At 40.2% G+C, this 72089-nt stretch overlaps 2 protein-coding genes across 3 annotated transcripts in view; both read right to left on the bottom strand.

The window, feature by feature from the left end:
• Positions 1 to 15793: 15793 nt before the first annotated feature.
• On the bottom strand, positions 15794 to 67069 carry Fktn (fukutin). The gene is made up of 10 exons (XM_055605360.1): positions 67045 to 67069; positions 61155 to 61363; positions 52711 to 52770; positions 51020 to 51223; positions 46022 to 46299; positions 44016 to 44148; positions 37371 to 37500; positions 34677 to 34810; positions 33096 to 33223; positions 15794 to 20777 (listed from the first exon to the last, which is right to left on the bottom strand). The coding sequence occupies exons 2-10, from the start codon at positions 61257 to 61259 to the stop codon at positions 20564 to 20566; spliced, it is 1386 nt and encodes a 461-aa protein (XP_055461335.1). The 5' UTR covers positions 61260 to 61363; positions 67045 to 67069; the 3' UTR covers positions 15794 to 20563.
• A 3780-nt stretch (positions 67070 to 70849) lies between these two features.
• Positions 70850 to 72089, bottom strand: part of Fsd1l (fibronectin type III and SPRY domain containing 1 like) — a 73527-nt gene continuing 72287 nt past the window's right edge. For both annotated transcript variants that reach the window (XM_055605334.1, XM_055605335.1), the window contains exon 13: positions 70850 to 72089. This exon is cut by the window's right edge and continues 4482 nt beyond it. The gene's annotated coding sequence lies outside the window, so the exon portion shown is untranslated.

Here is a 72089-nt window from a genome sequence, read left to right as displayed (position 1 = left end):
CGCCCTTTGTCTGGCGACGACAGGAGCGGGGAGGGGAGGGGGGCTTCTCACGAGGACCCCCGCCAGTCCCTCCCCACTTGGCCTTGTCGGCCCTCCCAAGTACAGCAGTCAAGAAGCAGTGGAAGGAGGAGGTCCCCTCTTTGTCTAAGGCTTTAGGGGAGGGGTTGCTGACTCCAACCTCCTCTTACAGACCAGCATCCCAGTGCTTCTCTTGTTAACTCACTCACCCGGTGCCTTTTTCAAACCCCAGTGCTCAGCTCCAGATCCCCTAAATGAATTTCAGGGATGCGGGCTGTAACCTGCAATTTCACCAAATACCCCCAGGAAATGCAGACACACAACCAAGTTTAAACACACCACGCTGGACAGATTGGCGGATGCATACATGGGTCTGGTCTGGTTTTTCCTGCTGGTCAGCCCAGGGCGTGGTTATTTCAGGAATGGAGGGACTCTGCCCTTGCCACGCTTCTCCTGTCCTGTATCTCTCAGAATCATCGGAGAAAACCCAAGTCAGATCTCTGTCACTTCTCAGATCTAAACTCTTTGGCGGCTCTCCATTTCATTCAAAGCTAAACATAAATCTGTATGGTGGCACACATCTGCAACGCCGAGGGAAGAGGCCACCCTGGTCTACGTAGTGAGGGCGACCGTGTCTGAGAAGCAAGCAAGGAAGGAAGCCAGCAAGCAAGCAAACAAACAAAACAGAAGGAAAGTGAGCTTCAGGCTGTCGGTGGCCTCTCCGCTCCCCTTATCCCTTCAATTAGTCCCTTCTTTCCCTGGGCTTCACCTAACTCCAGATACTCCCTGTGTCAGCAGGAGCACAGCAGACACCCTCCGCCTGCTAGCTTTTCCGGCAGGGGGGGTTCACTCTGCCCGAACGGTGCCTCTCCCAGGTTACCCATGGGGGTTCTCCCCTCTCCTTCCTTTGCTGTGACTCAGGTCAGTATTGGAAACTTACACCGCAGTCAGGTCCTGTTCAGGTGTTGAGAGTATAATTCCAAACAAACCCAGACATAACCCCCAGCCCTCAGAGCACCGACGTTAGGTCTCTCCTCAGATGCTACCTTCTCAGGGGTGGAGAGCTTTAACTTTCTTAAGATCATATTTATGCATTGGCTGAAGGAGGCGCCCCAAGGCAAATGTGTAAAGGTCAGAGAACGACTTGAGGGAGGCAGCTCTCTCCTTCCACTATGTAAGTTCCAGGGATCAAACTTAGGCCTTCAGCCAGTGTCTTTCCCGGCTGACTCATCAGCCCATTTCCTGAGAGCTTTTGGGCATACTAAGATTGCGGGCCCCCCCCCCACCCCCAACCCTCATGCCAGAAGCTCAGGCCTACACATACATCTTCATTTGCTGAGTTCTTGGTGCTTAATCTCACCTAGTGATATTCACTCACTTATCTTGTCTTCTCTCTCTTCCATAGCCATCATTACCACACTGAACCCATGTCCATCAAATGTTGTTTGATTAGGTATGAGTAAACAATGAATCTCTACGTATTTCTCACCGAAGGTCCCAGAAATGCGCTGCATCCTGGTGAATACGAGCACTGGCTCTGAGGCTGTATTTACCCAGGCCGAAGTTTCTCGTTTATTCACTTGTGTGGTGCTAAGCAAACTACCGAACTTTTCTCTGCTTTAGTTTCCTTATTGGTAAGATGGGTACAATGCTAGAACTGTGGGAATCAAACAAGAAGAAAAAAACAGGTACGGTATTTAGGATCACAAATAGCACATGATATAGTATTAATAAAATTTTACTGTAGTTAATTACATTATTGTTCCAGCTGTATTCTAGTTCCCTTCTCTGTGAGAGTATTATATAAACCCTTCCAGAGCCATGTGCCTAGCAGCTCTGAATAGGTAAAAAGAATATACTTCCCTGTCCCAATGCCAGCCTTGGTCATGTGCCTTGCGTCAGTCAATGAAATGTGAGCATATCAGACATAGAGCATGCAGCAGAAACGCGAGCAGGATGATTAGGGGCAGAGAAATCAGCAATGAGAAAGTCATGTTTGAGGTTGCTCCTGCAGCCTGGGTACCATGGAGTAAACCCCAAAGCACTCTTAGCCCTAATGCAATGGAAGAGATCAGTGCTGCGAGGCACCGAGCCCTTGGGGTGCTTGTCATGCCCAAGACTCCTTACCCTACACTCATGAAAACCCATCATCTTGGTCCTTGTGGAGTTCCTGTCCTCTCCAGGTCATACTAATTCCCCCTTCTTTCATATGATTCCCTGTATTCTGCCAAAGGTTTGGTTATGAGTCTCAGTATCTGCTTTGATACACTGCTAGGTAGAGTCTTTCAGAGGCCCTCAGTGGTAGACTTCTGTCCTGTTACTTGTTTTCTCCTACATCCAATGTCCATCCCATTTATCTTTGTAAGTGAGGGTTGATCGTCTTACCCAGGGTCCTCTTTCTTGTTTATCTTCTTTAGGTGTACAGATTTCAGTATGTTTATCTGGGCACAGGGGTCTTTTGTGAGACTATATCTCCAAATAAGGACCATTTATGAATATAACCTAGAACCCCTGCTCAGATGTAGCCCATGGTAGCTCAGTATCCAAGTGGGTTCCCTAATAAGGGGAACAAGGACTATTTCTGACATGAACTCAATGGCTAGCTCTTTGACACCACCCACCCCTGTCACCTGAGGGAGGAGCAGCCCTGCTAGGCCACAGAGAAGGATTTTGGAGCCAGGCCTGAAGATACCTGGTAAGCTAGGGTCAGATGAAAGGGGAGGAGGTCTTCCCCTACCAGTGGACTTGGAAAGGGGTAGGGAGAAGATGAGGGAGGAAGGGTGAGATTGTGAGGGAATGAGGGAGCCGGATACAGCTGGGATACAAAGTTAATAAACTGTAACTAATGTTAAAAAAATAAAAATAAAAATAATTAAAAAAAGACATACATTTAAAAAAAAAAGAAAAGAAAAAGAAAACCCATAGTTTTGTTATAAATCAAAAGAGTAGGCCTGAATTACAAAGCTCAGGTATGTGGGCAGAGCCAGAAAGGTGGCCAAGGTCATGGCAAACAGACTAAACACAAGATTGATAGTTCTGAGCAGCAGAGAGCATAGATTTTAGTGGACAGAAAGAGATCCTGGCTGGACTATCAGACATTGCTTGTGAGGGAATGGCACTGAAACAAAGTTTTGAAGCAAGCGAGGTTCTGGCAAGTGAGGAATCCGAGGATAATGGAACAAATGGGGACTCCTAACGTCTTCCTCTGTTTTCTTCCTACCCCCAGCTCAATTTCCGTGAAGGACCTTGTGTATTAATTATGTGGACTCTGTGTCCATACTGGCTTGAAAAGACCGTGGAACCAACACTGAAAATGGGCTTGGGGCCTTCTGCAAATCAATTCAGGGCCCCCAGACACCCAGGCTGTTTTCAAGAAGGTGGGTACAGGGTAGGCAGTAGAGGAGGCAGGAAGGAGGGCTTTCAAAGGGCAACAGCCAGGCAGGGCCCTGGGGGCCTAGGATCTTGGTGGAGAGTGTGGAGGGAAGGAGGACAACAGCATGCTGCAAAGATGGGAACCGTGAGTACAGCTGGACTCCAAGACTGGGGCGTGAAGATGGTGTGGAGGCAAGAACAGAGGAAGTGGCCCACTTGTGCAAAGAAACGTAAACCTAATATTTGCAAAACACGCCTGTGGCCCGCTCCTCGTTCTGGCCCCTGCTCTTTCTGTGTGCTGTGGGAGAAAAGTTGTTCTTATGACGTCTATGGTTTTTCCACCCTGTCTGTTTTATATCACAGTTATGACAGGCCACACAAAAGCTTATTATTTTTCACCTTGGCCAAAAGCTGTGAGGTGACAGATTTTCTCAGTGTCACGGTCTCATCTGTGAGGAAGAATTGGGCGATGCTAAGTGAAACAAGCTAGAAAATAAAATCTGTGCAAGTGGACAGGAACTCAGACAAAGGGCTACGACTCAGAGAAAGAAGCCTAAGTGTGTTCGCACCCTGGAAGGGGGTTGGCTTTTGTTCTCCGACCTTAAATGTTACTGTTGGCTTTCTGCTTTTAGAAGCCTTTTGGGTACATCATCTCCCTAGCGGTGGCTCTTCAGAATGATGGGTCTGCTTCCATCCCTTCCTCCCAGAGTAGAGCATTTAGAGGCTAGGTCCTGCAGTGGAAGAGGTTGGAGTACGAATTTACATAATCCGATTACTGGGGGATTAAGTTTAGGCAGCTAAACGCCTCTATGTGCTTGAGCTAAAACGCTTACTATTCATGGCTCTCACTGTCCCCTGGAGAGACTGCACCTGCAGAGCTCCTAGGGAGGGCCCAGGGGAATGGGCAGGTACTGGTGCTGTCAGGCTCACTGGTTCTGCTGCTGTAATTGATCTGTCTGGATTAGCCAGTGAATCCTGGCAGGCTTGTCAGTTTCAGGAAAAACGAGGTGTCCCCGGAGCCTCTGCCAGCCCAGGTGAGTATGGGTGGCCAAAGCCGTTTTGACCAGAGGTTAAGCATCAGTCTTAACCAGTCTTAACCTGTCCTACCCTGCTGCCATGCCAACCCCCTCCTCCATCCTCAGGTCTCGGTTTCAAGGCCTCAGTGTGTCACACATCTCTTCATCCAGTCAGATATGCTTCTTGGCGCCAAGCACACATTGTACCTATATCCCCAATTTATTCGTCACGTGAATGGTCTGGTTCCTGACAGCTAACAGAGCCTACAAGCATATCCTGGAAGCCATACATTTTTCTTTTATGTAGTCTAGCTCTTAAATAAGTTTTGGCAGTTGGCTGTATAAACTTTGACCTTTCCAGATTCATCAATAGGATAGGTTTTTATTTTAGTTCAGTTTTTTGAGACAGGGTCTTGCTATGATGCCCAGGCTGGCCTGGAATATATGATTCACCCTGTCTCTGTCACAGATGTGTGCATTGACATCTGGTTGCTGTGGGTTTAGATAGTCTTGTTTTCTTCTCTTCTAGTTATTTTTGTAAGCGCCCTCGTATTATTATTGACATTGTTATTGACAATGACTTGTTATTGATTTCTAATGTTATTGTGATGTACTCAAAGATGCACATAGTACTTTTTTGTCTGATATATATTTTTTTGAGATTTTTTTTCTTTTTGTTTTTGGAACAACACATGACCTGTTTTAAAAAAAAAAAAAAACGTTTCATAGCCACTGTAAGAGATGACACAGTCCTTGTTTGAAAGTTAACACATTCATACACACAAACACACACACACACACACACACACATCCATTACATCAGTACTCTATATTCCTGGAAGGTTTGGTCTAGTCTGTGTAAACTTTTCGTGTCTTGTATTTGTTCTTCCTCCTTTGTGTTTGTGGAAGTGATGCTTTTGTTTTTCTGAAAGAATCTCAGTAGGTAGCCCTGGCTTGGAACTCACTGTAGACCTGACTGGCCTCTCCACCTAACTTTTTCTTCCCAAGCATTGCGATTAAAGGCATGCATCACCAAACCCAGCTTCCTTTAGGGTTTTAAGTCTTTAGGTGAACTATTTTTGTGGGTTAAAGACACAGCTGTTAACCTGATTTAGAGAAATGTACCCAAACCAATAAAAGATGACCCTCTCTGTTGAGCTTTTCATCACAAATTCTATTAAGGTTATGTCTTTTCTTTAATTTTCATTTCCAAACTAAACCATGCATTTTACATTTTTAAGAAATTCATGTGTGTGTGTGCGGTATGCATGAGTGTGTATGCAAGTCTGTGGGCATGTGTGGGTGGGTGTATGCGCCGTGCGTGTGTTCGCATGTGGAGGCGAGGGTGATGTTAGAGGTCATCCTCAATCCCTCTCCATGCTGCATCATGAGTCAGGGCTTCTCACTGAGTCCAGAGAATGCTCATTGACTGATGGACCTGTTAGCATGTAGACACCTGCTCCTCGGTTTCCTAGTAACCTGTGATGTCATCATGTGTCACCCACAGTTCAGTTTTATAGCCTGCACAAGCTATAAAAGAACCAGCCTGCCACCTTGTCTCTCTCTTGCTCTTCTTCTCTCTTGCTTTCTCTCTTCTCTGTTGGGGTGCCTCCTTCCCTTCCCCCCACCACGTCTCTCTTTTCTCTTCCTCTCTATCTCTCCACTTCCACCCAATAAATCTCTTTCATATACTATCTGTTGTGTGTGTGGCACCTTTTTAAATAATTCATTTAATTTTATTTTATATGCATGGGTGTGAGGGTGTCAAATCACCTGGAACTGGAGTTACAGACAGTTGTGAGCTGCCATGTGGGTGCTAGGATTTGAACCTGGGTCTTTTGGAAGAGCAAACAGTGCTCTTAACCACCGAGCCATCTCTCCATCTTTTTTAATAAACACTAACATTACCTACACAGCTTGCTCTGGGGACCCCATCATTACCTTCAAATTTTGGGGAGTGCAGTCAGGCAGACAGATCTGCCTGGCATTTACACAGGGCTCTGAGGTCTGTTTAATGCTTTCTTTTCCCGGTGAGTCATCTGGCAGGCCCTGTACTCACTCTTTTACCATTAAGGTCTGGTATGACTCTTGGCCATAGGAAACTTTCTTGGTAAATTTAAATTTCTTGTATCCCTTTTATGAAAGAGCTCCCCATCTCTATGCTGAGTTCTTGACAATAAATCTCATCTTCTGTAATGGTGAACTTGAGGAGAACTAGAGGAAACTATGCTTACACATACTGGAGCTGCTGGAGAAAAATGAGTGCCAAGAACCAATTTCTATAATTGTTCTGGTTTTCTTTTCTTTTCTTTTTTAAAATTTATTTATTTTTTATTTTATGTACATTGGTGTTTTGAGTGCATGCCTGTCTATGTGAGGGCGTCAGATCCCCTGGAACAGGAGTTACAGACAGTTGTGGGCTGCCATGTGGGTGCTGGGAATTGAACCTGAGTCCTCTGAAAGAGCAGCCAGTGCTCTTAACCGCTGAGCCATCTCTCCAGCCCCTTCTTTTCTTTTTTTAAGATTTACTTATTTTTAACTTTTGTGTATGAGTGCTCTGTCTGCATATACACCTGCAGGCCAGAAGAGGGCGTCAGATCTCATTACAGAAGGCTGTGAGCCACCACATCATTGCTGGGAATTGAACTCAGGACATCTGGAAAAGCAGTCAGTGTTTTTAACCGCTGAGCCATCTCTCCAGGCTGGTTTTGGTTTTCTTTTACTTTTGTTTTTCTTTCTCCTTCTCTAGCCTCCCAACTTTCTGCCAGCAGACACACAGCTTGTTTCTTTTGACGGTCTGCAAGGCCCTGGAAAGGGCTGAGGCCGTAAGAGGAGGAGCAATAACCACATGGATGTGAAAAGGACTACTTAGGAGCCCGCCATAGGAATGCCGGTTAGTGGGGATGACAGCCCAGACCCTGGGCAGGAGTCTCACTCTCCTCCCCTAAGCATCAGAGTCACTCAGGCACTTCACTCAGGTTCTTTCACTAGCACGTTTTCTCTCTCTCACACACACACAAACACATATGCGTGCACACACACATGTATAGATATATAAGTTAAATACTAAAACATACACTCAAAGAAACATAACTTGGGCACTGTGCCAACTCATCTGGGCCGCAGAGGCTGCAGAGGCTGCAGGCCCTCTTTGGTGTGAGCTGCCCGTTTACAGGGTAGGCCATGCAGCTCTGGTTGATTAGCTGCCATCTCCTGAGTCTCTTTCGGCTTCCTCACAACACCCCCCCCCCTAAGTAAGTAGGGTAGCTGTGGATACGAGCCAGCAAAGCAAAGCAAGCCACACCGAGGGAAAATGCTCTGACCTGACCCCGCCCCCCATCTCTGCCTGAGTGTGGGAGCAGAGGCAGAGTGGCCTAGAGCTTTGGCCTGCCTCTCTCAATAGAAGGGAGTTAGTTGTTTCACTGTCACTTTTAGACTTCTCTGAGTGAGACCGGAGAAGATATGCCAGAATCTTCAAACCAGAGTCTCTCACAGATAAAGTATCTAACAAATGGGTCTGCATATGCGTTGGAAAGGTAGCAGTGCCTCTGAGGATGTTTCCTATAAAATGGGAATATTAAACATTCATTGTTTAGGATACTAAGCAATGGGAAATGTGAGGCCGCTTACTGTGGTAGCTAAGAGGAGCTTTGGCTCTCGAGGTGGATCAACTGACTTATGCTCATCACCCTATGCGGAATACTGGCCTCAGTTTCCTTAATTACAAATTGTAAATATCATCTTCATGAGTCTCTATGAAGTGGCTGAAGTAAGTGATATGAGGGCCAAGGGTGCAGCTTAGTTGGTGGGATGCCTGCCTACTAGCCCTGTCTTTCACCCCATACTGACAACCTGGTGCTGTAGGCCTGTAATCCCAACACTAACAGGGTAGAGACAGGACAATCCAAAGTTCACATTTATCCTTGGTTGCACTGGGCGTTTAAAACCAAACTAGACTGTCTAAAAAACAAAGAAAGAAAGAAAGAAAGAAAGAAAGAAAGAAAGAAAGAAAGAAAGAAAGAAAGAAAGAAAGAAAGAAAGGACCGAAGGAAGGAAGAAAGAAAAAAGGAAAGAAAATTTACATTCAAATTCTTGTTCATTTGTTTTAGGGATGCAGAAAACTAAGCATCCGGCTCTAAATTTCCGCAATTGGCATTCTAAATTGTCTTATTTCACCGGTTCAGCTCCATATTCTGGCCCCTCCTCCCCCTCTGAGTGACCTGGATCAGTGCTGCTATGAAGAAGTGTGTGGAAGAACCAGAGCCCAGGACTCCAGAACTGGAGGATGCCGGTGACGAAAGCAAAGCTTCTCAAGAGCATCAGGCCTCTGGTCAGTTATTTTCACTCTCCAGGACCCAGGCTGACATCTGCTTGGTAACACCTGCTCTTACACATCCACATCCATATCCAAACCCACACATACATGTCCTCTAAGACATCTGGTGTGGAGGCCAGGTGAGTATTTCTGTCCAGAGGAAATGTTGACCATTGAAGCATAAAGTGGGGCACTTAACTGCCTCATGTGAGTGGCCTTTCCCCCCATCATAGTTACCAACTACAGGGGCACTCAGCCCTGGGTGTGCCCAGCTGCCTGACAACCATTCAAAACAAGGCTGGCTTGGCCTTAACTCTGAAGGCCTGGAGCAATAAACCCAAGAGCAGTAGTGAAAATAAAGGGAGATGAGGTGGGGAGGGCAGGATCAGGTACTAGTGGAAAAAGGGGTGAGTGAGACTGTTTTTTCCCCCTCTTTATTCACTAGTCTTTATAAGAACATGACTCATCCACTGGTTCCCTGGATAGGATTTAGATGCTCTGTGGGCAGCAGATAAGAATGCAGCTTACTTGTACGAAGTAAATGCATTGAATATTTCCCCCATAAAGTCAATAGTGCCAGGCTTATCAGCTGTCCTCATTCCCCACTCAGTCCCCAGGGGACCAGACTTGAAATAAAGGCCACAGTTCCAGAGGGAAAGAGTGGAGGTGCTGGGTTGGGCTGAGAGGGGCGTCTGCTCCCCCCGCCACCCCCGCCCAGGGCTGTATTTGAGGCAGGTCGGGGAAGTCTGCCAGGCTCAAGCTGCTCACAGCTCTGGGCTTTCCAGACTGACAAATCCTAAACCAAACACACACACCAGGGCATGAAAGCAGCTCCTCCTTATCCCTCAACCCCAGCAAAGGTTTCCAGGAAGCTTCTTAGACAAATTAGAAGATGTCACTTTAAATCTGATCAAGGAGAACCTGCAAAGAAAACGGATCAACAAAGAAAACTTTGATTTCCCACCAGGGTTCTCACCTCTGTCTTTAAGAACAGATGTCTATGCCTACTTCTGCGCTCCTCAAGGGTCTATCTGTCTTTTTAACTAATCATCTCTGCAAACGATCTGAAACAAATGTTACCAGCTGCTGTTTCAGACCCATTTTGAAGACTCACACTGTAATGGAAGCAGCCTGCCTTGAGCCTGGCTCTGTGTCCACTCTGTCCTTATTATGCCTTTTCAGGGATCTGCAGCTGGCTCAGCACCATTTGCTTCTTGTAAGTATTTGAGCTCTTTCTGGCTGAGGAAGCAGACTCTCAGATTGGGTGAAAACGGTCATGAATTAAAACAAGATGGACTTACTCTGCCTGTTTTATTAGGACCCAAACTTTTCATAGAGGGACAAATAGAGCAGAAGTGAGGTCAATGGTTAGTCCCAACTACCCTCATCCACAGTACAACTAAAGGAATTTGTTACCCTTAGGAGTTGGAGGTTTCGGGAGGTGAGAATGAGGACTGAGACCCAGAATTTAAAATCTGTACTGGGACATCTCTGCATGTAAAGCCCATCTCTGCCTGGTCTGCAGTTGAAAGCAGCAGGTGCAGACATGGCTCCGCCTCTGCTTCACTTTGCCTGCACTGTGATGCTCAGGCCCAGCATGGAGCCCAGGGCTCTCTTGTTACTCTATTCTTCTGTTTCAAAAATTGCCTTCTTGTCCTTCCCACAGTCCAGAATCCCACTAGCAGACTTCTTGCCTCTATTCAGCTAACTTCTACAGAAGTTTTCAAAAGCCTGTGCTAATTCCCAGAAACCCTCTGGACAAGACGGTTGCCTTATCCTACCATATTTCCCCTGTGCTTTTGAGCAAGACCACCATGCAAGCCTCCCTGCTCACCCTGGCCATGAGTAATTTTGTTGTTGAACTGGGACTGGTGGCATAGTCCCAGGAGTGACCTTACCTGAGCCATCTTGGCTTCAATGCTTACCACTTGGGATTTCAGTCTAGGATCTGAGCAACAGATGGTTGTGGTGCTGGGAATAGAACCCGGGTCCTCTACAAGAACAAGTGCTTTTAACCGCTGAGCATCTCTCCAGCCCCTTACGGTTCTCTTTTTTGAATGTATACTGTCTATGTTGTTTTTCCTGAGACACGTTTTACAAACTCATAGTACATAACAGTCTTCAGGATAAATCTAAAGAAATAATCTTGTAGCAGGGCATGGTGGTGCACGCCTGAAATCCCAGCACTCAGGGAGGCAGAGGCAGGTGGATCTCTGTGAGTTTGAGGCCAGCCTGGTCTACAAAGCAAGTCCAGGACAGCCAAGGCTACACAGAGAAAAACAAAAAACAAACACAAAAATGAAAGAAAAGAAAAGAATCGTTTCCATTTTTAGAAGGCAGGTTTTTAGGTCACTTTTTTCTTTAATTAAAAAAAAAATGTGTGTATACTGGGGAGGGGCGACACTAGCACGAACAGCAGGCAGAGGCCAGAAACTGACACTGGCTGTCTTCTTCTATTACTCCCCACCTTATTTTTAAAGGCAAGATCTGTCACTGAGCCCAGGGCTGGCTGGTCCAGCAGGTCCCTAGGACCCACCTATCTCTGCTCCCAACTCTCAGTGCTAGCCTTTGCCCTGTTTTATGCTGGTGCTTGGATCGAAGCTCAAGTTCTCATCCTTGCAAGCACAAGCGCTTTGCCCACCAAGCCATCGCTTCAGGCCTTTTTTTTCCTTCATCACCGATTTAGACTGTATATTTAGTTGCCTTTTTGTTGTTGTTCTTTTTATTTTCCCTCATTGCTGGGATTGAGCCCAGGACCTCATAAATGCTCCCTAGCTCTGTGTGTGTGTGTGTGTGTGTGTGTGTGTGTGTGTGTGTGTGTGTGTTGAATTATATTTATCAGAATAAGCCTTTAGCAGCTAGTTTTATTGTTGCTGGGTTTCAGCCAGCCAAAGAAGCTATCCTTCCTCCACAGGACAGCTTCATCATATTCATGTGGGTTGTTCCGCTTCGCTTCAGTTATCAGTGTCCATCCTTTGCCAACACTAATGTCTGGATGGCAGCATTAAGTTGTGAGGTCCTCGATAAAGTACCACACTGATAGTACTTAGACATTTTCTTAGTTCTGGAGCTACGGCAAGTTAGTTTTTCCGATGGGTTTTTCTTCCAGGCTTGTAGATGGACACCCTGTTCCTATCCATACATGCTACTCTCTTTCTGAGTCATTCTTGTCCCATATTCTCTTACAGTGACACAGTCACAACTGGATTAGGATGTATTTACACATATAACCTCCATTGTACCTTAATTAGCTATTTAAAAGTTCTGTTTCCACATCTCATATTATTGTGCATACCGAAAGTTTAGTTGGAACTTAAATATCTAAATTTTAAGGGATGGTTCTAATAATTTAAATGTACTATATACATCGACGGTTTTCTGTTGATTTTTTTCTTCCTCTTACTACATTTATAACTTTCTATCTACAAGTTAATGTTAGGCAGAATAACTGCATCATCACCGTAAGGAGTTGGGTGAGAATTGTGGTTGAGGATGGAATGTATGGGATCTCTCTCTCAGAGTAGAGGTGAGAGGAACCCAGGGCTTATTGGCTGCATTGTTTTTCCTTTCTTTGCCTCTGTTCCCAGGGGCTCCCCACCCCTCAGCAAGGGGTTATCCATCCCAGAAGCCTGGAAGCTCAGATTTTCTGACTAGCATGCTGGATGGTCTGGATGTAGGTAGCAGTCATGTTTTCCTGCATTGAGACTTTTGGGCTTATATCACCCAACCCCCCACCTCCCGCGCCACCCCTGCTTCTCATGCAAGATCTGTGATGTCCAGTGGAGGCGTTGTCTCACCCCTCTGGCTGGCCTATACCTGGGCCAGCAGCCCAGCTGGCCCTGTTTTCTCTGCACAAGTCAAGGTGGCTCAAACTCTGAGAGCCTGGAGACTGGCCAGGCAGGATCTTTTCCCGAGCCCTGATGTCTAGGGGCTGGCTTTGGAAGCCACCATGAGCTACCACTGTAAGGAAAGAAGGAAGCTTCTGGTTGGGGCTAGCACTGTAGGAGAAAAAAGGGCAGTCAGGCCATAGGCCCCAGGTCCCCTAAGCCAACTTTTGGAAGTGGAGCTGGAGATAATGACCAAGAAATTAGTGCATGACATAAGCCACCTGCACAGGGCAGTAAGGCTGGGGGTATTCACCAGAAAAGACTGCTCGGACATGGGTTTAAGCCAAAAGAAAGTCTTTTAGCATCCCAGTAGGGCGCTGAGCCTTTCTCAGGGTGAGCTTTTAAGCACAAAACCATGTTCTGGGCTGTCATGCTTCAGTTAATAAGAAGTTAGCCAGAAGCAGAACTACAGAAAAAAGCAAGGTTAGTACGTTTAGAGACTTTCCCAGAACTATGGAGTTTGATGGATTAGATCTTTGTTTTTGTTTTGGCAGGTGGCATTGTCTATATGCTGAGTTTTATGTCCCGAATGGTACTTCTACCATGGAGACAGCTGTGCTAAGTTCTAGGGGACTTAGGAGCCTGTTGCATAAGCATTTCCCATGGTCCTCAGGATCTAGTTTAGGATGGTTTCAGAGCACACGGGATTCTTCAGGGTGGCCACATGGCAGTTCCCCCCATGTGGTGGCCTGCCGAAGCATAGGAATGATGGCTGGAGAACACACAAAACAACCAATACAGAAGTCATGGTCTAGGGCCACAAGCCCAACTCTATCGCTAGCCACATCTTCTCTGCAGCCACCAGGCACACCAACGTGTAGGTGAAGTGTCACCATGGCCCCCCTAGGATCCCCTTCATAATGGATGCCACCATTCAGATTCATTGCGCTGAGGACAATTGGAAATTTGTTTCTCAATGCTCAGTGTGTGGTTGGCCATCATCATGGACCCAGGAGAGGATGGTGAGAATTGCTGCTCTGGATAGGTTTTCACATTGGCCGTTATAAGTGTGAGGAGTGTGGGTTACTGCCATCCTCTGAGGGTTAGTGTCAATCAAGGCTGCTACCCCCTGGCAGGGTACATCTTATGTAAGGCTTGCAGTGGGGCACATCCACGGGCTCTAAGCTACCATCACCAGTGTTGACTCTTCCTATCAGTGCCTGCTGTGACCTCAGTCCCATCCATCACTGTCCTTATCTACCTTTACAAGTGTCACCAAACACCTCTTCCCCTCTTCAAGAAATAGTCTCTACAGTTTTTTAGTTGTTTTTTTTTTTTTTTTTTTTTTTTTTTTTCAGATAGGATTCATTACTTGTTCAAGAAAATATCAATTAGATGATGTAAATGCAGCAGGAGGTACAAGGACACAGGCCCATGCTTGGGGAGACTCCAAAGTTTTCATGGAGGCCATGGTGGTCAAGACTAGGGTCAAAGCTGTGGGCCCCTGGTGGCAGACCAAAGACAAGAAGTCACTAGCTTATGGCCCCTGGTCAGAGACATGAAGATCAAGTCCCTGAAGACCTTCCCGTTCTGCCCATACAGGAACATGAGATTACTTGGGCTGGGGACTACAATGGTTATGTTGGCTTGAGTGTCATAAGCCCTGAGGAGGCAGCTGCTGGCACCTATGGTGCCAAGATTTCCATTGTCCCAATGCAGAGGCTATGGTTCCTGGTGGAATAAGAGTGAAAAAGTCACCATACCACGGAGGTGAGAGGCTTCTGTGGCTCTGTGCAGGTGTGCCTCATCCGTGCTCTAAGAAGCACAGACATCATGCCCTTCTTGTGTTCAAGCCGCTGGGTTAGCTAGCACTGATGACTGCTACACATCAGCTGGGACTGCACTGCTACACTGGGCAATTTCACCAAGGCCACCTTTGATGCCATTTCTAAGATTTAGAGTTGGCAAGTAAATTTTAAGATTTACTTGACCCTTGACTTTTAGAGTCTGTGTTCACCATCTTGTGAAAACCCGCAGCAGTCTTCTTTTAGAGGAGTTGGGCACCAGATGTTGCTACCCATAAAGTTTTAATACCAAGTACGTGTGTGTTGAAAAAAAAGTTGAAGTCAAGTTATAATTTTTAAAAATTATTTTCCAGGCCAGTAGTAATATGCATTGACAGAAATTGTAGCCAGTGGATTTCAAATGAGAAGACAAGAGTTCAAGATCTGTCATCTCTAGAGGGCAACTTTACTGTAAACCCAGGGCCACCTTCCATCTCCCTTCTAAGATCACAGATCTAGTAAACTGTGAGGAGGCTTATATCTAGAGCCACACCCTTCTGTCTTCTCTCCCTCTCCCCACCCCCTCTGCCTGTCTCTTTCCCTTTCTTGGAAGATCATTTTATTGTCTTGTTTTTTAATGTGTGTGCTTGTTTTGCCTGCATGTATGTATGTACACCATATATGTGCCTGGTACCCACAGAAACAGAAAGGAGTGTTAGATTCCTTGAAACTGGAGTTAAGGACATTTGTGAGCTGCCATGTGGGTGCTGGGAACTAACCTAAGAACTCTGCAAGAGCAGCCAGTGCTCTTAACAATGAAACCATCTCTGATGTACTGTTTTCTTTCTTTCCTTTCTTTTGTTCTTTTTCCAAACTTTTTTTTTTTTTTTTTTGTCAAGATTGAGCTACTCTAGATAAATTCATCATATGAATTCTAGAATAAGGAGTTTAGAAAAACATGGCTGATTGTCTTAAGAGTTGCACACTAATTTTGGCAGATTTTACAAGTTGAGTTTCTAATGCTTGACAATGTCTCCATTTATGTACTCTTCTTTGGTTTCTTCACCACATTTTTAGATACACATAATTTCTTTACAGACTGTTGGGTTTGCATAAACTAGGACTTTCACTCCTTGCCCGAGGGCACTTCTTTACACTTTTGGCTTTAACAAAAAGAAGACCTTTCTAGAACTGTGATCCTAATGTACATCCTGGTTCCCCACAGTGGGTGTTTCCCTGGCTACCCTTAGCTGATAAGCCAAACTCCTCCTGATTAGGACTGTCACGCGGCAGACTTTCCACTGAAAGTTTTGGATCCCAGTGTATCTGTGTACCTCTAGGCTGTTCAGACTTGAACTTTAGAAATACTGTATTTGTGGCAAGATTACCATTTTACCAGTTTTGAATGCTAGTGGCTTTATTTTTAGTTCAAGTTTCAAAAGCAAACACAAAAGCACACAAGAAATTTAAAAAGTTTATTAATCACTCCAAAGTAGAATGTATATTACAAATTCAGATCAGAGTAATAACCTTAAAAGTATTTTCAGTACTACCATAAACTACTACCTGAAGAGAAAACCAAATAGTAAACTGGTAAGCATATACTGAAATCTCATGTTTAAAACATAACTTTGTCTAGAAAATTCACATCCATGTGTTACAGTCAAATGTCACAAGTTGACAGAGCTACGCATGATTTGTATTTAACACTCATGAAATAGCTTTCATGCTTTGAATAAATTGTCATAAGGCTGTAAGAGCTTATAATTTTTAAAGTGCATGACATAATATATGACAAAGCTTTCCCATACATTCTCCTTCTGTGAAAGCTATTCATAAGTAGACAGAAGTTTAGATGACTAAATGGAAATTATATTAGGTTAGGTCGAGGAATTAGAGGGGCAAATTGTAGCTTAGGTGTTCTGAGGGTAAAGAAACAATTTTCTCAGAAAATTTGTACTTGCGTGCTGATTCTATTCAAAAAGGCATCATCACTGAATTGGTCTGTTTGCCTACAATTAACTACAATTAGTATTTCGCTCTAATGTGAAGGAACTTAAAACAGCATTGCACACACTGCTGATTTTAGCCTAGCTTAAATAAAAACATAAATTTGTGGGTAAATGATTAACAGGAGTATATTCTCATTCTCTCTGCTTCTCTCCCTCTCTCCCCTCTTTTTCCCTCCCTCAATACAGGGCCTTCCACTATAGCCCAGGATGGGCTGGAACTCATTACATAGCTGAAGCTGGCCTTGATCATGTGGTAATCCTTCTGCCTCAGACTTGTGGTGCTTTGTACTGAATCCAGACCTCACAAATGCTGGGCAATTGGGCAATTAGACTACCACTAACCCATGACCCACATTTCTATACAGAGTAGGCAGTTAACTAAAACTAAGCATTTCAAAATCTTTGGTTCTGCAAATCATTATCTATGGTGATGTTTGCTGCCCAAAGCTAGAATACTGAGCAACAAGTTCATATCAGACCACGCACAAAACTTAAGAGTAAACTGACTCGGCTTAAGAGGAGACATTAGTACATGGGATAATATTAGAAGACAGCAACTTGGTCCACTAAATAAAAACACAGCTTTGTTTATAGGTGGAGGCAATATGGCAAGGACTCTGAATTCATAAACCATATAATTTGACCTGTAATGCTTAGATAAAAAAAAAAAAAAACCTTTTCACACACTTTGTGTGCATTTATGTGTGTGTGTGTCTGCACACGTGCTAGAGAGGCTGCATAGCAGAGCCTGGGTGTAGTGTCACAGGCAATTTGTAGAAGTCGGTTTTCTCCTTACAATGTACGGGGCCTGGGGGTCAAACTTTAGTTATCAGATTTAATGACAAATGCTTTTACCCACTAAGCCATCTCGCCAGTGCCCACCCCCAACTTTATTTCCTTTCTTTTTCTTTCTTTTTTATTTATTTATTTTTTGAGACTGGGTTTTTCTGTATAGCCTTGGCCATCCTGGGCTTGAATTGTAGAGCAGGCTGGCCTCAAACTCAGAGATCCACCTGCCTCTTGCCTCCCTGAGTGCTGGGATTACAGGTGTGTACCACCATGCCTGGCTCCAATTTTATTCCTAAGCAACTCTGTCACGTGACCTTTGGAGTACTGTGTCCTCACCTACAATTTCTGTGTCCTATTTAAACAATTACAGAGAAACCATACACCAGAAAACAGTGCATTTCATGTGTACTTGCTAAATATCCTAGGAATAACAGACTCATGTCTTCAGACATATACTGTTCTACTTTTTGTAGGCAAGGTTCCCCCGCCCTCCAGATATAAGTAAAAAGGCAGCCTGAGACTCCTGTCAACATCTTCTGTCACCTCAGGCCTTCTGTGGGGCATGACAGGCACACTGGCCGCCCGTGCCACTGGAGAGCCCGCTCCAGCACTGAAGTGTCATGGAGGCTGTAGAAAGAACTAATCTCAGGACTGCAGTCAGAAGTCACAGAGTGCTTGGGCCTCAGCCTTAGCTGTTTTGCTCAGCCCACTTCTGCCTGGGTTAATCAGTAGGGGAGAAATGAGGGTTAGAAGGAATGTTTTACTAAGCTGGAGAACCTGGGAGCCTGCTCTCCGCTTAGGGATGCCCAGTTTTAGTACTATTTTTTATCTCAGTGGCCAATGTCAATACCCGCAACAGAGCAGGGCATGTACTCTAGGCTTAGAGATGTAGCTGGCTGTTGTAAACCAAGAAAGTGCTGGCTTCTTGGGGTCTCTCTGAAAATATCCTCAGCAACATGAACTATCAACAAGTTAATATAAATGGTATCTTCAAGCAAACCAGAAAGTAGTCATATTAGGAGAATGACAGTGGATATATTCAAGGAGGAAAGAAAAGTGAGCTGTACATTTGTACAGGTGGTAGGCACCTGTCCAGGGTCTCTGGACACTCAGCAGAGTTCAAAGGTTAAGGCTTCAGTATGACTGAATCATGGGATCATCTTCAGAGGTGACCCTTACCTACACATTCTGGGGAAAGGCTTTCCTTTTCTCCAAGGTCAGGTAGAACCTAAAAGCTAAAGCCAATCCTGAGGGAAGACAAGAAGTTTATCCATCCTCTACTTAGAGAAGAGTATAGAACCTTTGTCCACAGCTTGTCCAAAGATGGATAAAAGAGAAATAACTTGAACAGTGGAGGTAAGACCTCCTGGCAGAAGGTGGGAACTCTCAAGAATGTGATGGAAATGTGCTTGCTTTTGATACTGGGTACAAGCAAATGGTCCTCTCCAGGTATGGTGGGTCTGTCCTCAGGAACACTATTATCTGCTATATTTTTGGCGTATAAAAATGAAATTAGGGTTGGCTACAAAACTTGAGCACATTTTCTATGGACTGAGTTTCTAGGAAAAACTGATATGATCTGTCATCTCAGTAAAAGTTTCTTAACAATTATAAAGGTTCCTGAAAATCTGATTATGATTGAGACTTGATTTATTATGAGAGACTTGATATTCCTTAATCCAGAGCCTTAAAGCACTCGGGCATGCTACCTTCCTCAAGACTTGATATTCCTACATTGAGGATTTATCCTAACAGGCTGTTGAGAGCCCCCCAACAAAGAGTTGTGTTGATTTTAAAATTTAGAAGTGGGTGGCTTCAGGTTACCTCCTCTAAGGTTTTATTTATTTATTTGTTTTTAGATTTATTTATTTATTATTTCTATAGCACACCAGAAGAGGACACCGGATCTCACTATAGATGGTTGTGAGCCTCCATGTGGTTGCTGGGAATTGAACTCAGGACCTTTGGAAGAACAGCCGGTGTTCTTAACTTCTAAGCCATCTCCCTAACCTCCAAGGTTTTATTTTTTATTTCTGCCAGCCCATTCCCTCAGATATTCTGGTCTCCATTTTAGTATTTACAGGTTCAAAGGAAAATCTGACAGGCTGCCACGAGGTGCATCTCTAAGCAGCAGGGAGTAGAGAACCTCCTTTCCCAGGCAAGGAAAAGACAGCATCTCTCACCTAGAGTGCACTGCTTAAGTGCAGGTAAAGAGATGGGCCACAGCTGCCCCAGCCAACTCACATGAGTGATTTTGAGAAGAAAAAGGAAGTCAAGCAGTCTAACATGTGTAGTAATTGGCAGGAGGAAGTCAGAGTCCTTGCCCTATTACACTCAGCAAAATGAAAATCTAGAGGTGGACGCAGGTTTTAAAAACAGTGATCTGGAATGAGGAATAGTGCCAGGTTCACATTAGCCCTCCATTTTGGAAACCTGAAGTAATATTGAAATAGAAGAACAATCACATCTTCATGCTAAATAAATTAGTATGTAGGCCATAAATTAAAGAATTGAAGCTAGAGTTTATAAATAAAAGGCATATTAAAAAAAAACTCAGCCAACATTAAAGTTAAGGTTACAAGAGTTATACACTCAGAAAATATGAAAACACCCATGAATAACTCCCATTTTAGAAGCTAACAGTGATTGAGAATTAAATAAGAAAAGTTAAGTTTGGGAAATCATAACTTTTGGATAGCATGACTGAATACTACTGCAGGTCAGTGAAGATATTCCTATGACATCAGACATTTAAGCATCACAGAAGCATCAATTTTTCAGTTTAAATAAGAAAATAATAAATGTCTTAACAAGACCTGAAATGGGCTCTCATCTTCCTTTATATAACACCCTGTGCTTGAAGCCAACTGTGTATTGTATTGCTTGTAAAATGAGTCTGTCACTATCTTTTTTTCTATGACACATAAAGTCTAATCACTCACTGAAATATTAACTCATATTCCACTATCTTAAAAGTGGTCCTAATATAGCACCTTAAATCTCAAGGACAGGCAGGAATAGATTATTTGTAACTAATGTATCTTTTCTTAGCTTTGTCTGATGAGCTCACTTTTCAGTATAAACATTTTAAAAATCATTACAGAATACATCATCATATTGTACCTCAGCTCTTCAGAGGGTGAGTAAGTTTCCCTCAAAAGAAAATAGTAGTGTTTACCAACAGGACAACAGAGAGGCAGGCACCTGTTCATTCATCTCTGCCTGTTCACCAGAACCTAGTATTTACTTGCTGTATAAACTCCACAGTAATGCTAAATGACAGAACTAATTCGATGGCTCATGAGTTAGAACATTTTCTGTCTTCACACTTGCCATTTCTCTTCTTTGGCTCACACAAGGCAAAAAGACAGTAGCACTTTGAACGGTTCCCCACTTCTTTTCGGGAATATCCAACCTTAACTTAGTATTCTCAGTACAACTGGATAACCTCGTCCCACTCAGAAATAGGCCAGATCCCATTGGGCTGCACGTTAGGGGGCGAGCTCTTCCAGTCCCATGTCTTGACAGGAATCTTCCAGGTCTTACCATAGTTGGCTTCAATGTACTCAACTGTTTCACAGGGCACATGGACTTTCATGTCTACAAACTCGGTCCAGCACAGTGTAAACTTGGGAAACAGGTACCTGCAGCAAAAACAAGTAAGTGGAGGCATTAGGCCAAGTAACCCAGCTGCTATTCTTTCTTGGAGAAGGGACAACCCTTAGTTATTAAGCAGAATTAGTAGCAAGAGTTGGCATTTGTCTGTCTGTTTATTTCTACCCAACACCCCTTTCTTCTTTCAGGATTAACACCACCTAGTTTTCCTCTTGTGTTCTCTGTGCATCTGAAGGGGAGATAATCCCACCCATATACTCCAAAGATGGAAAAATACAAACCAAACTAAACCAAAGCAAACCCAGGGAAAGAGGTCACAGCCAAAGTTCCACAGATGAAAGAAATAATCATTTTTTTCTTTTGTATAATCTGGAGTTCCAACAGAGACAAACTGATTCCAATAGCGTCCTCTAGGCTTTTCTCTGCTCTATACACAATAACTGTACTTTCTACCTCCCTTTCCTCCTAAGTTCTCAAGAACATCTCTAAACCTATTATACTGGTTATAATGAATTTGCCTATATCTACTGAAAAACTATAAGGGTTTGTGAGTTTACAAGTTAACCCAAAACATGCATTTTAAAGGTACTTTGGAGAATGACAGGTGTGGTGCTACAGCACTTGAAAGAGGAAGAGTGAGGATCAGGAGTTCAAGGACAGCTTTAGTTATATAGTGAGTTCTAGGGCAGACCCTGTCTCAAAAAACAAAATATTGAAATAGGTACTTCAGATTAAGTAAATTACATATGCTTTATTACAAAAGAGAATTACAAGTAGCAGGTCTGTTTAAAGTTACATAGCTCTATATTCTGTGTAGGATTCTCAATGAGATTTTTTTCCTTCATAACTCAGAAAGAACTTTCAGTAATTAATACTGAAATGGTAATAAAAGGGACCAAACGAATTTAATATACCAGAAAATTAAAGACAAAATAAAGAAATGGAGAAAAAGGATCTGATTGATTTGATTACCATGTTTTAACACCAAGTGACCTTCAAGAATGGATTCCACTTTTGAATACCCCATTTCACTACTAATGGAACATAAAGCCATACATCAAAGTGTGTCTGGATAATTTCTAAAGAAAGCAACAACTGCCTCTATAAAAGCCAGTGTATACAGGCAGTTAGTGGACAGTCCCAGCCTGCATGTATGAAAAGACAGTCACAGAAAATCTCACAGCCGAGAAAGAAATAAGACACTGCTTAGACCCACCATCTGCTGGTCCCAATTTTATCCTGCACACTCACAGCCATGGAATTACTTATTTTGCAATGAGACACACCCATCTGTCATCAGCCTCCATTCTCTGCAATCACTTGCTGGTCAGCAGAATGTCCACCTGTCTCATACCATCAAGTTGACACAATGAGCCTGAGCTGAGGCAGACACGATCTACCTAGTAACAGCCACGAAGTGTTTCTCTTAAATATCCACCTCTAGTCTCATCAAAGAGCCGAGAGAGAAAAACAGCTTTAGGGTACACATGGTAGAACACTACAGACTACAAAAGCAATGCTGGGAACAAGGAAGAATCCAAGAGCAAACCCCAAACACTTAAAATACGTAAACAATGTGAAAATCATAGGTAATTCAACAATAATACTAACCTCCCCTCACAAAAAAAAAAAAAAAACAAACCTGAAAAATCCCTAACCTCTCTGTAATTTTCATTTCTCTACTCTTTCTAGTCAACCAAAGAGCATCTTAGATCCAAGAGAATAGGAGAGCTAAACAATTCATAAAACATTTGAACTAATTATAAAGTCAGGCCATGGACAGGAAGGGGACAGTGAGTCACACAAAACAGCACATGCCATGTCCTTTGCCTGGGTTACCAGTAAATACTGGCTGATAGTAAATCTCTCGGTGTTACCTTGGATTTCAAAGCTATGATCAAGTCTGGCAGAGCCGTCTGTACTTAAAGGGATCCACAATGTGAACGGATTTAAATTTAGACTAAGGCACCCTAAATTAGGGTACAAATTTAGAAGATTTTACTGTCACAAAAATGTTTCCCATCTGTTTTCTAACTTGTACCACTTCCCTTCATTCTACTTCTGCCTAAAACAGCAGTTAGAAGAACAGTTGCTAGATTGAAGAGTAGGCTAGAGTAGGATATTTTTATTTTCCTCCAAAATTCTTAAAACCAATAAAGCCACTTTGGAATGGTTAGAATAATTTTGTCAGCTGAATTGTACAATCTATGAACATAATTGCCAAATGAGAAGGAAGCTTTTCCAGCACCCAACAACAGTGTGTTTACTGGTGCTAATTAAGGAGGCTCAATGAGACAGATACGTCAACTACAACTGAACTTGACCTTTCTAAATGTAAGTCTGCATTAAATGCAGCAGTTGCAAGAGCACAGCCAAACTCTCCCAGAATTTCCGTCAAAACAACACAAATGGTTCATTCCCACTAGTATAGCGTATCTTTACCTCCCAATACATGTGTTATTCCAGTGCCTAAACACTAACGTACTGTTTAAGAGGCACCAACACACACTGCTTCTTCTGAATGTAATGGAAAAGATGCATACTCTAGATTTTCCTTGTCTTCCCTTCTAGTCAAAGAAATGCCCTTTAATTCGAAGTCTCTTAAAAGATTTTTGCTTAATTATGGAGTTAATATTTTTTTTTATGTCATTAATACAAACACCAGAACCCCTACCCCCACCCCCTTGTGTTGGGGCTTAGGCTGGACTGTGAGGCCTTGCACAGAGGGAAGTGTTTTCTTCAGTCCTTCAAGGTAAAGAATCATGCTGATGCATATGCACCACAGAACGATTCTTTTAGCATGCTCTCCCCTGTGTTCACTGGGCCACTTCCCTGTTTAAAGATATTCTGGATCAGTCCACGTCCAGGCTTGCTGAGGCCCAGGTAGTGAGAGTCAGCTGCTCTCCCCTAAGCTAACTTTCTGTGTGAAGGCACGATGGGCAGTTAACTCGTAAACCATGTAGGTCTTGGTAACCTTTGGAAGGAAAAAGAAAAAGGCTTTCTGTTATTAATTCTGTTTGTTTTTTTAAAAACCATTTTCACATCTTACTCTTTTGCTCTACTGGTTGATCTAAGGCCACCCACAGTATTTTCTTCAAACTCGGTACAACAGAAGGGGAAGGATAAAAGGCCAGATAGCTTGTGTGTGGGGAGCACATGTTATCTTTGTCTCACCCCCATCATGATAAATGTCTGTTTGTTATACAAATTTTAAAATTAATTTTTAAACAAACCACTGTGTGAAACCGATCTTTTACACTGTCTATTGTTTTCTTAATTTCTTCTGGCTTGCTTCCTTCATTTTACTCAGGCACACTTAATTGGGTATCTATACTCATGTTCATATGAATCCTTAAGTTGAATGAGTACTTAACAAGTATTTATGTATCTGTCTGCATGGCTGCATGTACGCGCTTGCCCGCAGAATCTAGGAGTCAGGTCCCCTGACGTTGAAACTGTAGGTGGCTGGGAACTGAATTCATGCCTTCCTCTGGGAGAGCAGCAAGTATTCTTAATACTAGGCATCTCTCCAGACCCAAGTTTTACAAGTATTTTTTCAAGGGCTATCAATTTATATTTATTCTTTTATATCCTGTAAGTTTCAGTATGTTGTGCATTCATTATCTTAGTGCAAAATATCTTGTATTTCCTACTATAATTTCCATTTTCACTCATTTTAACAGAGAATATTAAAACTTTCCACAGATTTAAAAAATATTTATTTACTAATTTCTAATCAATTTCATTACAGTCATAAATAAATGAAATGTTTATGACCATACTGTTCCTCTGTAATTCATTCATGTGGAAAATTATACTCACACTGATAAAGATTTTTATGAATATTTGTAACATTTATACTTCATGATTAGCTTCCCTCTGGATTCTCATTTTTCTTTTTTTCCTGTGTGTGTGTCAAATGTGCTTGCTGTGGTTGTTATCGGGAATCTTCCTCCATGTCTCTCCTTTTGTATTCTTTTGAGGCAGGCTTCTTAAGGAAACCCAGAGCTTGTAATAAAGCTAGTTTTTTCTAGCTATCTTGTTCTGGGAGTCTTTCCTATTCTGTTGTTCTTTCTAAGGCTGGAATTATAGGTGAACTAACACACCCCACGGGACATTTATATGGGTTCTGGGGATTTGAATTCTTATCTTTTGGCTTGTGTGGTAAATGCCTTAACCACTATATCACCTCATCAGTACCCCTTTTGGCTTTGTTAATCTGAGGCCTAAACTTTCTTATTCTTTCTGTATTTGTAAATGTCATTATTTTTGTCTCACTCCTGAATATGACTTTTAATTGTATATAAATAACATTAAAAGATGATCATTATTACTCTGGCTTTTGGAAGATTCTGGTGCATCATCTTCTGCCCTGTGTTATTGATAAGGCATGCCTGGTGCTCTTTCATTGTGCCTCAAACTTTCAATCCTCCCTCCTTAGCCTTCTAAGTGTTGGGATCATAGACAGGATCTACCACAATTAGTTACTAATCCTTTGTTTGTTTCATATTTCACTTTCATATTATTATATATGTATTAACTATATATAATAGGCCCCATTATATAACATTTTTATACTTTTCACTGTCAAATTTGTATATATTTAACAATCCCACTTACACAGTCATCTAAGAATTAGACTCAACTCCTGAAAGACCGAAGTTATAGTATGATGATGAGCTGCTTGGTGATGGTGCACTCCTTTAATTCAGCACTGAAAGTCAGAGGCAGGTGGGTCTGAGTTTGAAGCCGGCCTGGTCTACAGAATGAGTTCCAGGACAGCCAGTGTTACATGGTAAGACCTATTTCAAACAACAGCAACTAGTCTCTTCCACTAAACATTTCATAATCCCATCACAGATGAGACTATACAGCAGGAGTTACAGAGGAATTAATATACTTTCCAGGACATAGGTTGAAACAGGGTCTGAGATTTTATGGTCTCATTCTCCATTCCTAAATGAACATGTACACATATATACACACACATATGAAAAAGAGACGTCAGCAGAGGAGCAAGAAATTTATATTATCAATGAGTAGACAAATTAAAGCCTGTAAGGATAGCTATCATTTAATAGGTGAATGAGCATACTTTATGATTATACAAAAAACTAATAACTAATAACTTAAAACACATGCACAAATCTTCAGTGCCAAAGGATAAATTTTTGAAGTACTTCTCTTTTCACTACATGACTTACAATAACTAGATCTGCACCTTATCAACAAAAATGAAGATTCTAGCTATAGTTATTTTTTTTTTTTTTTTAGATTTTTAAAAATTTATTATGTATACACCAAATCTCATTATACACCAGAACTCATTATAGATGGCTGTGAGCCACCATGTGGTTGCTGGGAATTGAACTCAGGACCTTCGGAAGAGCAGTGAGTGCTCTTAATCTCTGAGCCATCTCGCCAGCCCCCAAGCTATAGTTATTTTCTGTCAGATAATTTTTAAAGAATTTCTCTTTAGATGTAATAATTGGATAGGAAGGTTATGAGCTCAAATTTCATGCCATATACAAAAGAATTTTTAAAATTCATAACATATTACCTAATTTGTCTAGTCAGATGCAAAAGTCTCCATGCAATTAAGTCTTCCTTGGTCAACTTCACTGCCGCTGGTCCCACACAGTACTGTTTCTCAATGTGTAATCTTGGACTATTTTGTCTTAGTATCAGTTTTCAAAATCATATTTTTGTATTTTTTAACCTAACTCCATATTTTAGGAAATAATCTTAAAGAAGGAAATGCATTTATTTTAAGTGATGCTTCAAAAAACAAATAATAATGTATGTGTTGGCTGGTGGTAAATCACTTGCTACCAAGCCTGGCAACCTGAATTCAGTCCCAGAACCTACTTGTCAAGAGGGTCTCTGACTTCCATCTGCGTGCTGTGGTACACGTGTACACATGCACGCACACACAAAAACAAGTGTAAATATGTATAGTCACCACATTAAAGACCTTCCTGTGTCCCTTGCTAGTCATGCAGTAACCCGCTCTACCCTAATCTACCTGATGCTGCCCATAATACAAATTCAACCAGGAAGGGTTTTGGTTTTGGATGTAGCCTGGGTAGCTTGTTGCTATCCCTCTAACTGAGCCTCCTGGGGGCTGGGATTACACAAGCATACCACTGGGCTCAGCAGACCACTCAGATAAATGAAAAAACATAGTAAGTCCTTCCCTATCTGACCTCTTTCACTTTGCATGTTTTGAAGATTCACCCACCTTAGTTATCTGGTAACTCACTCCTCTTTAGCACTCAGTAGTATTTCATTGCGTGAATATATAATGAAAGCATCAGGTCACCAGAAAATGAACACTTGGGACATCTGGGTAGCATGGGTAAAACCAAACCATTTAGTTTATCTGAATAAGACTGTTAACACCTGTGCATAAATCCTGTAGTGGAAATGTCTCTATTCTCTTCAGATACTACCAAATTAGCATTCTACAGAATTATGTTTAACAAAACATGTTTGAAAAATCACAATTTTTATTTCTCATGAATAAAAGTTTTGTGGTACAATCTTTTCTTTCAAAAACAAAGCTCAAGGGCTGGAGAGATGGCTCTGAGGTTAAGAACACTGGCTGCTCTTCCAAAGGTCCTGAGTTCAATTCCCAGCAACCATATGGTGGCTCATAACCATCTATAGTGAAATCTGGTGCCCTCTTCTGAGTTGCAGGTATAAATGCAGACAGAAAACTGTAGACATAATTTAAAAAAATCTTTAAAAAACAAAACAAAACAAAGCTCACTTTAGAAGAAAACTGCCTTTTCAGGTTTTTCCCTCAGTTCCTCATCTTACATCTGCTCTTCATTTGTTGTCTGGAGATTCAATTAAGAAGACCTATGCTATAATCGGTATGTTGCAAAATATGAAGATAGAAATAGAGCAGGAAATGAGATCACTTTAGAAAAGTCAGTGCTTTAAATATACCCATTTAAAAAAATTAGTCAAATCTGCCTTTCAGCTTTGCAGCTGTAAGTACTGCAGAGAAAAGTGTGTTGCTTGAGAGCTGTAAGTACAGGAGCACAGCATCAGCCCTGAAGCTGTGAGTCCATGAGCAACTACCTAACTAGAACTTTGTGGGAAGCAGCATGACTTAGCTTTGTTTTCTTAATTTTCGAAAGCTCCTACGTTGGATCAACTCATCTGAATGTCACCTGTCTTGCTTACTAAATGGTAGGAGTGACAATTTAGAGTCAAGCAGCATTCTGGTCTCCCTCAGTTGGACAGTTATCAAGACTGACTTTATCTGTCACTTAGGGAAGGTAAATTAGCAAAAGTACTCTAAAGTATATGAAAGAAAGAACTGGGGGGATTTACAGAAACTTGGAGGGAGGTGAGATCATTTCTAAAGAGGTAATAAGCTTTACAGAGTAAGCAACTCAATGCCATTGCCTGGGCAGAGCTGGGAGACGCAATGATGGTGACATTCTTAAACTCTTGGACTAAAATCAAGGGTCAAAAGTCAGGGAGTCTAAATGTGGTACACTGGACTGGCTCTTGGAACAGAAAGAGAACACTAACAAAAAACTAGTACATACAAATGACATTTGAGTTTAAACTTGATCTTTCCTTTCTGTTACATATGAAACAAAGTATCTCAAAGACAATCTAGAAAATAACTTCATTACCTCAAAATAGGAAAATATTTTGTAAAACGGGCAGCAAAGATATTGAACATAGGACTGATACTCAAAACTGCATTAAAACTAAGAACTTACAGTGAGGAAGCTATCATTAGGAGAGAACAACAAAGGACAAATTAGAAGAAGATAGTTTCAACACATAAAGATACAGTTAATGAGAAAAGGACTGACATCTCAAACAGAGAAAAACCAGTAAGGTATTTAGTAGTTCTTCATAAAATAGAGAATCTGTCAATAAATATAAAAAAGTGGAAATTAAAGCTACAGTATGGTAACAATACATTCCTAACCAAAATGCTTAAAAATTGAAGAGAATATCATGTAATGCCAAGAATGCGCAGCAAATGTGAGTCTTAAATACAATGATGGGCTCTGAAATGACACAGGCTAGATTTAGCTCTCAGCTCTGTTCTAATCTCTCCATTAAATAAAGGCAGCAGTATTCAAACTGCCACTACAAAGTTTCTGAGACGGCTAAAGAAGGTACACATAAAAAATGTAGCATGTTTGATACATATAGTAACTATACCATAAACACGATTTCTTCTGTTTTGTTTTAAACAGTATTATAAAACTAAAAAAACAAAAACAAAACAAAAAAACAAAACCCTTACACTAATTTTGGGTTCTCCCCCTTAGAAATGGCCATGTGATAAATCCTGTATTTCCTTAAAGTAAATAGTGCTGACAATCGCATATGGCTGGGGAGTCTTCCAAAGAAACTGCTCCACACAGCCTTTCCCCGTTCTTTTCTCTGCCTTTTAGGGTCACAGTTACATGACAGAAAATCTGGGACGCACACCATCTGTCCAGACACTTCCCGCACTGCTCATTTCTCCTGTTAGTTGGAGCACTTCACACTTGCCAAGCACTGCTACGATACTGAGCAGTGGAGTGAACCAAAGTTCCAAAAGTGTGGTAGCTGAAATGACTGCTTCCCGATCATACCACTGAGAAGAAAAAGTCATCCTTAACAGCAAGTTTAAGACAAAAGAGTGATAGTTTTGCACGACTTTTGAAAAAACCACATGCAGCCACTTCATGAGCTAATTAGATGGCATCTAAGCTGTACATTTCTCATAAGGAAGGGATCATCTTTTCACTGTGACTGCAGTGGTATCAGTACCAGTTAGTAGCATTCAGCACATCTTGACACTCTTAAAATCCCTTTTTCTACATTAACACTTTTAATCCTTAAAACAAGGCTGCATGGCAATGCCTAATATTATTTTTAAAGTAATATTATTACTTTAAAGTGGGAAAACTTTATATAGAGAGGTTAAAAAAATGTCGAGGGCAACAAAACTGTAACATGTACAGCTGGGATTTAAAAGCTGGCTCTGGGATTTTAGTTTCTTTGGTATGATATCCTAAACGGATAAAACACATTATACACTAATTTTGGCATTTCTATCATATTTTAATATGAAACTCATAAAATTTCCAAAACAGCCCTATTCACCTAAGTGTTATGTAGTGTCTACATAGCTTTATGCCAATTTGGCACAAGCTAGAATCATTTGAGAAGGAGGAATCCCAGTTAAAAAAAATTCCTCAGCCCTAGTCACTAAGCTGCAGGTGAGGACTCAGTTGCCTCCCCCTCTTTTGCTGGTGCAAGCAAGGGTAATGACCTGCTTCCTGCTGGCACTGAGGATTCTATCCTTATAAGAATTCAACAGAGAAACGGTAGGAATATCCTTACTACTGTCCCAGGGATCGCTGATGATTATGATAAAAAGAAACTAGTGCAGGCGTTTAAGAAGAAATTTGCCTGCAATGGTACTGTAATTGAGCAACCAGAATATGGAGAAGTAATTCAGCTATAGGGTGACCAGAGCAGAAACATATGACAGTTCCTGATAGACTGGACAGGCTAAAGGACAATTCGTTGAAGGTTCATGGGTTTTAAGTGCTCATTACTCTGAAGCTTAAGTGAGGATTTCCTTGCAATGGGTAGAATTTCCCTTCTGTCCCTTGTCACAAGTTTAAAAACCTCACAACTTGTATAATGTAACCATTTGGGGTCTTGGACTAGTGTAACTCCTTCAAAAAAAGAAAAGAAAAGAAAAGAAAAGAAAAGAAAAGAAAAGAAAGAAAGAAAGAAAGAAAGAAAGAAAGAAAGAAAGAAAGAAAGAGAAAAGAAGAAAAGAAAAAATTGTCCACAAGATCAGGTTTAGGCAAGCCTGTAAGGCATTTTCTGAAATTAGTGATTCATGGGGGAGGGCCCAGCCCATTGTGGTGGTCCTGGGCTGGCGATCCTCGGTTCTATAAGAAAGCTACTATCATACTTGAACAACCACTTTGGAAATCAATCTGGCACTTTCTCAGAAAATTAGGAATAGCGCTTCCTCAAGATCCAGCTATACCACTCCTAGGCATATATACAAAAGATTCTCAAGTACACAACAAGGACATTTGCTCAGCCATGTTCATAGCAGCTTATTCATAACAGTCAGAATCTGGAAACAGCCCATATGTCCCTCAATTGAGAAATGGATACAAAAATTGTGGTACATTTACACAATGAAATACTACTCAGCAATTAAAAACAAGGAAATTATGAAATTTGTAGGCAAATGGTGGGAACTAGAAAAGATCATCCTGAGTGAGGTATCGCAGAAGCAGAAAGACACACATGGTATATACTCACTTATAAGTGGATATTAGACGTATAATATAGGATAATCATACTAAAATTTGTACACTTAAGGAAGCTAAGCAAGGAGGAGGACCCTGGGTAAGATGCTCAATCCTCATTTTGAAAGGCAAATGGGATAGATATAAAAAGGTACAAACAAGGAACAAGACAGGAGCCCACCCACAGAGGCCCTCTGAAAGACTCTACCCAGCAGAGTATTAAAGCAGATGCTGATACCCATAGCCCAACTTTGGGAAGAGTGCAGGGAATCTTATGAAAGAAGGGGGAGATAGAAAGACCTGGAGGGGGAAGGAGCGCCACAAGGAGAACAACAGAACCAAAAAATCTGGGCACAGGAGTCTTTTTCTGAGACTGATACTCCAACCAAGGACAATGCATGGAGATAACCTAGAAACCCTGCATAGATGTAGCTCATTGTCCAAGTGGGTACCCTAGTAATGGGAACAGGGACTGACTCTGACATGAACTTAGGGGCTGGCTCTTTGATCACCTCCCACTGAGGAGTGTGGGCAGCCTTACCAGGCCACAGATGAAGACAATGCAGACAGTCTTGATGAGACCTGATAGGCTAGGGTCAGATAGAAGAGGAGGAGGATCTCTCCTATCAGTAGACTGGGGAAGGGGCATGGAAGGAGAAGAGGGAGGGAGGGGGGATTGGGAAGGGGGACTACAGCTGGGATACAAAGTGAATAAATTATAATAAATAAAAAAATTAAAAAGAAAAACAAAACAAAACAAAAAGAAAGCTACTACCAGCAAGCCAGTAAACAGTATCCCCCCATGGCCTCTGCATTAGCTCCTGCCTCTAGGTTCCTGCTCTGTTTGAATTCCCGTCCTGGCTTCCTTCAGTGATGGACTACAATGTGGAAGTATAATCCAAATAAACCCTTTCCTCCCTAACCTGCTTTTTAGTCATGGTGTTTCATCACAGCAAGAGTAACGCAAACTAAAATAGTCATTAATGTACTAATTTCTAAGGATATTTGGAAGTTTTAATGAATTTTTTTATTTGTGTGTGTATGTACATGTGTAGGTGGGCACAGCGTGTTGCATGAGTGACTATCAGAAGACACCTTGTGAAAGCTGGTCTCTCCTCCCACCATGTTCGTCCCCAATACAACTCAGGTTGTTAAGCTTGGCAACAAGTGCTTTACCTGCTAAGCCACCTCATTGGCCCATTTCTCCTTTTTTGAATTTTTATTCCTATGTATGTTATAATCAGTTTTTAGTCAGCAGAGTTTATTACCATAAAGCAAAGTAGTTTTTATAATTAAAAAGTTTAAAGAGTACACTCTAGGATCAGAGTCAATTTGGGGATAATTTTCAACCTTACAAAAATGTTTGAATTACTCTCAAACCTCCAGAACAACTTTACAGTCTTCAGATGAAGACTCAGGGACCCTAGTAGGAGGTGATGAACCTAAGGAAAAAAATATTTTAAGTCTAGAATTTCTGTTTATGCATACAGAATAGTCTCCTTTCTGCTTAATGGCTCAAGCTTATCCCAATGGTAACATGACTAGCAATGATAGAAACTGTATTAATAATCACAGTATTAGATAACAATATGAGTGATAGCCTACATGCTGTTGGCTTGCTAAGTGCTAAACACTATGCTAAACGCTTTATACTATGAAGTATATCATGGAGGCCATGTGGAATAGTGGCTAAAAATATGAAATCTATAGTGTGCTGTGTGTCAGAGTTGTGTTTCCACTCCCATAGATTATCAAGCTCCATGCCTCTGACAGACATACTTCTGCCTTAGGTGGTGGGCTTGAGTTTTATGCTACTTGTTCTATGGTAACTCTGATCATAACTCCTTTGGCTGACTAGTCTTTCCAATAGTTGGTCCTCACAGCTTCCTCACAGCGAGCTGTTGTAAGAACATCACAGGAGAGCTGAACTCTGAGTAAGATGTCAGCACACTAGCTGATGATGAAGCCTTGGCAGACTTTCTGTTTTCAGAAGTGATGACTATAGCCCTTTTATTTAATAAGTACTTATCTGATCCATACTTAAACTTCTTTCCTGTTCTGGCCTGAGTGCCTCCATTCCACATATGGTCAGTCTCTTCATAGAAGAAAAAAATATCAAGTTTTACATCATCTTTTCCCTGGAAGGATAATTCCAAGCTGTCTTCCACCTAAAAAGAAAATGAAAACCTTTAGACTGAAACAACAGAAACACATTTTCATTTCATTCATTCATCCATTTGTTTATTTAAAATTTATCAAATGGTGTTTTGTCTGCATGTATATCTGTGTAGTATGTGCATACAGTGTCTACAGAGTCCAGATCGCCTAGAACTGGAGTTCCAGGAGGTTGTTTAGGTGTCATGTGGGTGCTGGGTCCTCTTGAAAAACAATCAGTGCTGTTAGCCACTGAGCCATCTCTCCAGCCCCACATTTTCACTTTTTAAATAAATAAAAATGGTTTAATGTTTTATATAGTAAGCATTAATTCTAAGGTTCATGCTTTTTAAACTTAAGTCCCCATGGAAGCAGAGGCTTCAGAAGTGGGACATTATACTAACTCTTCTTTCTTTGTTTCTTCCTTCCTTTTTTTTTTTTTTTTTTTTAACTAGCTTCTCTTAAATGCATATAAAACAATGTTTCTTAAACTGATGAAAATTCATGAGTAAATGTCTCATGGTAGTTAAAACTGTCTCTCTGCAGGGAAAACTGAACACTACATTCCAGAGCCCTTTCTAACTAAAGGAGGAAAGGAAAGCTATCCCGTAAGTAACGGTCACATCGAACTTGGTGCATGTGTCTTCAACAGCATCACACAATAGTGTATGTGATCCTCAAGGGGACGAACTCTCATGTATTCATCTCTATGTTCCACTGCAAAGCACAGAGCCAGACACCAGAGTTTGGCAAGCCCCAGCGACTGACTAACGCTATTGCTTTGGTTGGCCACAGAAAACATTCAACTATTTTTTGGGGGGTGGAGGATGAATTAGAATGATGATCTCTAATGGGGGATATCTTTCTTTTTTTTTAACTTGCTTTGCAGGATAATACTTCCCTGGAGACTAATTAAGAGCAGGATTATCACAAAGGATCATGGGCTTCTGTCCAGAGTAAAAGATCATCTAGGCCACCGTTCTAGGGCTAGTCCCCTAGCCCTCATTAGCCTCTGCTCACCTTAGGACATGTGAGCCAAACAAGAAGTTCAAGCACCTGTTTAACATGGCTCCATCTCTCTATGCCTTAGCAAGCAATGGAAATCTGTGCTATAATTATTATGACATCTAAGTGAGCGTAGAATTAGATGACTCAGAAAAAAAGTAACTTCAAATACAGTAGGTGGAATACTAGCTTTATTGTTAATTTTATAACAGCCTATTGCTGAACAGAATGACAATACAGTCACTTACAAGAACCCAGGACTCTTCTTTCTTCATTATTAATAAAAGGCCAGATTTTCTAGCTTCTCCTTAAGCAGAACAGAAAACTTAAGGGATAGTAGGATCCTGATGAGTGCTGGGTGATAAAAGAATGTTTGCCACTAATCTAACTATGTACACATTAGTTAACGTAAACCTTACAGTTGAGACTCGTTATTTATGAAAAAAGTTGATTGCTACCAACCTTCCCGAACTTATGTTTGAGTGGAAGTCCTGCATCCTGAAATGCCAAAATAATATCAGGTTTGTAATCTTGTATAAAAATTCCTAGGTCGACATCTTTACTATAAGGAATAATACTGCACTGCCGATACCATCCTAAAATGGAGGGAGGAAAAAAAAAAAACAATTTTTAGATTATACCTGGAAAATTAGTTATTATAATGAAAAAACTTTATAGCAATGGCTATAATTTCATAGGGTTAAAGTTGTAGTGCTTTAGCAAAATTATTTTTTAAAAGTTAAATCCCAGGTTAAGAGCACTGGCTGTTCTTCCAAAGGTCCTGAGTTTGATTCCCAGCAACCGCATAGTAGCTCATAGCCACCTATAAGGAGACCTGGTGCATAATGAGATTTTGTGTATACATAATAAATAAATCTTTAAAAACACTTGGTTATAGTAGTTTTCTTAAAGAATCAATCTCCCTTTTTTTCTTCCCTTCTTTTTCTTTTCCCTCTCCTTTTTCTTTCTTTCTCTGGTCTCGGTGCTCAGTTTCCTCAAAAGCTTTAATGAAGCCAGGCATGGTGGCTGACACCTTTAGGCTAGCTGCTATGTTCTATACAGTGAGTTTCAGAATAGTCAGAGCAATACAGTGAGATCCTATGTTAAAAAAAAAAAAAAGTTTTCACAGTACATAATTTCTGAATAGACCATCAGCTTTAGTAACATTAAATGGATGATCCATTTAAACAATTGCTGTTCAGAGTGTTTAGTCATTAACATTTAATGATTGAGACTGCCTTAATATGTGCCAAAAATATTTATTTCTCCTAATATACTTTCCTGAGTCCATAATTTATAGCACTTACCAGCTCCAAATAGCTCATACCTGAGGGTCACTTTTAAAAGATCTGATTAAGGTGTGACATTTGGTGTATACCTAACACTATTTCTTGGTGTTTCCTGTGTATCTACTCCCTTAGGTAGATACACAGGTACCTCAGCACTGTTCTAGAAAAGCTTACTCCCTAACACTACTAATGCCTTGGTCTTCCTGACTAGCTCCAAATCTTTCTATTCAAATAGGCTTTAAAGTATGTAAATCTCTATAGTCATCCCAATAGGCATTGCTATTGGATAATATTATTTGAATTCTAAAAGAATTCTAATAAATTATTTAAAATGAAGAATTTGCTGGATATTGTGGTACTCATCTTTAATCTCAATACTTAGGAGGCAGAGACAGGAGGGTCTCTCTAAGCTCAGGGTCAACCTGATCTAAATAGAGAGTGCCAGGCTAGCCAAGGGTTACATAGTAAGACCCTACTTAAAAAACAAAAGTTAAAAACCCCCAAAAACTAAAAATGAAGGGCTCTTTAAATATCATTTGATATACAGTATCATCAAATACAATTATCCTATTTTATAAATGAAATAAACTATGAGGCTAAAAACTCAAATCATGACAAATGACTAAGAATTTTTAGTTAGTAACTATAAACAACCTTGTTTCCATAAAAAGTTAAACATTGAAGCAAATATTGCATACACAAGAGAGCGCCATGTACTTTTTTACACTTTTATTATTTTGGTGGTTGAGACAAGGTGTAGTGTATCCCAGGATGGCTCTGACCTTGCTAAGCAGCTATGGCCTTGAACTTCTGAGCCTCCTGCCCCTGCCTCCTATGTTAGGTTACAGGTGTGTGCAATACTTAGGGTAAGCATGTAATCTTTCATGTAGTCCAGTAAAGGAGAGCCACAATCCCAGGCTACAACCTGTTGCACCTGCACAATTATTTACATCACTTCCTTGCAGTCTCAAAGTGTCCTGAACTGGACAATAAATTCTATGGCGACTCTTTAAAAGCTGAATTAACTGGAGTTAACTTTGTACAAATACAATCACAATCAAAAGACAGATACAGTTATAATCAACTACAGCAATAATTGAGAAGGAACAGATAAAAACAACAATCTTAAGGATCTACATAATTCTAAATTCCAAGAAACTGATGTAATGAACAATATATCCAGAAAACCTTTTCCAGATTGTAATAGCTGCCTGCTTCAGATGGCAAAAAGCACCTTTCCCCATCTCAAGTGAGTAGTGATGCCTATTCAGTGATGCTCTTAATGACCTGGAAAACCTTATGGATGTCCTTAGAGCCTTTCAGTCCTCCTCTTCCTAGAAATGTTTCCTGCAATGTAACTTTAACTTTTTTGTTGTTATTTTAATTTAAAGCAATAATAATCTTTGAGATCGAAATAACAAATTGCTAATTTAAGGATTACCTGAAACCAACTGTAACATACAGGTCTGATGTAAATTTGCACACATAATTATAACTTTTAGTAAATACAAGTAGCCTTAAGATTCTATTTATAGGGCTGGAGAGATGGCTCAGTACTGACTGAGTACTGACTGCTCTTCCAGAGGTCCTGCATGGTGGCTCACAATCACCTATAATGGGAGCTGGTGCCCTGTTTGGGCAGATAGGTGTACATGCAGATGGAACACTTATATATATATAATACATAAGTAAGTAAATCTTTTAAAAAATTTTATTCTGTATTCATCAATTTCTTTAAATTCAACACATCTTTGCTTGGTACATTAATGTCACTGTACTTTTGGCATTACCTGCCCCATATTACTGATGCCTCATGCACTCTTAAAGCCAAAAGGGTGAGATAGAGATAAATGTAAAGCACTTTTACCTAGACAAGTCCCACTGCTCAACCAGAAGGGCACTCCCAATTCCTTTAACGTTTTGGCTGCTAGTTGCAGTAATTCCTTTGCCCTCTTCCGAAAGGCCATAGCATCCACAGTGTTATCATCAAGGTACTGCTGCAAGTTTAAGAAACAATTATCTATTGTAACAAATCCCTAAACTGCTAGAAACATTCCTATGATATCTGAATTAAACTTGGAAATTAATACCGTATCTTTTTTCTGTTATAAAAAGATCCAAATTTAGGGAGCTTGGGGTGGCCCAGTGTAAAGTTTTTGCTATGTGAGCCTGAAGGCCTAGTTTGGATTCAGCACCCATGCAGAAGCTGGGAGGGTTGGTATGCGTCTGCATCACCTGTGCTGTGGGGTGGGGTGGAGCCGCCAGAGCCCTGGAACTCCCCGGCCAGCCAGCCCCCACCAACTCCAGGTTCTCAGCAAACAAGGTGGAGGAGTGTGGCTGCAGGCTTGCCCATGTTCTGCTGGGTGCCCACAGCCATGTGCACATAGGAAGCATAACTGCGTTCTGTGGCTTACAACACATGAGAGGACATGAAAATGGAAGACGGGTGTTTTCGGCAGGAGTACACAAGACCTGGGAGTGGATGCACTCAATTATGTACCGGAGGAAGACACCCAGAGCCAACCTCTGGCCTCACAGACACAAGCATGCAACTGCGCCCACAAACACACGGGCACACAGGCACACACCCCACAAGCTATCAACAATCAGAGTTGATAGTTACTTCTTAGTCACACATTACAATAATTAGATTCTGGAAGAAGCCAATTAAAAAGGAAAGAATACAAAAAACTAGGATTCCCCAATGATGCGAATTTAACTGTTACCAGTTTCCTCTGCACAACAAAATTTACTAGGCTGGGCAGCTGGGAGAAAAGAAGAACAAGTGATAGAGCCAGAAGCATTATTTAAGCAAAATAGATTAAATGATGTTTTTGTTGTACAGTCATTTACTTGTCTTTAGAGACTGAGTAATCAAGCAGAGTAAGACACTTTTTTGTTGCTGTTTTGGTTTTTTGTTTTTCAAGACAGGGTTTCCCTGTGTACACTTGGTTGTAGACCAAGCTGGCCTTTTCACAGAGATCCACCTGCCTCTATTTTCCTGAGTGCTGGGATTACAGGTGTATGCCACCGCGCCCGGCTGAGAAAGACACATTTTGAATCACATCATCTGTTTTTGACTCTAGGTCCATCTCCTTTTAGACAGGCAGATCATCTCACAAAGAGCGTAAGCTCTGGGAGGAGAGGACATTTATTTTATTAATACACCATGTCTAGAACAGCATCACCACATCGGTAAATGAAATAATGGTTTCACTGGAAACAGGTTTCACTGGAGCTAATGTCATCAGTTATAATTTAAGGACAGTAACTATGCTTTACAGAGCTACTCTATGTATCTGAATGAAACCCTTTTGTAAAGTGTAAGGATTTGTACTACTGTCATCTTTTACTTAGCCATCTTGTTTTTCTGATTTCCTAAATTTTATTCTGAAACTGAAGAAAACTGAAGCCTGAATGCTTCAGTGATAGTTCACTATGGAGCAAAATATAAACTACTTGGCCTAGCAGACCCAGGACACGGGTCCCTGACTACTGGTCTGGCCTCATCACTAGCCTCTTTTTCCATGTACTATTTTAGCAATGAAATGCAACTTCTCAACCTGGCAGTGGTGGCACATGCCTTTAATCCCAACACTTGCAAGGCAGATGCAGGTGTACATTCCAGCCAGACTTTCCATGTTGCTGGATTTAAATTCCTCTGCACTTCTCTGTTAAAAAACACTTGCCTTATGGAAAACTTCCCTTCGAGCTGTTGACCAGAGGAGTTCAAGAAACTCCCCAAACAATATAAGTTATTGTCTTCGGTTGCTTTCCAGAACATGAAGGTAAGACTCTATTGCTGAAGACATTACACACTTCAGACACAGGACTTGGAGGAATCAAGCTATAAATGACCTGGAAGCATTATTGCTGAGGGCTATCTCTCATAGTATCTGAAAGTGCTATGCAAACTGTTAAGGGAGAAAAGCAATTAATAGTCTTAACTATAAAGCTTACAAAAACCAGGACAATTACCAGCATGGCAAGGTATCACCAAGGATTTAATAGTGGCAATTATATCTTGGGAGTAACCAACATCTGTCTAACTGGACTTAAGGCTTGCTCAATGGAAGGTAATTCATGCCTGGTTTTGTAAGCCTGTCCAGTGGCTGGAAAGGTCATGGATCCTAGAGGAGAACCTTTCCCAAACCAGTATAATTCCTAAGTGAATTTTAAATACTCGTGTTTATCCTTGTACCCACAGGTACAAGCTCTCACCCCTCATCAAAGAAGCTTTTTTTTGCATCAGATGGAAACTACCATAGAAAGCCACAATTGGTCAAAATACAGAGAACAGTTGATCATGGGGTACCTATTTCTGGTTGCTATATGTACAATACAATCCCTATAGCTAAGACTCAATAAACACACAGAAGAGAAGACAGAAAGACTAGAAGAGTGAAAGGATCAGAATGTCTACTATGAGATAGTGCCCTCTATAGATAACAGAATGTATACCCGCAAATGGTAACAATATGATCACCTAAACACGACCTGTACAATGATAGTACCAGCTGCTATTACAAAGCAGATGGGGGACTCTCACAAGACTCCAACCCCTAGATGAAGAAAGAGCTGCAGGCAGTTAATGGTTGCTAATAGAGGGATAAAGAGTTTTCTCCAGTAATGAGCCCCTTGATAAGTAATCCAATGTTGGCTAATTAGATCTTATAACTTAATCAGGCTAGAGATAATGATTTGAATTCACAGATTTCAGAAACATATAGAAATAAATATATAGAGACATATGCAGTAGTGCCCCTGTTAAATGAGAGAGTCTGCATACAGCAAAACCCAAACAGCAATGGGCGTACTACCTATTCCCCAGATCTTAGATTCTACAAGGGCCATGGCTCAGAGAAATGGCTGATCCCAGGGCTGCGACAGGAAAATCACAAGATGGAATCGAGAGAATCTATATTTTGCTAAAAATGAAAAAAGATGGAGACAAGCCAGAAGATACAGAGGCTATTGTGAAGAGTTATCTACCAGCCAAATATGGAGCATTCTGAAGATTAAAATAAATGATAAAAGGGCCTGAAACTCATTAAGCAGAAAACCACGAGTTTCTTATCTAAACAATAAATTTGAAGAGAAATGTAATATTTAAATAGTTACAAAATCACTTGCAAACAAATGCTTCTCTTACAGAGGAAAAAAACGCAAAGTCACAAAATTGAAGCAAGCAGGTATGATCTGAATTGAGTGAATGAAGCAACATCAATAGTGTTCTTTTCCCTTCCTCTGAACTCTGACATTTACACCAGAGGGAAAAAGGGGGCATAGGACTCAGGAAATAAATCAACTCTAAAAGTCTCAAGAAATTCCCCAAAGCTGCAAGATTCATAAGGCCTCAACCCTAGGCTAGAAAGGCAGTCAACGTTTCTTGGGTGATAAGACTGGAGATGCTCCCTAGAAGCTGCAGGAGCTGTAGGGTACGCAGCTTCCTAAGGGTCACTCACACAGGGCTGAACTTCTCAGTGACACAGCTGACTCCGAGACATCCACACTCTTGTAACTTCCCACTCATGCTCTTGTAATATCCTTAACAAACTTACCATTTCCCCAAGCTAGACTTCGTTTTCTGTGCCCTATCTGACCTGAATACTATTTGTTCATGCTTCCTCAGGAAAAGTCATGCAAGAAGCCATTTAGGGCAATCAGGTAGCACTTTATGGGAGATAATGAAAGAGCAAGCATAGCATCACTGTTTCAGCTAAGGATATTTAGTCTGAATCTAGCATGAGAAACAAACAAACAAACAAACAAACAACAACAACAAAAACCCCATAGAGACAGTTTACAAAACATCTGATGTAATCTTTGAAATTATCTAAGTCATGAAAGTAGGGGGAAAACTGGGATACTAGCCCAGACTACAGGAAATTAAAGAAACAGGAAATCAGTATGGCATATGACTTTAAACTGAATCGTTTCAATTTAATGTTATTATTAGGACAACCAGAAAAATGTGAATGTAGACTTTCACTGTTGTCTTAAATTATTCTTCCTACATTCTTTAGCAGGCTGTGAACTTTTTAATCCTCCTGCTCTGGCCTTCCAAATGTGAAGATTACAAGTGTGTACCCACCATGCTTGTTTAGATTGATATTTAGAGCAATGTGTATTAATTCTTGATTTTCATTTTCAGATATAGAGAATATTCTAATTAAAAAACAAACAAACAAACAAACAAACAAACAAACAAAAACCACTAAGTTATTTGAGGCTTCAGGATCCTGAATTATAGTTTATTCTCAAATGTACCAGAAAAAAAAGTGTTATTTGTATTGTACTTACAACTGCTATGTAAGTCTGATACTGCTTTAAAAAAATCATTATTACAATAAACAAGAAAGCTTTACTTTACTAGGCTTATTGGATTAGTTCATCGCTACAACAGTGCATTTCATTTAATACTGTTGGCGCCACCAAGTGTTCAAATGGGTATAAGTTAATTTTAATTTGAAAGCGTACACTGCTGGTATTTTATTTATGGTTCTAACATAAGAAACAAAGAACGACACATATAAGAGGATAAAGATAAAAATAATTACCAAGCCTTTTAGTCATTCCACATCAGTAGTATTAACACAATGGCAGGAGTGAAAAACAAATTAGGCATCACAAATGACATGGCTGCAACTGACTCCTGTGAATAAAAAAGATTCCTGCTGCCAAGAAGTTCACAAAATAGGGAGGATAGAGACATTCACAATTCATTGTGGTAACTCCTTGGGCAGAGGTGGGCAATGCTCTTAAAGCAGGAAGCACCAAACTCCATCCCTTCTACCTCTTTTTACTATGTGGTGGAGGCAGAACTTGCCTACAGAACAGGCTTGTCCACACATGCTGCTTCTAATCCACGAAGCTCAGGAATTTGATAGCACTATGGTAATAAATTCAATGGAATAGGAATAGGTAGGAAAAACCACTTGGGATGTCAGGCCTAGGTCTTGGGTATTATACAGTATCTGAGAAACCATGAATTTGAGTGTTGGACACTGGGCACAATAAAAAAGTCGATACTTAGTTTCTAGTTATCTCTGTCCTAGTTTGCTTTCTACTGCTGTGATAAAAACTATGATCAAAAGCCAGCTTGGAGGAGAAAAGGGTTTAATTCATCTTACAACTCCCAGTCATACTCCATCCCTGAGGGAAATCAGGGCAGGAACTCAAGGTAAGAATTGAAGCAGAGAGCGTTCATGCGTTCATGGAACACACCTTAATCTCAGCCCTTGGGAGGCAGAGGCAGCCAGATCTCTGTGAGTGAGAGGACAGCTGGTCTACAAAGTAAGTTCCAGGACAGCAAAGACTATTATCAGAGAAGCCTTGTTTTGAAAAATAAAAAAACAAAACAAAACAAAAAAGAATAAACTGAAGCAGAGACCATGGAGGAAAGCTACTTACTGGCTGCCGTATCTTACACAACCCAGCACAAGTGAAGCGCTGCACCCAGTGAGCTGGGCCCTCCCTTAAACATGAATGAGGAAAATGCCCACAGACTTGTCTACAAGAATTAAGGTACCAAACCCCATGTCAAACTGCCTGTTTTCACTGTACCTCTGGTCTCATATGATGTTACAGTTGAACATTCACACCCATCAAAATCATTTTTATATCACTACAGTCAGAAGCCTATAAAGCTAGAACAGCAGAAGAAAAACCAAAAACTCAGCTGGTCTTTGTATAGCACTTATTTAACACTTGACCAAACACACGCACACACACACTGATACTCATATTTAGCGCCAAACCTTTGACCAAAAAAAAAAAAAAAATTCCCTACTTTCTTTAAGTCTTTCTAAGTCCACATGGTCTCACTTCAGTGGCTATATTCTAAATCAACTTGAACTTCTTTTTAAAACTGTACCTTTAAAATAAAGTTTATGAGCTATCATAACTGTGGTATGAAGCCAGTGCTAACCCTATCAGGATCAAATGAAATAAAACAATAAGTATATCCTCATTTCCCATTCTGGGAAGAAAAAAGTTTGTGTGTATGCCTGCGTGCGAGCGCCCCTGGGCGAGTCTGTCTGTGAAGCCCAGGGTTGCTTTTGACCTAGCTGGCTGAGTGCTGGGGCTACAAACTTGCCATACTAGCCAGCAGAATTTAAGTTTTCCTTTCTGAGACAGGGTCTGTTGGCCCAGGCTGCCTCTGCACTCACTACATAGTGAAGAATCACCTTTGACCCTCTGCTACTATCTTCCCAGTGTTAGGATTATAGGTACCTGCTCCCACGCCTGATTCATGTGGTGATGGAGATCAAAACTCAGGCCCTGTGCATGCTAGACATGCTCTCAACCATCTGTGCTGCATCCCCAGACCTCAGAAAAAAAAGTTCAGTTTTTAACTTTAACGTAAAAGAAAATTAAAGGGATAAAAACAGATCAACCTAACAAGCCATTTTAACCTATTTTGCTTCAGCCTCATTTCCTCTTGAAAACTAAAATAAGCATAATATTCTCTTTAATTAATTTAGAAATGCATTACTTGGTTGTCTCTAACCTGAAGGAATGCCCGAGCTTCTTTATACCTGCACTCGATAAATCTGGAGTGCGGCACTTCTTCTAGAAAGCGCCCTGGGTCTTTTGGAATAAGCATCTCTAGTCCATCAACAGTAACTTGCTGTAACTCTGGCCTGAAAATGAAGGTTAAGATTTACTATCAAGATTTAATCCAGAAAGCTGGCAGCCTTTTAAAATAGCAAACATTAGCAAAGGAACTAAATAAACAACAGGTGAATTTTCTTCAAATCCTTCAGGCTTCAATCAGCAACTTTAGTAGGATCTTGAAAATCTGACATCAAACAGCAACACAATTTCAGTTTATTTATTTCCACCAATGTAGCTAAATTTGGGGATGAGGTGGATTTCTCTCTATGAATTCAACCCAGGGCCTGTACCACTTTGGTACACTGCTGTCCTTCTTTTAATTTAATTAAAAATAATTTTTTTAAAGACAAGGTCTCCCTAAGTTGCTGAAGCTGGCCTTGAACTTGCAATCCTCTTGCTTCAGCCTCCTATGTAGCTGGGATTACAGGCCTGTGCCACTTGGCCTGGCTTAGTGCATCTAAATAATTTTATAGATATTTTGGCATGTTAAGCAGAAATGAAAGTTGAATGACATCATTTCTGTTATCAACTTAGTTTTTAAAAAAGTATATAGTTCTTACAGTTAAGAAATGCTGAGCAAATTATACTGATTTGGGAGCATCATTGACTGGAAAAGACATTGGAACCCACCTTCTATGAATATTTCTTGAGAACTTTCTATGCCTCTATGTAAAACTATAAAATATAAAGAAGGCTTTATGTACTGGCACACATTATCCCCACAAGTTATTTTTTTGGTTGGTGATTTTGAACTTCACTGAATTATTAACTAGATGTTGAAGTAAACTTTTATTACCTTAAAGAACTAAATGATTTCCTTAAAAAAACTTTTGAAACACAAATAAGAAAAAAAATGAATAAACATGAATAGTGGCAAAATGTCAATAAAAATAACAGGATGCAACACTGAAATAAACTATTTCTTAGAACCCACTAATCATTTTTTGCCATTTATATTCCTAACTTCTTTAGTTTTGAACATTTTTTTCAGCTGTTTTTCACATGGGTGGTTTTAAACACTAATAAGAATACAAAAATAAATGTGCCCTCATGGTCCTAAAGCATAACAATAAGCAGTGTTTTTCTCCAAGTGTCCCCAAAAAGTTTTTGGCATGAAATTCTTATAAGAATGATAAACTTTAAGGTAAAAGATAAAGAAAGGAAAATATTGCTCTGGGTTATAAAGTTGATATTCACGGTCCAATTTTACGAGTCTCTTCAAAAACTTGATTCTTGGCAGCAGTATTTTTATTATTGTGATAGTTAAGGATATACTTCTATAGAGAGTACTATTTTTACTTCCATGATTAGTCTTAGTTTTCTGAGGCAACGTCTTCTGATTATATCGAGGCTGGCCTGGAAGTTGTCATTTAGCCAAGCCTCCCCTGCAGCTTGCAACTCTGCTGCTTCAGCTTCCTGAGTGCTAGGACTTACAGGTGTAAGTTATTTCCTCAGGCCGTAGTGAAAATGGAATAATAAAACACCAAAAACATACAACTCAAGTGCATGTATGATATAAAGCATAAAACAATGAGTTATAAGCACTTGTGTTTTATCTTTATCATAGACAACTAAAGTTGTCAGCACCTCTGGAGTTCTCTGTGTACCCCACTTAGTCAGTCCCTCTCTACCCTCCTCCATCTAGGGATACATTCTATCTAGTTTTGGGGGTAACTTTCCTTACTAAATGGTACTAAAATAAGTACCATTATTCTATTTTAAATATATCCATGAAAACAGTATAGCTCTATAGTATTATTCTTTTCTGCCTTGTTTGAGATACTCAGTGTTGTAGGACCCATCCACACTGTTGGAGAATTGCAGCAGATTTCCTCGAGGTATAATACTTCAATATATATAATATTATTAATTTGTTATTATTTATTGTTATATATTTACCTGTCAAAAGCTCCGGGGTAGCGACCAAACTGTAATTTTCGAAAAGGAACAAACTTCCTGTCCATGTGTCCTTTGAGTCGTAGGTGACCATGCCAGAGGTAGTTGCCGCTCCTCTCATGAAAGACCACCAAGTGGATAGCATGAGCGGCCAGCTTGCAGACATAGTGCAGAGGGATTTCAGTTCCGGAGAGCGAGTCTATTCCATCTAGCCGAGGATCTTTGCTTTCAATCTTTAGGCACTGAAATCCTATATTCTCAGCTATCCGAAACCAGCCGTCCTAGAATAAGACAAGATTAAGTCTATATATTTAAAACCAAATACTAGTAGCAAAACTAAAGCAGTTGTCATACCATTAATCAAGGCATATTTTTGTCTTAATTTGCTGTTTTGCCAGAACAGTCTTTAAAATGAGAGTAGTGAACAGAAGGTAGTCCTGAAAGAATAAAGTAGCAAAAGAAAGCTACAGAGAATAGAGAATATATCTAAGGACTCTGAAAATTAATACAAATTTCTCCCATGGGATAAGAATGTTCATTTAGTGTTCGCTCATTAGTTTCTATGAAGAAGATGTTGACGGCAGGAACGAAAAAGCAAACCTGCAATCCTCATCTCCTAACACTTTAAAAACACTGTGACAGAACCCACATTACAATGCAAACATCGGGAAACAGATTGTAATGTACTGTAAGACAACATATTTTTTCAAATCATTAGATTTAAATCTCACCTATCAAGATTATCCTGTATGCATACTTTAGTTAACTATTACTAAGAGTGTCTGCTGACCCAATGGATATATCTCCACAAGTTAAGCATCTATGGCTCAGGGAACATTGCGGAAGAGTGGTTGGAAAAATTTTAAAAACCAGAATATCAGGAAGCGTGCTGGGAAACAGTCCTCCTAGAAATGGCTGGTGAAATTCTGTTTCAATTAAAAACAGAGAGAGTATCTGCTAGGTATGGTGGCCTATGCACTGGAATCCTTGCAGAAAGATTATAAATTTGAGGCCAGTCTGAGCTACAGTAAACTCCTGATTCTTAAAAACAAAACAAAACAACAACAACAAAAACCACTTTTATTTCACTAGGAATTTATAAGCTCCAAAGAACTTTTACTTATATTCTTATGTTTGCATTTGGATATGATATCCACTCTATAAAAGAAGCATCATAAGTATTAGAAGTAAAGAAACATTTAAGGTCATCTTTCAAAACATAATACACAAATAATGCACAAAGCTACTTAATGTGTATAAAGTGCATGCAAGGTCGGCATATGCGGTCAGCAAGGAAGGTATGCTCATGTCTACCCTACAGTGATGGAACATAAAGCTTTAAGGAAGTATGTCTTGCTGGCCACACAATTCAGAAATAAACATTGAGGATCACACCTAGACTATGAGGCTTGTTGACAAGGAAGCTCACCTGCTGAGCCTAACTGACCTTTCACTTCTTCCAGGGACTCTGCTCATGTTAATCTTGTCAACTGTGTGTATTTCTTTCTTCTAAAGTAGCAAGTGTATTGCACTCAAGAGACACTTTGGAAATGTGGAGGAACACATTTGGAAATATGAAGTCAGAACACTGATGTTGTGAGAGACCATCCTCTGAGCCAAGCAATTACTATCTTGGGGAGTTCAGCTGAGCCCTCCTGACTGTTTTACACACCCTCATGAAGGGATAGGGAGGCTCTCAAGACCTTCACCTGAGTATGACAGCTCCCTAACACCTGCTGTATGCAGTTCTGCCTTAATTGCACCAGGTGAAACTTCTGGGGAAGGGCTGGAATATATACAGGCATGTGCAGGGTGAGGGGAGTGTGTGGCTAGGAGAGGGAAGCTCCATCCATGTTATAACAGGGAAGGTCATTGTTAGGTAAAGGCTTTCCAGGTGAGGCCTCTTGTGTAGGGAGCACCCACACCCAGGGAGGGAAGGTAGGAGGGAAGGAGAGAGGGAGAGAAGAAGAAAGGAAGGAAGGAAGGAAAGAAGGAAGGAAGGAAGGAAGGAAGGAAGGAAGGAAGGAAGGAAGGAAGGAAGGAAGGAAGGAAGGAAGGAAGGATCTATGCTCTGTAAGCTAGGAAACTCACTGGTTTCCCAGGGTGAGCTTTGGTGGAATCCCATGTTTGTCACTGAAACCTGATGGAAAGGTATACACACCGTTTATCTTCCCCTCTGGGAAGGAATTTTAAAAACAACTGTTTTTTTTTTTTATAATCTAAAATATGAAACTCTATCTTACATAACCTAAAATATCCTACCAGATAAGAACCCTTTCCAAGATAAAAGTATTAATGAAGACATATTATTATTATTATTATTATTATTTATTATTGAGAAAAGGGTTTTGTTATGTAGCCCAGGCTGACTTGCAATTTTCCTATTGCAGCCTCCTGAATGCTGAATTGTTTTTCTGTTGCTTGCTACTTTGAAAAATTGTATTATTTACAACAATGTCATGTACAGCAAGGGTCTATATTTGCCATGATCACACTCTGCAAACTCACTATATGACATAGACATATGACTCCCTTATTAAGCTTACAATGTAGTCCTCCCTGAACTTTTACACACTGGAAGATCATTACTCCATTTGATCTGTAGGTTATAACATTGTATTGACTTGGGAGAATACATATGTAACAGTTATAATTTCTACAGACTTTATTTGAGGAAATGATGCTATAAAATGCTCTTTGTAAAAAAATTGTTTATAAGCACCATAGGCTTTTTCTATAAGAAACTCGGTCCAACAGAAACAAGCTGCCAACACAGACATTTACACATCTCCCCAGTGAAGATACTTGTACACTTATCCACCAGCAGCCAGTGGGGCCTAATCACCCTGTTGGGTTTTTTTCAGTCTCTTGTTCTTTTGTTTTGTTTGAGCAGGGTCTGTGTGAGACAGGGTTTCACTATGCAGCCTTGGCTGGCCTGAAATCCACTATGTAGATTAAGCTGGCCAACCGCTCATAAAGATCTGCTCATGCCTATGAAGTAAAGGCATGCAGCACCTCACCCTGCTCAGTCTCTTGTTCTTAAACATGAATCAAGATCAGCACAAACTGCTGAAAATCTGTACCAGTCAAACAAAATAAACATGCCATAAAAAAGATCTAGCAAAACAAAAAGGTATTAGAGTACAATTTATTAGAAAAATAACCCCAAAACTTAACGATCTTTAGTGACAAAGGCAAAAGTATTCCATGAACAAAAGAATGCAAGAAATTTAAGAAAACAAAATTTTAGACAAAAATATTAAACCAATGGCATTAGGCTTTTGTTAAAAAAAAAAATAGAACAGTTGAAAAAAAAAAGAGAAAAAAAATCACAAAGCAAAATGAAGAAAATAAAATTATTTGTTTATATTAGAACACTGGGACCAGGAAAAAGACAAAACCAAGAATGAAAGACCCACAAATCAAAGGAACAGAAAGCAGGAAAATGGTGTATTATATCCTACTGAGCTTTTATGTTTCTATTTCAGAGTTCACAGATGCATTCATTATTCACAAGTATATGAAAACAGCAAGTAAAAAAAATAAAGGATAATCATTATGAGAAAAGAAGTATGATCAGAGTAAATTAATTTCATGTGAATATTTACTCATAATAATGTGGAATGACTATGTGTATCCATATGAGAATGTGAACTAAATTCCTCATCTATGTGAGATACTAGTAACAAAATGTAAGCATTTATGAATGAGAAGATAAACAAGGTGAAAGGACTTCAAGCCACTGGCTCTAGGCCTGAGAGTAAGCTGTGAGAGGCGAGGCAGATATTGCCCTAGTTTACTGAGCTTTGCATTACTATCTGGCCTTTTGAACTTAAAACTAGTATTGCTTTGCTTAAAAATAAAAATTAAATTTTAAATACCATATTCTCAATTTTCCATAGCTTGAAACAATGTTAGAATGTAAAACAAGAAAAAAAGCAAGCCAACAAAGACCATTACATTTGCACTTCACCTGTTTCTCACCTGCATCCCTGCCTAGACAGAACACAGACAAGATGCCAAGTTCATTCCCCGACACCGAGTTTGAGGCAACTGAGAAGCCTGCTCAATTCCTAGCAGTTCATAGCCTGCTGACCCAGTGCACACCATCACTCTGGAAGGAGTTCCACCTGCCACTGTCAACATGATGAATCAAATCTGTAGAACTTTTGCATCTCTCTTGAGTCCTGATTAGTGATGCTCATTTAATCTGATGCACACTATCTGCTATCTTAATCTCTTCCTCACCAGACTCTAGCACATAAATGTTCCATATCCCTACATCACTGCATTGAGGATCAAGTTTATGACACACAAGCCTTGGGGGAACATATCTAAATTGTATGAAAATCAAAATCATGACAGATATTTGAAATAAAGCATGCACCCCTGTCTGCCTTTCATCTTGAAATTACAAAGCAATTTAGAAATATAAGTTTAGGTTTTTGGACACATCTGAAAAGCACTCCATATGAGTAACGCACTAATACTGTGTACATACAAAATAGAGGAACGGTGCTATAGGCAAAATCCTAGGCTGAGGTGTACCTTCTGCAACACACAATGGAAACACAGCCCCTCCTTGCCTGTCTAACTAATGGAGATGCTGAACACCCATGCTGACCTCCTCAAGGTCATGATTATAGTCAAGACTGATATCTGAATAGCAATTTACTAGAAGCTTCTGAGAAAAAAATTCCTTAAAAAGATGGATATTCCCATTTCTTCCTTTCATTCCCCTGTGTTATGCTGGAATGATTGTGGAAATGGAGAAAAAACTTCAGCCCTGGTATCAGTAGGAAGACAAATGAACATCAATAGTCACCATTATTTTACCCTCTGACTAGAAGAGAATAAATGTCTTCTTTGTGGTAGACATTGTATCCAGCTACTTTATAGCTGAAAATATTCAATCCAATTTACACAAAGAACTTTGGATGTCTTACTTTTTAAGCTGTCATAATCTCACACTACCTCCATTGGCTAAAGCAGTGGACTTACCTCATTCTTCCATAGGTGATATTGCAGTGCAAATACAGTGAAGTCTCTTGGAACACAAAAAAATTTGCATTCTGAAGCAGACCCTTGAGAAGTATTTTTCACTTGTTCGATGTTTTTATTAATTGATTCCAGAATCCAAGGGTCAATAAGGAACACTGGCACATTTTGGCTGGATGTCAGCATAATAAATTTCTTAACTGCACGCTGTTTGAGAGGAAGAGAATCTCTTTGAAACCACTAAGTCAATAGAACTTTTCCTGTACTAGGAACTGAACCCCAGACCTCACACATGCTCAGTAAGTGCTCTGTCACTGGGCTCTTTTCCCAGATCCCTTTTGTATTTTCATTTTGAGAAAGGGTCTCGTCGAGTCACCTAGGTTAGCCTTAGACTCATTAGGAAGCCCAAGCAGGCCTTCTTCTTGCACACATGCTCTCCGATTCCCTGTAGGGTGATTTAAAGGCGTGGGCCACTAGGCCTAGCTCACCACAAATAATTTTGTTAAAATTTTGTTCAATTAATTTTCTAAGACCACAGTATCTACCCAATAGACAGCATGCTTATCACTGCACTAGGAATAAGCAAATAAATAACACACTTGTTTCCTGTCCTCAAGAAGTGCACAGTCTACTGAGGAAGATAACAAGTCACTACAGTTCAAGGTAAAATGCACTACAACAAAATGTAAACAACCTAACAAAAGTAGAGACAAAAGTAGAGACATAGGAAGCCAAAAATGGCCACGTATGATGATGACTGCCTGTAACTTCAGCACTCCAGAGGTAGAAGACTACCACAATGTCTGAGGCAAGCCTGGTCTACACAGAAAGTCCCAGGCCAACCAAGGATATACTAGTGAGACCCTATCTCAAAATAACAGCATGAAAGAAGAGAAAACAAACAAGCAAAAACAGAATAAAAACAAACAAACAAAGGGTTTTTTTTTTATTAGTAACCCAGCATTATCTTTTAGTTTTTACAACTGTTGTTGACACAGGGTCCCAGGTAAGCCAGGCTTCCCTTGAACAGTGTCTGTAGCTGAGGATGGCGTTGAGCTCCTGGTCCCCTGCTACCATATCTGGTTTATATAGTGCTTGAGGCAGAACCCAGGGCCTCCTGCATGCTAGACAAACGCTTTAACAACTGAGCTACATCTCAGCTCTGCCCTCACAGCATTGTTTCTAATTCTTAATTACATAGAAAAAAGTATATTTTACAATGTGGATGTTTTGAAATTTTGCAAAACAAAAAATATACTGTATATATTACATTATCTGTTCCTTTCATTTTACAAAGAAATCACTGAGATTTTTATTCCTGATTATTAATTTCCTTTATATTCATAGCTCAATTCTGGTCATATGTTCACTTGTTTGGGAAAGCAGGATAGTTCAGTGGACAAGAATTATAGAGATGTAAAGTTAAAATCTGGATTCAGATATTTACTAACCAGCTAACCATAATCTCCGCAACTAGCTAAACTGAGAAAAACAACACATACTGACTTCTTAACAGTCCACAAGGATAAGATGAGACATTCCACGTAAAACACTTGCGGTAGAGGGTCGACTCCTCATGTCCAAGGTAGTTACTGTCACTGCCATCATGCAACACATACACGAGGAGTAAACCAATAAATGAACTAAAGACAATACAAACACGCTAACTGAGATTTCTTATCTATCATACATACCCATTGTGTGCTATCAAATCCAATTCGGTTTCCTTTGGATTTTGATGAACCTGTTCCATTCTAGTATAGAGAATAAAAGAATATTTTAATAAATTCATAGCATAGCATGTGATATCCAAATGCTTATTTTCATACTCAGCAGCAAACAATTATATAATATAATAAACCAAGAGGCAAAACACTGACAGAGTACAGTAAATTACTGAAGAAGTTCAATGGTATGGCCAGCTTTTCTGAACCAATTAATGCCCATCAAGAAGAGCATTCTCACCCATATTCCTATTTCTATCTGTCTGTTTCCTGTTCTCCTACCCGATGCTTCTCTCTGTCCTGCCTTAGTCTCTCAAGTCCTGAGATTATAGCACAAACCAGCTGGCTCTCTGCTATTTCTCTGAAATTAGAGTTTGTCCACATATTGAATTAGTAATGAGATGACAAAGTGAGTTTTTAAAAAGTATACTAATGAGCAGTTCCCAAATGTCCAGTTCTGTTCTATACTTCCAAACCAAAAGAAAAAAAATTGTTTCCTCCCTCATCTATTCTCTCTCAACAATCCTGCAAAACAAGTGCCATTATTTCTAGTTGAGATGGCACTAATACCCACAATTCTCATAATGTATACTATTATTTCACATGTTCCAGGTGACTTACAAGTTAATAAACTTTTTAAATGTCCAGATTCAGAGAGTCAGAAGGAGGAAAGCAATATCAGTATTTGTGACTAGCTCCCAAATACTGTGAAAATAAATAGGAGAAAAAAATGTCTGATGGTCTAGAGATAAGAATGTTTTACACTCAGACAAGTTTGCCAGCTCCTTATGCTTTCAGTGTTTTCTACCTATGAAGTATAAAAGAGAGGTTGCTGACAATCAATTAAAATTGTCTCATCCTGCAAATACAATGTGCTCAACATTCCTAAAAAGAAGGTCCTTTTCTCATCAAATTGCATACTCAAGGGCAGGTAACAAGACCAAGCTGTCTCTGTATCACCATGTCTGGCATAGTGCTTGGCTAAATAAATGTTAGTAAGAATTTGTTAACTGGAAGCAAAAAGAAGGGAAGAAGAATAATCAAGGTAGAGCTGCATTCAGTTTCTCACAAAATCTGCAAATTAGTAACAGTTGAATACAAATGGACATTTGAGAAAAACACAACAAAAAATAAGATCAAAAAATAACTTTGTAATCTTCAATCTTAATAAGTAATGGAGATTGAAGAAAGTTTTTTTTTGTTTTTTGTTTTTTGTTTTTTTTTTTCCCCACTGCAACCCTACCTTAATATAGCAAACTGATTTTGTTAAGTTTGGAACAAGTGCACTTCTAGTGAGCTAGTAGATTATTTTATAGCTTTTTTGGAATTAAGATCATAGATCATAAACTCTACCATAAACTCTGCACTACCACAAACAGCTAAAAGTCTTACGTAATAGCCAGCTTTATTCAGAGCATCAGACAATTTATATTCTAAGGGTTAAGAAGAGTCACCTGGTCTTCTCATTTTAAGCCTGCTCTCCCAGGTCCATGCTGCTAACTAGAGTGGTAAACATACAGTTACAGTTGATACTATCACCTCTATCTAGAACATTTCACATTGTCCAAACTATATCCTTATTAGCAGTCATTCCCCAGTCTTCTTCCTCTGTGCCACCACACTAACATACTTCTTATCCCAGTATTTGGGAGGCTGAAGGCCAATATGGACTACATAGTGAAACTTAGGATCAAAGAACAAAGCAAAATAAGCAACAGAAATCCAACTCTCACTTGTCTGCACTTGTAAGCGCACAGCTAACTATGCCTGTTCACTGCTGTCACTGCCAATTCCTGATGACTGCTGCATAGGGTCTTCATTCTGCAGAGCAATCCTACTTTCCCTTCTCCATTAATGCTCTTTAACGTATTTTCCTTATTCCATCTGTCTGTGATATTGCTTTTGTTTTCCTGAGAAAAGGAATTGGAGAACTTTCAAGTACTCCCAATACTTTGCTAACTAGTGAAATTACATCCATACAATCTGACTTTCCTCTTTTCATAAGAGATGAACTGTCTGTATTCCTATTTGTAGCCACTTCTTTCTCTTTTAATAAACTGATGCCCTTTTGCTTGGCCAAAGATATTGCTCCAGCAACTTTCTTTTCTCTGCCGGACACAATATTATTTTTTCCATTAAAAATAATTAAAACAAGAAGCAAACAAAAACTTCTTGACAGCTCTTTTCCCTGACAATTATTGTTCTCCTTTATGCAAAACTCCCAGTGAGCCAGATTGTGGTAGCATATGCCTTTAATCCCAGCACTCAAGAGGCAAAAGTAGGAGGATTTCTGTGAGTTCAAGGCCAGCCACATCTATAGACCTAGTTCCAGGACAGCCAAAGCTATATAGAGAAACCCTGTCCTGAAAAACCAACCAAACAACCAACCAAACAACCAACCAACCAAACTTTGAATAGTTGCTCTCATTGCCTTTAATTCTTTCCTGTGAATACACTTGCACTCAAATTTACTCTGCCAAACACTCACAACTACTACTGACTTCCACAATGCTAATTCCACTGGTTGTTAGCTCTTACCTCATTTTATCTACCAAGGCTCGGTAACCCTGCCTCACTGGAATACTTGGTTTACTGGACTCTTATGATTCCCATACTTCAGTCTCTGCTGTGTCTCCCTGGTGTTTGTACTTAGTCTCACTAGCTAGCTCTCAATTCTTTGAAATGAGCTTAAGGGGCAAAGCTCAGATCTCAAGACATTCTTTTACATCTATGCTCACTTATTTCGTATCTCATTGAGTCTTGTCGCTTTTTATTTTTATTAAAGATTTACTTGTGATACATATGTATAAGCAAGACACTCATACACACGGATTGCATGTGTGCAGTGCCTGCAGAGGTCAGAAGAGGGCATTAAATCTCCTGGAACTGGAGTTACAGGAGGTTGTGAGTCACCGCATAGGTGCTTGGAAACCAAATCTGGGTCCTCCTGAAGAACAGAAAATGTTCCTAACTGCTAAGCTATGTCTCTAGCCCATTGCTTTTTCACTTTTTAAAAACATTTATTTACTTATTTTAGAGATGGCACATGTACTGTGCTGTGCATTTGGAGGTCTGAGGACAACTTGTGGGAGTTTGTTCTTCCCTTCTGCTATATGGCTTCAGAGCATCACAGAGGAAAATGCCTTTACCCAGGGAGTAGTCATCTTACTTCCCCAAGTCTTAGAGCTTTACCACCCACCTGCTTAAAACTCCAAGCCGTTGAACTGCAGACTCACATATCCACTCGTCTATTCTTTACCAGGGTGTCAAATAGGCACTAAAACTACACATGAGAAACCTTCCATTCACCATATTTTGGACTTGCTCTTTTAGTTTTTCTCATTTCAATAAACTACAACTTCTCACTTCTGTTGCCTAGGTAAAAAACACAAGTAACCTTTGACTTTCTTCTGTCTTTCATACCCTGCATCTTGCAATCAATAAATCCTTTTAGCTCTGCTTTCTATTTCTTACTAACTCCCTTGTCAAAGGCATTGCCACCTCCTGTGTAAATTATAGTCACCTTTGAAGTAGTTTCTTGTAGCCTGTGCTCCTATAATCTATTCTTAATAGAGCAGATGGGCTAGCACAATCATGTCATATCAACAGCTCAAAACCTTCCTATGGTTCAATCTTACCAATAAGGCCCAAAGTTCTTATACTGGTCAATAAGGCTCTCAACAACAGGGAAGTCTTTGGTCTTACCTACTCTCCTTTCATCTCTCACTCTTCTATAACCATATTAATTTCCAAATTGTTCCAGGCGCTTTCCACCTCAAGATTTTTGTGCTGTTTCCTTTGGTTTCTACACAGTATAGACATTTATATAATTCACTCTTTTAGAATAAACTTTTTCTTTTATTTGTAATGACCTTCAACATTCTTCATGATCATCTGGAAAACTTCTGACTCATCCCATAAGACCAACTTAAAATATTGTGCACCTATGAAATATCCATTAATCTAGCCCTTAAAGTATGTTATTCTTCAGTTCTTTTTTTTCCTGAAAACTTAACTTGAAGGGTCAAGGATAAGAATACTGAGGGGATCTAGCTTTATAAGGCTTAATGATCATACAATTTTAATGACCTCATTTAAGAAAAGGAATGCAAAGCTACATTTTACAAATGTTACAAAAACATGCAGTTTTATAAATATGCCCATGAACCTATAAAATAAAGTGCCCTAGAATTTAAATTTTATTTTTATTGTCTTAATAGTTGTTGTATCTGTGGGGAAGAGTAGCTACTGGTAGCTAGTGGCTACAACTGTAAATGAATAAGAAGAATGTAGTCACTGCCAACCAACGACCATACAAACAGAGAACCAAGAGAATACATAACCTGACCTCTCTTTCTTCCTAGTCTCCAATCTCCAGCTGATGCTTCCCATTGGTTGAACCCAAACGGAAACCCAAAGGCAAGGGAGTTAATGCAGTCCATAGAGATCAGCCTCCCAAGGCATAGAGTATGGCGAAGAAATATCTGGAGAGGCAAACAGAGAATATCCTGCATACTATGCATACTATGCTATGTAGTTTGGTTTATTCTATAGGTATGCTATGCAGAGAATTTGACCAAAATTTTTACAATTTGAACTTTAGAAATATGTCTCATAGTACATAAGGATTACAGAGCCTAAACACTGGGGGACAGAAGAATTCTTAACTAGTTAAGTATTCAGAAGGGAGTTTGAATAAGTAAATATTAAATTATTCATCTATTTCCTTATATATTTCTTAATCTTTAGTTCCAAAGCTCCTCAAATTGTGAGTTTAGGAAGTTATGGCTGATTCACCTGTCATTCTGTTCTAGATTCTATTATTGTACTCAACTTAAATATTTTCTTTTTTTAATATTTTCAACAAAATAGGCTAAGAAGATAAAAAAGAAGCCTAACGACATTTCAAAATATTTCCTACGCATAGTTGTACTGAAAACTTAAGGGGCATAAATATGTGGATGGGCAGAATCAGATCCTAAAAGAACTGGTAGAAAAATAATTGGTGGCTATTAAACTTCACTGCTCCAATGATATGTCATTAACAAAAGGCTTTCCATGGCACAAGCCTGTAATTCCAGCACTCTGGGAGGCAGAAGCAGGCAGATCTCTGTGAGTTTGAGGCCAGCCTGTTCCGCAAAGTGAGTCCAGGACAGCCAAGGCTACACAGAGAAACCCTGACTCAAACAACAAAACACAACAAAACAAAAAAAACTACACATACAAAAAAAGTAAGAAAGGTACTCTAGAAATAGACTGCTAAGACAAATATCTTGTCATTTATGATGTAGAGTATCCAATAATCAAATTCTTATAGGAACCCCAAATCCAAATTCTTAATTTGTATGACTGTTTAAACATACTCAAATAAAGTCAAATGGCTAAGTCTTTATTAAAAAACTTTAAAGTCTTCAATACCTGCTTTTTTCCTAGTTGTTTATAAACCTGTACACCTAGAGCTGAGACCTTAACTGTGCTGAATGCCAAACTATCTGTGTAGCTGCCCTCTTCTGCATCTCGGTGCTACTCCTTCAAGTAGAAATACCACTCTCAAATTCTTCATGGACTGGAATCCTAAATGTTATCAGCAAGGGGAAGAAAGCTGTGGGTGTTAGTAAACCATTTGAAAACCTATAGTCTACAGCCTGAGAATATACGGAAGAATTTTTTTAAAGTGCTTTAATTGTAATAAAAAAAAATTCACCTTTTTTTTTTCTGGATAATGGACAAATGGAAGGGTGATGATATTTAACAAAATATGCCATATTACACTAGACTGTAAAATATATACTTTCCCTCCAGGATTAACCTACATATTTTCCTTCAGCACACTATAAAGCACGCCAAAAGTCAAAGAACAAGTAAAAATCTTTGCATAATTTTACTAAGCAAACCAACTTAAAAATATTTCAAAAGCCTTTGAAATTCTACATGGCTGTAGGATTATTTCCCATTCTTAACATGAAATTGTTCACGGTAAATAACCGCTGCCATTCTTCTTTCAAATGCCTCCCTCCACCTGAAACTACTGAACATAACAGGAAGCTATCCCAGAATCCCACCCTGTGAGTGGCCATCTAGGTAACCCGAACAGTCATGCTAAGGGCACCACTGGTGTGGTTCATCTGACTAGAGAGCACCATGGAAGGTTTGCCTCACTTGGTGCTCTGTCTTTACTTAACCAACAACCTCAATGTTTTCAACTGCCCGGCAGTGTTCTGAGAGCCGTTTCATTTCTTATCTGCCAATCTGAACACATTCTGCTTAAAAAGAGTTTTACTTACACGTCAGAATGGCCCTATGAGTAAAGACAACAACTTCGTTAAACATGAGCAAGAAACACTATCTAGATTCTAGTTAACTCATTTATACAACAGTGAAAATATAGGTTCATAAGAACTCTAATAATTACTTCAACTTCCTTCCTTCCTTTCTCTCTTTCTTAACTCATCCATTCATTCATTCATTCATTCATTCATTCATTCATGTGAGGAGGTCAGAGGACAACTTTCAGGAGTTGGTTCTCTCTCTTTACTGTATGGGTTCCAGGAGTTGAACTCAGATTGCCCAGCTTGGGTGCAAGTGACCTTATCCACTGAGCCACCTTACCAGTCTCTCAACTTTATTTTTAAAATTGTAGAGTAAACCGTCTGTAGGAAACAGAAGCTACCAGAAGCTATCATGTGTGAACATATACTATGCAGGACACATTAAGTGTGATGCATCACATCAACTAGACTAGCTCAGTTGGCAACATTACTGAGTCTCAATCAAAGACCTCAAAGCTTAAAGAAGGGGTTTGCTGAAAGCCAGATGACTGAACTAAGATTTGAACTCAAACCCCATATTTAAGAATTACTACTACTGCTACAACTATCAAATTATGAGTATCTAGAAAGTATGACCTTTGCCCTATTAATCTTGGTTTTCCTACTATTCCCTGTGTATTAACAAGTGTTCAGTAAATACATATTAAGTGAGCACACATTAAACCACATTAAACTGTTAGGAGTTGTAAGAAAAACCAAACCAAACACAAAACAAAACAAAATAAACAAAAAAACAATGAATGGTTGAAACTTCCCTAGGAACTTGTCTTGGCATGAACTGTAAGCCAACTCTGAACAGTTCCCAACTAATGATAGGTTGAGTTTACAATGATATGAGAAAGTATTATGCACTGCACAGAAATGATACTTTAAGTCTGGGATTTTATCTTTTCCTGGACAGGCTATTAAGTACTTATGATGCTGTGGAGCTATCAGCCACGTTATGATATTTCACAGAGTATTATGCCACGCTATGCTATTCAGTAGGTGAGGCATATTAAATATAGTTTTTATCCTATGATGTAACCTTACTGTAGTTGAAGAATATCTGTACTTGATTAGAGTCCACAGAATGATCACTGGGCTACCATTCTACTAGAGTTTGTGTTCAGGATATGATGGAGATCTCACTCTGCTGTCTGTTTACCACACTGATTTCCAGGACTGATCTGGCTGGCCAGACAGGTGTCCCCTTCCTCCCTCATTGTTCTATGTTTGTCCCTCTTGAAGCTGAACACTCAGTCAGTCAAAGAGGTCAACCTCCCTCTCCCAAAAAAGGACCATTCTTGGGTCCAAGGCATATGAGGAGCTGTGCTCCCTGATAGAACATCCAAACAAAGTAAGTTTGTTATTTAAAAAACCTGAGCTACTTACTGTCAAGCCTATTCCTCTATGAAATACAGTATATTTGTTCCTTATCTTTAATTATTAGATAATTGGACTGATTTCATCTGTAGATCACAGAAAAATCTAAACTCATCTAAATAAGTGACCAGGGCCAAGGGGACATCTATAATAATGCTCCAAACATAAGGAGAAGTAGGCCTTCCACAACCGACTCAGGGTAATCTATCCTAAGATCCTAGTAGATTCTGAATCAATGTATACTGTCAGATAAAATAATTTTGATATGTTACCAAAATTACTTATCGGTGACTTCATTTAACTGATACTATTTAGGAATAGCATTTTTTAAATAAAAAAATAGATATTTGAAACATTACTTTTTTTTTAAATGTATGAGTGCTCTGTCTGCATGCACAACTGCACAGCAGAAAAGGGCATTAGATCACTTTATCATGACCCACTATGTGGGCGCTGGAAACTGAACTTAGGACCTCTGGAAGAGCAGCCAGGGCTCTTCACCACTGAGCCATCGCACCAGCCTGAAACATTACTGTTGATTTAATTGTGTAATTACAAAAACATTTAATTGTAATCCTACACTGCCTGTACCAGCCTACAAAGATGAGAATCCCACTGAGAAATGTTTCTTTAAAAATTAAACATTATTAATTTTCTGTACTGAAATTTAAATACCCTAAGAAAACACACAGCCTGGCTAAGAAGGAAGGACATACTTACCCTTGCTGACAAATAGTACTTGTAGTAGTACAGCTGAAACAGCAGGAATGCAGAGCTTGTCAGTGTTAACAGGGCCAAGATCACGTTCTTATTGATTCTACTCATTGGTCTATGGTGTTTGCTTGAATGTTTTTTAACAGTAACCCAGTTGTTTTCATCTTCTTCATGAAACAGGAAGAATCTTGTTTCTTGTCAATAAAAAGATACTTCTGTAAAGAAAAAAAAAAAAGCCAATATAGAAAAAATTAACTTCAATAATTATTGACAGGACATACACTCACACACGCATACATGCACACACACAAACTTATTTATACGTAGCCAGTCTGGCTGTACATGGCTTTACCACCAGCATTTGGTATGCTAAGGCAGGGAGACAGTAAGTACAAGGCCAGCCTAGGCTATACAGTGAGGTCAAGACCAACTATCAGTTATTCATAAGAATACTTGGGTAGGAGGGAACAGCTAACAGAATAGTATGTACATGTGTACATGTGAGAAAGACACAGAGCACATGTTAGATGCAGAAAGAATTAAAGCATTACACCTTCATTAGGACACAGTGACTCCTTTCTTATAAAATGTTGTAAGGAAAATTCTGCAGGAGTGATGAAAAGAAAGGATCTAGGGAAAAGAGGCTGCATAAAAATTAATGTTGCATTTCAGGTAGAGAAATGTAGATGCTTCAGGAACAGGTACCCAAGGGTGTCTGACACTCTCTGCCTCCATTTTGCTGCTGTATGGACAGTGTACAGTGAATACATTGTTTGCTTTTCTTTTTACTAGTTCATGCTACCTAACATCTGTGGATGCTCCCACAACTTCCCTTCATGTCCTGATACACTGTAAACAGAAGAACCATGTCTCTGTTCTATCAGTTTTGAGATCTCTTTCTACAAGGATCTTCCTTTTACATTCGACAATTCTTTCTCATATATTTCAGTTTGGGGTTACAGCAATATTTGTCTTGGGGAAGATGTATTTGTACCCATCTCCTATTTTCCAGTTGTTTCGGGTACTTTCAGGCACAATAGGGTACAAATATTTTTACTCTTCCATTCTAAAGTCCTAAGTTTTGGTACGGAACTTTAAAACAATCCAGATAAGCTGAAAGAGCTGAACACATAAAATAAGCACTGGAAGAAACCATGTAAGATCAACTATCCATGAGAGGTACATCAACAGAGGTGAGAACTACCTATCCCATCCATAGATGATGTACCAAGATAATGGAATACATCATGATTTACTAACCTGTAAAAATTAGTAACATCCATCAACACTGATGTTGATATGAGTGTCTGCTGTCAATTAAAACTTGTTACAATGGTTTCATCTGGGCAGGTCATGGAAACAGATTATTTCTCATTCTCCAGATCTCAGCTCTCTCTCATGCATGTACTGAAAACCTCGCTCGTGTAGTACATACTGCTTCTCTTAGTGACATCTACACTAGCACCACTGCTAAGCGTCCTCTAAGCTTAACTATTCTAAAGTCCAAGTTAATATACTGTTGTTTTTTTTTTTTTGGGGGGGGGAGCTGTCTCTACATTTAATACAAGATTCATTCATTAATAATATATTTTTACATACAGAATACACATTCTTTTAGTTTTAATTTCACCTTTTATTATCAATTTTACTACACATCACTACATGAACAAGGTTGAGAAAAAGTGGTGGTAAAGCCAAACACACTTGTGCTGGAAACATGTGCAAAGTTCAAGATTGTTTTCTGTAGCCAAGAGCATTATATAATCTTTCAGTGTCACAGCTAACATTCAAATATGCCTTAAACTGAAAAAAAAAAAAAAAAAAAAAGAATAGGAGATCAACTACAGAACACAGAGAATAGTACAATTTAGTAAATGTATGTTTAGGGGCTTAGCAAAATGGGAGGCATAAAAAGAAAATGATACCACAGAGGCGCTCAAAAGTAAAAAAGAAACTGAAAAAGCAAAAACACTGAACATTTTTAGACTGTAAAGAAATCTAGCCAGTATTGCCAATGCTACTATTTACCCTCCACAACCTGACAGCAAAGCCCTATTGCTGAAGATACTACATATTTATGTCACTGAATATAGAGAAATAAAGCTGATGCTCAACTAGAAGCTTTGCCCCAAGTGACCAGAATTTATAGTGCTGGATGGTATGATACACACTACTGCAGGAGAAAAGTAATCATTAATCTCATCCAGCTATGAACCCTGTGAGCTATAACAGCAGCTTTCTGCAAGGTATAACTACTGACTGTGTAATAGTGGCACAATGTTATGGGAGTAGCCAACCATCTTTTGATTGGATTTAAGGCCAGCTCTATGAGATGGAACCTATACCCCAAGGAAAGCCCTATTAAAATTATTCTCCCAAATAAACATAGAAATAAAATGACTCCTAACTATGCACAGATAATTTCGTTGTTGAACACTCATCAGAGAGACTTCTTGCAGTAGATAGTAGTTGATACAGACAGCCATAACTAGACAACATACAGAGTAAGAGACTTTGGAACACTCAAGTTTCAAGGAGAAAACACGTCAAAGCCATACACAAAGGCTCAGAGATAGATGTAGAAGAGGAAGTAAAAGACTGTAAGAGCATTTTCCAGACACAATAGGGCTGATGCACACTTGAACTCAGAGACTGTGACATCAGGCACACGTCTGTACAAGTTCAAGCCAGACAAAATCCTAGCACAGAGAAGGGGAAGTGAACACAAAGTCCCACCACTAGCAAAGAAATTATTTGCAACTGATAACTTCTGGGAGGGATAAAAAGTTTTTCGTCAATGGAGTGACAGAGTATATCAAACACATCCCAGGAAAGGACACATGCTCATAAATAGTTGGTCAACACAAAATAGAACCCATGTATTTTTGGTTATGAGAGAAAGAATCTGAAGTTGAGTGGGAAGAGTTTAGGGGTGGGAGAAGAATATGACCAAAATATATCATTTTGGTCATCAAATTACAAGTCTAGTAGGGCCTCACAGGCCTATAATACCAACTACTCTGGAGGCTAGGCAGCATGATAGTAACTTCAAATGCCGCCTATGCTAGAGCTCCTGGCCAGCCTGAGAAGTTTAGTGAGACTATCTTAAAATACAAACTGAACAAGGAGCTAGGACTGTAGCTCAGCAGTAGAGTGCCTGCACATACAAGGCTGTAGAGCCAATCCTAGGACCAATGATGATGATGGTCTTTACTATTTAATGTTCATTCACTTCTTAATCCTCTGCAAAATAACCTCTACCTTCCCATGTTGCCACTTGGAAGATGAAAAGGTAAAATAATGTACTTTCCCCATGTGATTATCCAGAAAAATACATATTTTTACAGTGACTCTTTCTTATAAAATGTTGTAAGGAAAATTCTGCAGGAGTGATGAAAAGAAAGGATCTAGGGAAAAGAGGCTGCATAAAAATTAATGTTGCATTTCAGGTGGAGAAATGTAGATGCTTTTTAATGTTTTTCATACTTGAACATAATTCTGTAATAATTTTTTTTTTTTTTTTAGAGTCTACTCTCAACCAGGCTTGGTGGTGTAAGCCTTTATTTCCAGCACTTTTGGGGCAGAGGTAGGTGGATCTCTGAGTTAGAGGCCGGGCCTCTTCTACATTGTGAGTTCCAGGCCAGACAGCAATACATAGCAAGACCGGTTCAAACAAAGCAAAACAAAACCCAGCAATAACAACTTCACTCTGCTAATGTGTTCTCATTGCTAGAATGGAATGGTTGCTATTGCGCATGGTGGGGAGGAGTGCAAAGCTGTGTCTGCAGGATGTGGAGGTCAGCCAACCCGTAGCGCCATTCTGTGGGTACCATCAACCTTTGTGTGGGTGAGTGAGGGGCTATGTGGACCTGTGTGTTGGGAGTTATGTGCACGTGTGTGATGGCAGGAGTGAACAGACCAGAATGTCTAGTATTTTGCTCTACCATACTGTCCCTTACTCCCTCAAAGCAGAGCCTCTCACTGACTTTGGAGGCAGGCTGGTGGCCAGCAATCCTCTTATTTCTGCTGGCTACCCTTAATGCTGGTTGACAGACATGTGCACAGCCATGCTTGGCTCTCTTTGTGAGTGTGCTGTCTGACTTTGGGTCATCTCATGTTTCCTCTTAGTAACTGAGACATCTCTCCATTCCCCTGCATAACCCTAAACCCCAAAGACAAACTCTCACAAGCCTGGAATCCTCTTCCAAGATATGAGGTTATGCCCACAGGCTACCATGCTCAGCTTGTCTATACACCTTCTGGGGATGGAGGTCCAATCACCATGCTTGCAATGACAAGCACTTTAGTGACTGAGTTATCTTCCCAGCTGAATTATTTGAGTTACGTTTCTCGTTATTTTTAAGTTGAGTGTGCTGGTTAATTTTATGTCGACTTACATACTGGAATAATCTGGGAGGAGGGAACCAATTGAGAAAAATGCCTCCATAAGACAAGGCTGTAGGCAATTCTGTAGAGTATTTTCTTAATTACTGATTGATGTCGGGGGTGGGGGAGTCAAGCCTATTGTGGGTGGTGTCATCCCTGGGCTGGTGGTCCTGGGTTCTATAATAAAACAGGCTCAGCAAACCATGGAAGCAGATAAGCAGCACTCCTTCACGGCAGCTGCATCAGCTCCTCCCCCCCAGCTTCTTGTCCTCACTGCTTCTGATGATGAGCTGTTATATGAAACTATGAGCAAAACAAACCTTATCTTCCCCCAAGTCACTTTTAGTCATGGTATTTCATCACAACAATTATTAACCCTAACGTAGTGAACAGTGAGTAAAGCCTTTCCCTCAAGAGGCAAGTAATCAATTGCTTGTTTGAGGGTATTTACCCCAGGCTGGTCTGAACTAATTATGTAGCTCTGTTTCCTCTGTTTCCTAGTGGTTCTCTTTATCTTGGCCTCCAAAGTGCTGGTATTACATGTGTGCGCTACCATTTCTGGCTCAAAAGCTGACCTTTATTGAAAATCCTCCAAGGTAGAAAGACTGGAATATCATTCTTTACAACTGAGAAAGCCTGAGGCACAAAGTGGCTTGCCTTTTGGTGATCGTGATAAAATCTGAATTCAGTTCTCTAGACTCTTACCTAAAGCTTCTAATTACCCAGCCCCATTTATAACCAATCTTTCCCGGTATTCCCCAACTGAAATGTAAACGCAAGGCAGGAAATTAACATGCAATTATCTGACATAGCTAACCCTGTCCACCTTATTATTATTATCGTCATCAATTTTCATTATTAACCACAGTGAGCACTACTTCAAACGAACTAAGGACGAACACTGCGGAGTCTCAGAAGAGGGAAAGAGCCTGGTAATTCAACTACCTCCTCTCTTCAAATCGATGGCAGCTGGCTGCTGCACACAGAAGCTAAGTCTTCCCCGTAGCATCAACTGCCTTCCCAGGTGGACCCTCCCCTGGTTAGCTGCCCTGCCACTCTCCCTTTCCCCTGCGAGTTCATGCCTCCAGCCCCCGCGTAAGAGGCACCCAGAGAGGCAGCCTGCAGCAGCTCCCTGCGGAAGCACTTTGGCATGCTCGGGTCCTCACACCTGAACCTTCTCCTCGCACCCTCCGCTCTCGCCACTCCGCTCAAACGTCACTGTCCCAAGCCGGCTTCTGTCTCCATGAACCTCTGAAGTCGAAGCCGGGTCAGGATGATGAGCGTGGGCCGTGTGGGAGCTATCTGCCCCCGTGACAGCGGCAGCGTGCTCGCGGACTGACTCACAGAAGGAAGCTGCGGCCGACAGCGGCCTCCTCCCCGCCCCCGTAGGGCGCGTACCCCGAGTAGGGGGCCGACCGTCGGTCAGGGCACCAGCACACCAGCGACACGCGCCTGAGGGCGCCCGCCCACACCCGGGCTCAGCGACCCAGCCCGGGTGCCCTTATCTTACCTCCCTCTGCGGCGGCGGCGGCGGCCAGGCTTACGGCAAGCACGGCAACTGTCGCAAAAGGTCGTCAGGCGACCAGCGGCGCACGCTAGCCCGTGAGTTTTCTGGGTGGCCTGAGCGAGTTTACGTCTCCAGCCACTTCACTGCCCAAGGTTCTCGGAGCCCTGCTGTTCGCCTGCCTTTGGGCAGCCATCCCTCCAGCCGCGCACCGAGGCTGCCTGGAGTGACCGGAAAGAACTGTTTCGCCAGGGTGCAGTTCCCCTCAGCGCAGAATGCCAGTTACATGCAAACACAGGAGAGATAAGGTTCCTCCTTCCTTATTTCCTCCCTCCCTTTCTCTCCCACTTCCACTCTCCTGCTCGCAGTCCCTCCCTCCCACCCCATCTCCTCTCTCCTTTCTTCTTGGATTCTGCTTTGGTATTACTTGCAATTGGAGATAAAGTGGGAAAGGGTATGTATATGGTCATGAAGTTGAGTTGCCTAGAGTGAACAAAACAACTTGTCTCCCCCAGTGCGCAGTTCCCCTGAGCGAAGAGTGCTAGTTATATGCAAACTTAGGCTGGATCCAAGATTCCTCCCTTCCTCCCTCCCTCCCTCCCTCTCTTCCCCTCTTCAGCTCAGCCCCTCCTCTCTCTTCTTGGATTCTGCTTTGGATATCATTACTTGCAATAGGGTGGGAAAGAACACTATGTAGTGATGTATATGCCGATGAAGATGAGTTGCCTACTCTACATCCGGGTAAAGTATGCTGTCTTCTTTGGGCTTGAAACAAACGTAGACAGTTCTTGGCCTGGTATCTTTGAGCACATGTGTATTTTGATGGGAATTTTTGAAAATTAAAAAGCACTAAACAAATTATTGTAATTTTAAGTTATCTCTTCAAAACTTACTAACGGTATTTTACCCTCCACACCCCATTCTGTATCATTTAACTCAAGCTGCCTTAAACTCTCTATGTAGCCCAGTTTGACCTTCAAATGATCCTAGAATTTCCCCATCTCAGCTGCTGAGACAACAAGTCTGCAACATCATGCTTGGCTTAAAACAAGAATTTTTCTAAAAACTGTGATGGAATGCGGCTGTATCATAAAATCCCTATTCTAAAAACCTGGTTTTTAGAAGTGAATGCTTTTCAAGTGCATAGCAAAACTTGTTCTGCATAAACCTTGAAAGAGGCAGTTAAGGGGACTAGCTAGATTTCCGATTTGAGATAAGTTTAAGTGTAAATCTCATTGTTTTTCCTGTATGAGCATGGTTGTAATGTGTCGTCTACATTTTCAAGGTCTGTTACTGTAAAGTGGACCAGGATTTATAAACATATGTCAAGGAAAGAATTTGGAGCCCTTCAAAGAAAACGGACAGTCCTTTTCTTAGACATAGTTTGTCAGCAACCTTTTTAGTCAGTTTACCTCTGAATTTTTCCCCACTTGCAAATAATTATTTTTTTCAATGTAAGCTTAAAAAGTAAAAGCCCTGTCTACAACTGCAAGGTGGAAAATAGGCAAAATAAACTGCTGTCCATTACATATATATACAGTCATTCTTCTGGATGGACCTCAGAAACAGGTCTACACAGGTCCTCAAGGAAAACTTAAGGGTGACCAGGAAGGGAATTCTGGGGCACTGGCTTTCTGTTACATAATAATCTGAAATTAGGTATGTCAGTGGAGTCTGAGAAATTTCCACCTCTAGTTTCATTTCCTATTGCTGTGGTAAAATACTCTGACAAAAGCAATTTTATAAGGAAAGGCTTATTTTGGCTCACAGTGGCAGATTACAGCCTATCATATTAGAAAGTTAAAGAGGCAAAAGCTTGAGGAAGCTGGTTACATCACATCCAAAACAAGAAGAGAGCAAAGAAGGAATGTATCCTAGGGTTCAGTTAGCCCTCTCCTCTCAGTCCAGGGCCCAGCTGGTGAAATGCTGCTGTCCACATTCAGGATAGGTCTCCCCACCTCAGTTAACTAAGGAGCCCCACTCCAGGCATGACCACAGACCCCTCAGTGAGACTGCCTTCTCATGTAACTTTATATTGGACCAAGTAGACAATTGAAACCAACCATCACACATCCATAGGGAGTTCTACTAGGTGAAGCTTCCACTACGGAGCTTTAGGATGAGACAATATGAAGCAGTTGGGTTAACCAAGCATTTTACCAATTGATATATAAAAACAAGATCCCAGAGTGGGGAGCTCTTTCCCTACTCATGCCCTTAATATTCCATTTTTATCCTGATTCATGTAAAGAAATATAGAAGCAAAGCAAAGGATCCCTGGATTCCTTCCAAGGTCAGGATCTGTAACCCAAGTATCTGGTGCATGTACATTCTTGTATCACACTGTCTATACTACTGGATGTCTGTTTAGAATATAAGTAGCCTTTCCTTAATGACATTTTTTTTTTCACTGTATTATCTCTTTTGGTGCTGACCTTGAGCAAAGTGGGTATAAGCAAATAGTAGAATTGCAATGTAAATGCAAAACTATGTTCAGTACACAAAAACTTCAACAGAAAAGAAGGGTGCACTTAATTTGCTAAGGAAAAAGCCCCAAATTCAATAAAGCCACTTGTGAAATGCTCCTCCGGTCACCTACGTTTGACCATGGTGCTACTCTAGAGTTTGTGGAACCTACAGTTGCTGGAAATGGGTTGAGGGCGGGTGTTAAAGGCTACACTCTGTCTGCTGCTGGATTCACCTCTTCCACTTATAATCTGCCAAGATGTGGGCAAGTAGTTTCTTTCATACGCCTGCCACAACTAGCAAGCCACCACACCTTCCCATATGTGACAGATTTTGATCCCCTCAAAATACATCTTTCTTCCTTTAAGATGGTTACTTGTCAGATATCTGATCATAATGACAAAGCACAGTCTACATATTTATAGTATCAAATTCAGGGAGGGATACAAAGAACATGTATAAGCCATCATATAAAAATAGTAGCTTGCAGGTACAAGTTAGAAAGGGGAAGCTTCAAAATTCTGATAGTCCATTTTTATTGGAGTAACTCTGAACTGTGGAGGCCAGTACTTTGCCTAGCAACCACAAAATATAAGGATAGATGATCCATGTTTACCTCTCTTCAGTGAATAATCTGTTGCTTCTATTTTAATGTCACAATGCTACAATGCATACTATTCTTCTGTGCATATATATGCAAGAGAAGTCACTGAGAAAATTAACTTTTCAAGGGAAAGAGCAATTAAAAATCTTGACTCTGTTAAAGTGTTAAGTGGTACCCATCCATCAGCCTTCTATTCACTGTTCCCTCAAAACCTTCATCATATGCTTTTCCTCATAATGCAAGACTGCCTGTTTTCCTTTTACCTTTCTTCTGGAGACAAAGACCTTCAATAAAGGAACTACAGCCACAATACAATCATCCAATCATTGCTTACTTCTTTTCCCTTCAATTCGCTTCACATTAGAATACTCACTGCAAAAGGGACTAGGTTCTGAGTCTGATTCTCTTAGTGACCCTCTACCAAAAATGCAACCTAGAATGTGATGAGCTAACTACTCCATATTCAATGTATAAAACAACAGCTACTAGCGGCATGTAATAATGCTTAAATTAATACAAATTAAAAATTCAGTTGGCTAGTACATTAGTCACAGTAGCTGCCTGTGGCTAGTGGCTACTGAACAAATACAGGATTTTCCATCATTATATAAGACTATTAGTGGCATTGTCTAACATACTTTGAGGCAATGAGGTTATGACTTTTAAAACATTCTTTCTCAATGGAGCAACTATAGACATTTAAATAAAAGTTGATAAAAAATAAAACACTGACACAAAAAAGCAAAGGAAAAAAGTTTAATTTTTAGAAGGGATAATACAGGTGTTTTTGTAAAAACTTCAAATGGAACATTTTATACAGAACATACAATCTTTTCAACATAAAAGTTACTATGCTTTGAACACCTATTGTAAAGTTTAAAAAAATCATTTGAAAGGCTGTCTTGTTTCTAAGGAAAATGAGGCAGTGTGCTCATTTCAAACTCTTGCAGCAATGAATATATAGTGTAGTTTATCAGTGATCTTTATCCACACTTAAAGGTTCAACCTGAGGAGCTGTAATTTCTATTATCACAACTGCATAGCAAAATCACATCCAGATAACAGACATACAAAAATCCTGTAGAGTAGGATAACTTGTAAACCATTTAATACATCCAATTTAGAGCAACACAAGCATGTCCAGACAGATAATAACTGACATGGGTTAATGAACAAGGTTTTGAAATGTTTTTTTTTTTTTTTAACAAAAAGGACAATTCAATAAAGTTGGTGAATATGTGTCAAATGCAACAAATTGTTGAAATACTTGATTGTTGAAAAAAAAAAAAAAAAAGCTATTTCAAGCCAAATTCTCTCTTCATGGGGTGCCAGGCTAGTCTAAATGGAAAGTGCAAATTCCTGGTGGAAAAGGAGCTAAAGTAATTTGCTGATTTAGGCTTCCACTCTACACACGAATGCTGTGGGGGAACTTTCAAACTCTTAAAGCTGTGTAGTTGATGAGGAAATATACAAACAATTATGCACAAAGTAAATTAACAGCAAAGGACATTTTTAACAGAAGGTCTTATTTAAAAGATCATTTAAAATCACTGGTACTATCAACTTAATAACATGCTCATTCAAACTAAACAGCATTTACAAGTATCCAAACACAGTCACTAATAATGAAAACCACCCCATTTACATAGGACTCCATTTTATTACACTCCTCACAACAGCCCTGTGAGGTAGGCTAAGCATGGTACAATATTTTAAGTAAGGCAATAGAGGCCCAAAGGTGACGAGTGATTTACAAAGAGGTCATAGATTACTGTCTGGGAGAGCTATGATGATTAATTTCAAATACGTGAAAGGATGCAAAAATCCTTAAAGACTAGCAGCTTTTACCTGAAGTTAGTCTCTAACTTTAGCTATTGTATCTTAATAGAATCACTTGTGAATTTGGTTTTAAAGGGTCTCTGTTAAAAGATCAATTGGTTTCAGTCCTTTGATACCTTAGAATACTGGAAATGTTTAAAAG

The sequence above is a fragment of the Psammomys obesus genome, unplaced genomic scaffold (assembly GCF_907164565.1).
Source record: "Psammomys obesus unplaced genomic scaffold, mPsaObe1.curated_primary_1811, whole genome shotgun sequence".
NCBI classification, from domain to species: domain Eukaryota; kingdom Metazoa; phylum Chordata; class Mammalia; order Rodentia; family Muridae; genus Psammomys; species Psammomys obesus.
This window is presented reverse-complemented; position numbering and strand designations above follow the sequence as displayed.

What these genes read in the sequence shown, in the direction of transcription:
- Fktn (XM_055605360.1), bottom strand. Translation starts at nt 61,259, where the DNA reads ATGAGTAGAATCAATAAGAACGTGATCTTGGCCCTGTTAACACTGACA. An exon ending in AAGCTCGGGCATTCCTTCAG is followed by an intron (nt 37,501 to 44,015) that starts GTTAGAGACAAC and finishes TTAAACTTGCAG; the next exon opens with CAGTACCTTGATGATAACAC. An exon ending in TCAAACATAAGTTCGGGAAG is followed by an intron (nt 33,224 to 34,676) that starts GTTGGTAGCAAT and finishes TTTTCTTTTTAG; the next exon opens with GTGGAAGACAGCTTGGAATT.